This window comes from Beta vulgaris, chromosome 5 (genome assembly GCF_026745355.1).
Source record: "Beta vulgaris subsp. vulgaris cultivar EL10 chromosome 5, EL10.2, whole genome shotgun sequence".
In the NCBI taxonomy this organism is placed as follows: Eukaryota; Viridiplantae; Streptophyta; class Magnoliopsida; order Caryophyllales; family Amaranthaceae; genus Beta; species Beta vulgaris.
In genome coordinates, this window is record NC_079206.1 from 47,396,693 (window position 1) to 47,468,781 (window position 72,089).

General features: G+C 38.5%; 4 protein-coding genes across 4 annotated transcripts; 1 reads left to right on the forward strand and 3 right to left on the reverse strand.

Annotated features, from left to right (window-relative positions):
* Positions 1–11,364: 11,364 nt before the first annotated feature.
* Positions 11,365–22,797, reverse strand: LOC104908031 (F-box/LRR-repeat protein At5g63520). Its single transcript, XM_057395138.1, has 10 exons — positions 22,460–22,797; positions 22,261–22,368; positions 22,082–22,179; positions 20,794–20,914; positions 20,617–20,709; positions 20,472–20,511; positions 18,699–18,863; positions 16,987–17,168; positions 13,444–13,562; positions 11,365–11,876 (listed from the first exon to the last, which is right to left on the reverse strand). The coding sequence occupies exons 1-10, from the start codon at positions 22,655–22,657 to the stop codon at positions 11,471–11,473; spliced, it is 1,530 nt and encodes a 509-aa protein (XP_057251121.1). The 5' UTR covers positions 22,658–22,797; the 3' UTR covers positions 11,365–11,470.
* Positions 22,798–32,814: 10,017 nt separating this feature from the next.
* On the reverse strand, positions 32,815–34,056 carry LOC104908051 (uncharacterized). The gene has a single exon (XM_010697102.2). The coding sequence runs from the start codon at positions 34,054–34,056 to the stop codon at positions 32,815–32,817; it is 1,242 nt and encodes a 413-aa protein (XP_010695404.2).
* Positions 34,057–41,213: 7,157 nt separating this feature from the next.
* Positions 41,214–46,614, reverse strand: LOC104908032 (26S proteasome non-ATPase regulatory subunit 14 homolog). Its single transcript, XM_010697084.3, has 6 exons — positions 46,301–46,614; positions 46,035–46,212; positions 43,355–43,436; positions 42,713–42,889; positions 42,447–42,614; positions 41,214–41,566 (listed from the first exon to the last, which is right to left on the reverse strand). Exons 1-6 carry the CDS (start codon positions 46,431–46,433, stop codon positions 41,375–41,377), a joined length of 930 nt encoding a protein of 309 aa, XP_010695386.1. The 5' UTR covers positions 46,434–46,614; the 3' UTR covers positions 41,214–41,374.
* A 520-nt stretch (positions 46,615–47,134) lies between these two features.
* LOC104908052 (uncharacterized) lies at positions 47,135–47,551 on the forward strand. Its single transcript, XM_010697103.1, has one exon. It carries the CDS (start codon positions 47,135–47,137, stop codon positions 47,549–47,551), a length of 417 nt encoding a protein of 138 aa, XP_010695405.1.
* Positions 47,552–72,089: the final 24,538 nt, after the last annotated feature.

Below are 72,089 nucleotides of genomic sequence, written 5' to 3' on the forward strand. Positions count from 1 at the left end.
AAATTCAATTGTGAAATGCAAAAAAAAAAAATTTGACTTGTACTAGGACCTATTGCTGCGGTTTTGGGCAATAACCGCAGCAATAGGTCAAGATATTGCTGCGGTTTCTAGTCAAAACCGCAGCAATATGTTGTACTTTTTTAATATAAACTACTTATATTACTGCGGTTTGGCCTAAAAATCGCAGCAATATTTGTAGATATTGCTGCGGTTTAAAATCGCAACAATATAATTATTATCTATTGTTGCCTCCTTAATTGCTGCGCGCCCGAAACCGCATCAATAAGCATTTATTTTACTAGTGCAATCTAGTGCTTTGTCTAATTAACTCTTTTAGGAACAGGAGGGGTAGGCTTTTTAGCAATAGTTTTGCGCCTCTTGGGTTTCTGTTCTTTTGGTTCTGTGGGGGCAGGAACTTGTTTCTCCATTATAACTTCCACTGGTTCCTCATCCACTGCCCTAGGCAGTTTTCTCTTGTGAGAGGAACTAGGAGCAATTCTCCCTTGAGTCAACACTCCCTCTTGCACAGAGAGATCTTATCCATGCAGAGTCTTTTTTTGCTCAGCAAGTAAGTATATGTATAAATCAACTCAAAACTCATTTACAACCTAACTCCATTCTTACTTAGTGTAAGTAAGAAAAAATACCTATACATTGATATGTATTATAAAGCCATAAAATAAGTATATTCCTGTCTTGAAATCTTTGTTGGATTCACTGCTTTGATTCTAGCTTTCATTCCTTATTACATCTATCAGTAAGAAGACGAGGCCTTATAACAAACTGTTGCCAAGAAGCATCATTTCTGCATCTCCATAAGCTATAAACCAATGCAGCAATACATGCATGCCATACACTTCTCTTAAACTTAGATTTGTTGATCTGTCTATCCATATAATTAGTCTAAGTAGACTTTGAGTCGTTGTTGTAATGCCCAGCCAATTCTTCACTTCAGCTAGACAAATCTTACTATATGAACATTCAAAGAATAAATATTCATGCATTTCATTACCTTGGGCATAGATTAAACAAGCAGGGGAAGAGCTAACTCCAATTCTAGCAAGCTTGTTTGTAGTCTGTAATTTGTGCCGCATTGCCATCCAGTTAATGAATCTGTGTCTTGGAACACTCAACCTATTCCAGACCATATTACACCAGCTCACCTGACTATGCTCCTGCATCATCTGATCATAAATTTTCCCAACTTTGTAATTAGTTAACATATAGAACTCAGCCTTAGTAAACTGAGTTTTAAGTTGATTCTTCATAGCACAAATTTTTGCCCAATACCAACTAACTCCATTTCCAGCATTGTAATTCCACCAATCATTCTTCTTGATGTACACTGAGTGAACCCATTTAACCCACAAATTGTCTTGCTTTGTTGCTATAGCCCACGCATATTTCCCCATACAAGCATTATTCCACTTGATAACATTTCTGAAACTCAATCCTCCTGCAAACTTATCACATCACAGTTGATCCCAGCCAACATTTCTAGGTCTATTACAGAAGACATTTCCAATCCATAAAAATGCTCTACGCATTTTCTCAAAGTTGTGCAAAACACTTTAGGCAAAATATAGATTTGTGCCCGGTACATATGTAAGCTCATCAACACAGTGTTGATTAACAAAGCTCTTGCAGTGTATGAAAGATTTCTTGAACTCCACATTCTGATTCTGGCACTCATTTTGTTTACCAACACATCACATTGTACCACTGAAATTCTTTTAGAGCATATGGGTACTCCTATACTTAAAAGGTAAAGTACTTTTAGCTAACCCAGAGACATCTACAATTCTCTGAACTTCCCCCTCCGCCATACCACATCAGTATAAAGTTGACTTAACCATATTAGCTTTTAAGCCAGAAGACTCAGAAAATAGCTTAAAAGCCTGTAGCAAAAACCATGCAAAGTCTTTTCATTTAAAATATTACCTTGTTTTATTAGGCCAACCAGTAGTCTTTACTTTAAAGTAAGAAAGAAGAGAAGTGATTAATGCACCATAGCTAACGACACAATGATTTTCAATACAATGCGTGAGATGTTTGTAAAGAGAGAAGGGAAGTTTATTTGAATGTGGTGGTCAAGGCAAAACATGTAATACATATTTAAGAGACCCACCTCATTCCTCTTCTCAGTTCAAGGAATGAGTGCTCTCCAAACAAGATTAAACAGAATTTTGTGAACAGGAGAAAGAAGATTGTGGTTTATTTTGTTTTGACCCGCAATTTCCCTAAAAGATTCAACAATCTTATCTTGGGGAAAATTGAGAAAGGCGACAGTTCCTTTCCTCTTGAAGTACAGATCAGTTACTTTCCAAGGAACTTCCCATATATTTGCTAACGTGTCTTGAGAAAATTTTATTTTCTTCCCCCTAACTTCAGTAGTACATATTCCATCAGTGTTGATAAAATTTGCACAAAATTCATCCATAGCTAAAGGAACTAAGGCATTGTTAAATACGTTTTCAAACAGGTATTCCATACCCTGTTCCTTTAGTATGTCTATTAATTCATTGAATCTTACTTTCTTGGCCCACTCCAAATCAACACAAAATCCTAAGACATACCTTGATTCATGTTTTTCCATTCGTTCCTCGGAGGAAGAAGCAACAGTCCCTTTGGAAGGAACAGGTGTAGCTTGTTCTTCCCCCTTAACTTATTCCGGGGATTCTTCTTCATCATCTTCCCCAATTAATTTTCTTCTTCTCATATTTCTACTAGGTGACTCCAATTTTTGCTCTTCTGCCGCCATTGTTGTTTCTTGAGATTTTTCAATTTCTAGGGTTTTGGATGGAGAAGAGGGGTTTTCCATTTGAGAGGTTATGGGAGTTTTTGTGTTTGGAAAAGGTGAATTGAGTGAGGTTTTTGCCATTTAGTGAAAAATATTCGTGGTTTTATGACGTGTGAAGTGGTGTGAAGGAGATGCATAATGGTGAAGTTGAAGCGACTAAGGAACACGATTTTGGATGGAAAGAAAAAGAAGAAGATGCATGTAACAGTAAATGAGGAGTTACACGCGTGAAAAATTAAAAGTATAAAAACAAAAACAAAAGATAAAAAATAAAAGAGAATCATGACTTGATTAAATCTGATTCCTATATTTTTGATATTTTTGAATTTTTTATTTTTATGGAATTTTTTAATTTGATGAAAGAAAAAAAAACTCTAAGGAACTTGTGATATAGGAACAACTAGAGCTAAATATCAACATTCTTCATGTTATACTCTTTAACTTGGAACAATAAGGGGATTATTATGTGACATTTGTGAGTTGCTTTATTCCTTTGAATCCATGTTCATGTTCTTAACATCTTAATTTGTAATGGTCTTAGGCAATCAATCACAGTCCCTTAATGTCACATAGAGTAAGACAAATCAATTCAAACATAGTGGATTGGAATAGGAACAATTACTTAAGTTTTATTAAACCTAACTCAATCCTTAATTTTTCATATCTATCTCTTTGTAGAGGCTTAGTTAGTATATCAGCAATTTGATTTTCAGTTAGACAAACCTCAAGTTTAATCAAACATTTTTCCACATTTTCTTTTAGAAAGTGATGTCTGATATGTATATGCTTAACTCTGGAATGATGCACTGGATCTTTTAAAATACTAATGGCACTAGTATTATCACAATAAATAAGAGCACAATTAAAATTTATACCATAGTCACAAAGTTGTTGTTTTATCCAAAGCATTTGAGAGCAACATGCAGCAGTAACTACATATTCTGCTTTAGCAGTGGATAAAGAAACTGTGTTTGTTTCTTGGTGCTCCTCCTATTTACAAGATCTCCAGCATAATCAGCATCAGCATATCCTCTTAACTCAAATGTATCACTTCTTGGATAGAAAAGTCCAAGATCATCAGTTCCTTTAAGATATCTAAGAATTCTCTTCACGGCAGTTAGATGAGATTCCTTGGGATTTGCTTGAAATCTAGCACACAAACCAACACCAAAAGCTATGTCTGGACGACTAGCAGTCAGATACAAAAGTGAACCAATCATGCCTCTATATTTCGTGTGATCAACACTTGTTCCTATGTAATCTTCATCTAATCTAGTTGAAGTTCCCATATGAGTGTGATTTATCTTTGAGTTTTCAAGGCCATATTTCTTTAGCAGTTCCCTTATGTATTTTTGTTGGTGAATAATTATTCCATTTTCAGTTTGTTTAATCTGTAACCCAAGAAAGAAATTTAACTTACCCATCATACTCATTTCAAATTCATTACTCATGAGATTTGAGAATTCTTTGCATAATGTTTCGTTTGTTGCTCCGAACATAATGTCATCAACACACATTTGAACAAGTAGTATATCAGTTCCTTTAGATTTTAGAAACAAGATTTTATCCACCTTCCCTCTTTTAAAGTTATTTTCTAAAGGAAACTCTGATAATCTCTCATACCATGACCTAAGCGCTTGCTTTAACCCATAAAGAGCCTTGTCAAGCTTGTAGACATGGTTTGGGAGATCATTGCTTTCAAATCTAGGGAGGTTGTTCAACATATACATCTTCATTTAAATAGCCATTTAGAAATGCTTACTTAACATCCATTTGATATAGTTTAAATCCCATATATGCAGCAAATGCAATAAGTATTCTAATGGCTTCTAGTCTAACAACATGAGCAAAGGTTTCTTCATACTCAATTCCTTCTTGTTGATTATAACCTTTTACCACAAGTCTAGCTTTGTTCCTTACATTTGTTCCATACTCATCTTGTTTATTTCTAAACACCTATTTTAAGCCAATTACTTTTTGTTGTTTAGAAGAAGGAACTAGATGTCATACCTTGTTTCTTTCGAACTCATTTAATTCAGCTTGCATAGTAGTGATCCAATCAGAATCAGTTAGGGCTTCTTCATGATTTCATGGTTCTATCATTGATAAGAACGCATGAAATGCACAAAAAATCCTTAACTGAGATCTAGTTTGCGTACCTTTGGATATGTCACTTATTATGAGTTCCACTGGAAATGGTTTTTGATGTCTCCAAGGTTTTGGTTGAAACTCTCTTATAGGAACATGTTGTTCCTCTTGAGTCTTATGAGTGGATAAGGAGCTTTGATCAATTGTTCCTCTTTCAGCAATGGTTGAATCAGTTCCTTCAACATTTTCGTCCTTAGTAGGAACAGGAACAACTCCATCATCTTGAGGAACATGATCATTGTTATGAATGTTATCATTTACTTCGTTCCTTTCCTCTTTTATTTCTTCTTCCTCAATTGAATTTGCATCTTTCTCATTTGGTTGTACCAAGCCAATCTCAAAGTCATCAATCAACCTTACCCATGGCAACTATGTTACCTTTCTTATTGTCACCAAAAGTCACATTTCCACCTTCATAGGTTGAGAGTGAGAGAAACTTAGATTTGTCTCCTGTCATATGCTTAGAAAAACCACTATCAAAATACCAAGTGTTGTTCCCCCTCACTCCAACCTGCAAAAATCAACTAATTGTTAGTTGTAGGAACCCCTTGTTTCGTTGGGTTCCTCTTTCTTGACTAGGACTTGATTTGACAACCCATTTCTTGTTACTCATCTTCACATTTTTGCCAATTATTACAGTTCATAGCTGACATTGATTTATGTAATGACCTATCTTACCATAGTACATGCAAATTTTATCACTAGGTAGGTCAACATATTTCTTGTTCCTTTTCTTGTAGTTTTCAAAACAAACCCTTCTTTTATTTTAGTTTGTGGTCTCGCAATCCATTTAGGAACAACCATCGTTTTGCCTCTGTTCCTTGCAACAACCAATTCATTCTTGAGATTACAGATCTGTTCCTTTAAAACATTTTTCTCTTTATTCAAATTTACAATCTCAGATCTGTAACGTTTCAAAGGGATTAATTTAATATCAAAGGAACTTAGAACAGGGACAAGTTCCTTTAAGTGTATGTGAAATTTCTAAATTAATTAGATAATTTTCATTCTTCACACTCTCATATGATTCTTTGATTTTCAAATTTTCATCAAACAAATCAAAGAACCTAGTTTCAACATCCGATCTCATTTTCTTAAGCGATTCTATATTTTTTTTACAAACTTTAAGAGTTTGTTCACGTTTTTCACATTCATCTCTACATTCAATAATTGCATCATAAAGAAGATCATAAATTTCATGCCTAGTTTTGCCATCTAAGTCTGATTCAAGTCCATGTTGGCTTATCTCAATATTTTTTTCAACTTCTTTTTCGTCAGTGTTTGCCATGAGGCAAAGATTTGCGGCTTTTTCAGTTTGTTGTTCTTCTTCCTCTTCTGTCTTTGAATCTCCCCAAGCAGCTATCATTGCCTTTAGAACGTTCGCCTTAGACAAAGGTGCTTTAGTTTCCTTGTTCCTTTCTTTGGTTTTATCATTTTCCCAAAGTAGACATTCCTTGATGTGATCTGTACTACCACATTTATGACAAGCAGCTTTGCTAGAAAACTTTTTAGTTTTACCTTTGAAGTTCTCGTTCTTCATGTTCCTATACATCTTTCAAAATTTTCGAACCATGAGTGTTGCTTCCTCTTCTTCTGAGTCAGAGTCATCTTCATCATTTGCTTTGAGGGCAATGGATTTTGACTTAGAGCTTTCACCATATACAGTATCAAGGTGAAGCTCATGAGTCTTTAGTGATCCAGCCAGATGTTCCAAGTTGAACTTAGTGAAGTCTTTTGTTTTTTCTAAAGTAGTGACCTTAACCATCCATCTATCATTGGGAAGACTCCTAAGAACTTTTCGAACTTATTCCCCTGATGAAATAAACTTACCAAGAGAAGCTAACTCATTAATAATGTTAGTAAAACGAGTAAACATCTCTTGAAGCTTTCCTTAGTCTTCATGGAGAACAGTTCATATTGATTCATTAGTAAATCAATTTTAGATCTTTTGACTTCATTAGTTCGTTCATGAGTTACTCCTAGTAAATCCCATATTTGCTTTGCGGATTCGCATCCCATGATCCTATAGTGTTTATGGGGTCCAAGTCCACAATGCAACATTTAATAGCCATTGCATTTACTTCCATTTTTTCAAAATCATCTTTGTCATATATAGAGAAGGGTTTTAGAATTACCTCATTTTTGTCATTAGTAGTTGTGACCTCGAAATCACCAACTTCAATGACTCTCCATACCTGGTAGTTTTCAACCTTGATGAATATTTCCATTATGTTCTTCCAGTAGGAATAGAACTTCCCATTGAACATGGGAGGCCTTTGCGTTGACTACCTTGCTCAAGTTTCTCGGTGGTATTCATTGTTCCTTGAATCTTTTTTTCAATAGGGTTTCCTATCTTTTGTAAGTTCCGGCTCTGATACCAATTGTTATTTCACTAGGAACAATACAAGATGGGGTGAATTCTATGTGTAGAAATAAACGTAATTTTTGCGGAATTTTAAACTTGAACAAAGAAACAAGCTAAATGAACACAAGGGATTATTACGAGGAAAAACTTCTTGGGCCCAACAAGAAGAAACAACCTCGACCACTAGGGATTTTAAACTCAACTCTTTCACTAATTAGGCTAAACAACTTTGTTACAACCTAATTCTACTCACGGGCCACACCTTGAGTTCTTAAATTCAAGTTCCTGAACAACTGTTCCCTTAACAGTTGTTATTCTCAACTTCACTTGAAGTTTTCTCACTTTAACTCACTTTACTCAAAGCTTCTCTCTTACAGAACTTCACCCAAAATCCCCTTACCCCAAAAACCAAAATACAATTGATCAAATAAACTTAGTGGAATTAGAGTAAGAAGGCAAAGAACAAATGGCTTTTATGAGAGAATGAAGGCACTGACACTTTACTTAGTTAAACTCACTAAATTACTTGGTCAGACGCACATTGGAACTTAATTAGACATTAGTATTTCTAGTTATAATAACTTAGAACATGGGATTAAAACATATATTAGTGGTAGAACCATTATCCCATTATGTTCCTTACCCGGAGGAACACTTTCCTCAACAATCCCATGATCTCCATGATCACTAAACGTGGGAGAGAATTAAGTTACTGCTCATTAATTTTAGCAACCATTTTAAGCATTAATTCGAAAATCTGATTTAATTAAAAATATCTTAATTATTAATACCAAAATAAAATCCTTTTACCAAAAATATTATCTTTAAAATATTTCCATAAAAACCGAAAAGAATTTTTATTATCTTTAGAAAAATACAATCTTTTCCTTAAAATCATATTTTTCCTTAAATAAAAACGGTTACCTAGAATTGAGGCATAATTTACTCAACTGACATAAATGAACCGTTGTAATGCTTCATCCTAAGTCTATTTCCTTTTAATAGTTAGTTCCTTTAACTTATTAGTTGAGCGCCAGTTCATCTGTTCCTTACAAAGGAACAAACGATCATTCTCATTCTAAATTGCCATAGCTCCTTACCATTCTTACTCGTTCCTTTACAATGGAACTAGAAACAAAAAGCCTCGCTTTAGTCTTCTTGCTCCAATGCTGCACCAGTATCCAATATTGAAACATCTTTACTTAGTCTTCAAAATCCAAACTTGATTTTTTCCTTGACTTACTATTCTCTTTGTTCCTTTCATTGATACCTTGAAATTCACTCAATTAAACAACTTGTTAGTCCACTACTTAGTTTGCATCTTTGTTCCTTTGTCATCATCAAAACTAAGGTTCAACAAAAACCTTTTTAAGGTATCTTTTGACAACATATTTTTATAAGGTACTTTTTCAAAAAAAAAAAAACGTATTTTATAAGGTGCTTTTTGTGAAAAAACCCCAAACATTTAATATATTTTTTTTAACGAGAGTTTTCAATGATGACAAAGATTATCTAAAATCTCAATAATGGAAATTGAATAAGTCTACAAATGAAAGTTGAAGTCAGTAAAAAATTGAATCTAAACTTACTTTGTTAATAAAAGGTGACTTCAATTAGTGTTGCGTTGAAACTCGCAAATGAAATTTGAAAATCAAATTTATAAACTACTCTTATTACTTTAAAACCTCACAATATGTAAGCCAATAAAATGCTTTACAACACTTTGTATATAGAGAATCTCAATACAAAATATATGTCTAACTTTTTACTGTTTGCGTCATGATTTGTCTATCTTTCCGTTAACTACACTCTGCATTTGTTTCATCACCATTAGCATCCTCTTCACTGAAATTCATTATATTATTTGGCAAAATTTTATAGCGTAAAAGTCAAACATTGTATATTAAATAAAACAATAATATAAGATAATATATTAAAAGAGATACACATCAGCAATATGTACAACAATACAAGTGCTATAGGAAATTATGTAATATCTCCGTTTAATTTTACTTGCAACAAGGGGAGGAATCAACAAAAGTAATTTAGGTGAGGAGAGAGAGAAGGGGGGGGGAAGTGACTCATGTGATGAGGAGAGAGATCGAAAGAAAAATTATCTAAAAGAAGGTAGTGTTGCAAGTAACATAAAACAACCACAATTGGTAGTTTTGAAGATGGTTATGATGACTTTAGGACAACTAGAGGAGTTGAGCCAAAAAAAATAAGGTGATTGCTAAAGAGATTGCAATTCTCGAGGATGTCCTTTTTCAGGTTCCTAGGGTTGATGATGGTGTAGGACAACACTCGGTGATTAGTGGCGTAGGTCCGCGTCCACCTAGGAATGTCAACGGGTCGGACTTGGACCGGATTATGCATAATCCGACTCCGACCCTACAGAAAGTCGGATTTTAAATCTGAGTCCGACTCCGACTTTGAAAATCCGAATCCGACCCGACTTAAAATCCGAACATCCGACTCCGAGATCCGACCCGACTTAAAATCCGGACATCCGACTTAAAATCCGAACATCCGACTCCGAACCTGATTCGACTTATTTTTCTTCCAATTTTTAATAATAGAATAGTCTTCTATAATACAATAATTTAATCATTACAATTTATTCTAATCATTATATGTAAATCTTATATAGCACTAATAATCTAATTATTACTATTATTTTTAACAATCTTTTTCTATGGTAAAATTCTATATAATACAATTGGCTAAAATTCGAAGTCAGATTACACATAAATAATACATTACATAAATAAGAAAAAAGGATTGATTGACTCAAAGTCGGAGTCGGATTCGGATGTCGGATTATTTTATGAGATCCGACTCCGACCCTCCTCCGACTCGGAGTCGGATTTTTTAAATGGAGTCGGAGTCGGATTACTTTTTTGTCAGAGTCAACTCGAATTTTTTCCTTCGGATCGAAGCGGACTAGGGTCGGATTCGGACTGGATTGCCATCCCTAGGTCCACCCGATGCTACAGGTACCCCATTGTTGAACCTTGGACTCACTAGAATGGATTTGGATGTCCAAGAAGAGGTCAAGAGCAAGTTCTCTTCAGAGAACAACAATGCAGATGAGATCATGACAAACCAGGATACGAAGTGGGTAGAAAAGGCTCCTTCGGATAACTCATAGTGTGCGGAACCTCATTGTGCACAAAACATTAGAAAGATCCCATTCGTCAACAAAAGAAAGTCATCCTCACGTCTTATGATTTCACAATCAGATTTAGACAAGTTAAGGAAAGAGAAAGTTATCCACTTCTATCAACCTCATTGTCTCTCAATTTTGAAGGTTCGCACCTTCACTTCAAAAAACTGGAAATTTGAAGGAGGCCCCCTGCAATTCTGAATTGCAGGTCGCACAGGTCTCTAATTCAGCTCTCATTGAAGATGAGGGCCTTCGAGCTGGTATCTCATATCTGCCATCGAGTCTGAAGGATGAAAATTTGACATCTACAACTCTTCATGGAGTGGATTGGTTATTGGGCTGTAGAAATGCAATGTAACACCAAGAGGTAAGTATCGATACCTTAACTAACATAATTTTGAGTGCAGGTATTCAAGGACAAAACAAACTCAGTTATTTGGATCATTCACTCAAGGAAAACAACGCAAAGGCCAAGAATACGAAAAAGAAGGCAAGAAACTCAATCAAAAAGCGTGAAGACCAACTGGACAAGGTGCTCTCAAGGCCAATCCTAGGTCTAGACCGCCGTTTAGGAAAAATTTCAACAAAGGTAAATTCCTCATATCAGATCCAAAAGGAAAAGCAATGCTCCTTTCTCATCGAACCTCCCTTATCATGTTAGGAAAAAATATATTAATTTCGTTTGTTCTTGTTCTAATGTTTATAGTTGTCAGTGTCTCAATCCAGTCCAGTCGAGGGATCACACACAGGCCTAGCATATGTTGCTAGCAAAGATGTAATGATCCCCTAGAATATTTGTAGGTTGTATTTCGTTTTTTCATTATTGCACGTTATCTCGATGTCAAAAAAAAAAAAAAACAACCACAATGAGTGTTGCAAGTAAAATGAAACGGAGGAAACAACCCACAAAAAAGTTCAGATTACCAGATAAATGCTTACAAAACCTCTTGAAGCAAGCATGGAGATAGTCCTGCGTAGAAAATATAACATCCTATGGCCTAGAAGAAGGTAGACTGTAGGACATGAGTAGGTAAATACAACTGTAGACGTGCGAGTGACTGTCTATGAAAGTTTGTTCTTCACCTTCATCGCACTGACCTAAATTAGGAGAACCACGTCCAATTTCTGCATTACAAAACATTCCTCCCAAGGGAATTCCAGGAAAATTATCCAGAATTGGGGAGCTATCAACATTTAATCTTTCGAAAAACATTTCACCTCGGCCACAGCAAGCAAAGACAAAACCTCCGATAATTTCCTTGTGCTTTAACTTGCCAAAATTTTCAGAAACAGTACCACACGAGGCCAATGCATATTCTCTATCAGGAATATAAAAGCAAAATGTATCTCCAGTTTTGATATCCCAACCTTTCACATAAAGGTACTGCTCATCTCCCCTGCAAAATCAAATTTTTCAAAATTAGAAACATAATAGTGGAAAGAGCAATTAGATGTCCAAGATACTGGTAACAAAGGGTTTTACTCACAAAAATATATGACACGAGTACATAACAAAAAAAAAAAAAAAATTGTAGAAAAACTTGGACCCACAACTATTCTATATAGACCAAGATCATGGTGTCAAAAGAAGGCCGCATCACATCCTATCGCCCGTGTCGTAAGAGTTTTCAAATTTAAAGATGTAAAAAAAACCGCGTTTTATGCGGGTTCAAGGGATATCTCATGGTCTGAGCCGATATTTGGCGGTACGACAACAACATCATCCCCATTCCCGCATGACCGTGATTGTTAGTCTGTTACCACGATCGTGACCGAAACCGTATTTTTGAACTATGGACCAGATTACCATGAAGTCCATAATAGAGAAGCTATTTCAAACGAAACATGTATTCTCTTTAGTCAAGTGCTATGTGCTCCCGCAAAACTAATTTCTTCACATCTTTCTTAAAGCCCTCTAGCTAAGTCATCTTTGGCTTTCCCTAACATCTCCTAATATCCTCATAATCCTTAACTCTTAATTACCTTGCTAGTGCATCATCTAGTTGACATGTCACATGCCCAAACCACCATAACCGGTTCTTATATAATCCTCGATTTCAGCAACTCCAACCTTCTTCCAAATATTTTCATAACAACAAAACATATACAATACAGAAATATAGAAAGTGAAATTCAGATCGATGATAGATGTAATAGTTAGAAGTTAGTCAACAAAGACAATAGCATGGGAACTTAAATAGCACGAAGATTAACTTAATCAACATTGGTTTCAGGACATTCGACAAAATCCCCTAACAATCATATAATATTTGCAAAAGGATGCATACATCCAAAGTAGGTGCAGCTTTTAATCCTTGGGTTCAAGAATGTGGGATAAAACTCTACACACCTAATGCAAGCGAGCTAACAAATGATTTGCTTGAGCTTGCATGAAGGACAGCTGCAAAACCAAATACCATGAACAGGTACGGGAACATAAGAGGAAACCAGGAAGTTGATAGATTCAAACATGTAGGAAGGGCACTAGAAAGTGACAATTTTTCATTAGAAAACATTTTCTGTGCTGACATCTGTTTTTTTTAAAAAAAAGATTATGCTTCTAGTTCTCAGTTTCTAGAAAAGAATGCAAATGAAAACATTTGAAAAGGGAAGGTGTCCGTCAAAGAGAAAAGGAAGTAGACTTCACTTCTTTCACAAACGGGGCTGAAACAGCTGAGTCTCTTCCTCCAACCGGTAAAGCAGGAAATGGAAATAAAGTCAGAAAGGAAGTAAAGCAATAAACGGAAGTGGGGGGAGAAAAAGTAATACACCAAAGGATTTATCACTTTCTTCAAGCAAACAAAAGTTTACCCCAAGATGTTTATTGGTGGTATCTATAAGCAGATAGCCAGATACTGAAGCGGAGATGGGCTCTCATCACTTTCTTCAAGCAAACAAAACTTTCTTCAAGCAACATGTTCTTTAAGCAGATATTTGTACTAATGAGAAAGTCAGACATCTTACTCATGAACAGGATGATAGGCTAGGGACATCACCGACTTAACCTGCTCTGAGCCAATGGAATATTTTCTTTTTTTTCTAACCCCAATGTACAAATCATAATTAGGGACTAGATCTTCCATCTGCCATAATCCAGAGAGAAATATCAATAGTTATATAAAAAATATATATATCAACAAAGAATTTAACAAAAAGAGAGTCATTTGTCTCTGCTGAAAATAACAGACAGCATCACAGTCCACAGCAACGCTGTTATGGAATTACATATACCAGGGCCGTGGCAACGATTTTCGAGGCCCTCTGCAATTTTTCAAAATTGGGCCCTTTCTTTTAACTCTATATATATATATACGGAGTACATACAAAATTTAGTATAAATGATGGCTAAAACTAATTTTTCTCCTAGTATATTTTTTTTTGAAGGAACAAAATAATCTAGATTAAGAAAGAAGAAACAATATAATTAATTAATATAAAAAAAAAAAGTGGAAAGAATAGAAGTATGCGTTAAGAGGGAAAGAATGTGAAAAGGCCAAAAAAGGGGAAAGGAAAGGATTATTAGTATTGTTGTACAGTAGTAATTAGTATGGGAAACAGTAGTAATTATTGTAGGAAGTTATGTCTCCATTAGAGGGTTTTATTTAAAAGCACTCACCACTAAACCAAAGTAATTTTGCTTGTCATTGTTTGATGCGTCGTTATAATATACAATGCCAGATTTTGGGGCCCCTAACTGGCGGAGGCCCTGCGCGGTCACCCCGGTCGCGCCCCCCTCCGCCGGCCCTGACATATACTTCCTTCCTTTCGTTTTAAATGCAACAATTTCCGTTTTTGGCAATTTCAAATTAAATGCAACAAACTCAAACTTTCCTATTTTAGTATGAACTCTGAAAGCGATATTACAAAAATACCCTTACTTAAAAATTAAAACAAATTATACAACCAAAATTAAATTAATTACTAACCTAACCTACATTAATCTACCAAAACTTCACCCCCCTCTCTCCAATACCTTCACCCAACACCATCATCCACCACCACCAACTACCATCATCATACAGCCATCATCACTCACCATCCTCCTATCTCCGACCTCCGTGATTTCGGGCACCGCCACCACCACCATTACAACCATCTTCTCTCTCCTCACCACTCCATGAAGCCAACCCACCACTCCTAAATCAACCCACCATTGCTGCATAAAATTATCGTGTACTAACTTCCATCTTCCGTCTCTCCTCCTTTCATTAGCTATAAATACCTTCCCACACATTTCGTGATTTCAACTTTGGTTGAAGTCTTCAAACTTCTAAGTCTTCGTTTTACTAAATTCCATGTAAGTTCTTTTCTCTCTCTATTTGTTCATGTTTGAAAATTTATGTTCAATTTTCTATCTCTTAGATTTTTTAGCAGAAATTGTAAATTTGAATTCCAGGAGCTATTTTGAGCTTACATGTTGTAGATTTTTGTTGATTTTGGAATCTTTAAGCTCTATTTTTGTTCTTAATCTAGGTTAAGAATTTAATTTTGCTGTTTTTTCTCTCTTTCTTTCTTGAATTTTTTGTGAATTTTGGCAAAGTTTTGAGTTTGAATTTGGTGCATGATATCAGTATTTTTGGTTGACGGTGGTGGTCATTTTCACGGTTGAAGTTTGATTTGGCTGACAGAAATTATGGTGGTTGGTGTCGCAGACTCGTAGTAGTGGTGGTGGTTGCTAGTAGTGGCGGTGTGTGGCAGTGTTGGTTGGTGGTGGTAGTTCCCAGCGAGAATTTCCCCTCTTTTTTTTCGGCCCCACTTTCTCTCTCCACTAACGTATAATCACATGCACCTTCCTTATAATCATCCCTTAAGAAACTTCAACTAGGAGCCCCTGCCACTCCAAATGTTGCATCCAAAACGAAATGGAGGAAGTCTATATATATATATATAGAGTGAGAGAGAGAGGCAAGATCACATGAGAATGCTCCTTACATGAGAAATGAAAAGGAATCTCAACCACATGATTGGTTTAGAGCTACAACACTTATGCATTAGAGTTATATCCCTCTAAAAAATTTTGAATTCAAAAAAAAAATTGTTTTTTTTTATTTTTTTTTTCAAATATTTTGTTTTTGGAGTTACATCACTTTTTCATTAGAGTTACAACACTTATTCATAAGAGTTATAGCGTGTAAAATTCATTCTCATTTCTCATATAAGTATGCATTATCATATGTATATATATGTATATATATGTATATATATATATATATATATTATTATATATATATATATATATATATTCCTAGAGAGTTTGTGCTCGTATTTCCATATGAAAACCAGAAACAGAAAGAGCCTCATCAATTGCAACTGAATACTTGGAAAAACAGGCATTTTTTTAATTTAGTTTCAATGTGTTCTACCTGGAAAACACTTCCATGGAATGAGCAATTTAGACACAGATTCCTGATTAAGTTTTTATTACACAAGCTTTCTAGAGAAAGAAAAAGTATACATTGTCAGTTTCCAAGCCTGCTTTTTTGTCTAGACTTTAGACCGAGATATGAAACCAGAAAGTTCTTGCTATTGTTCTTCAACACATGCCTTGACAGCCATGATACACAGGAACTTCTGAATGGTAGCATTCAGCATTAGCCATCTCTGAAACGTCACCAATACGGAGGAAACTTGGGAAGCCGGGGATTCCTCTAAAAATAGGGGAAGCCGAGCATTGCAAGGGGACGACGATCGGCAGGGATCTCTTAGGAGAAACAAAGGAGATTGCACATGCCCCCCTCCTCAGACCCCACTTACATAAGCCCACGACTTATATTTTGAAAACAAAAGGAAAATTAAGCTAAAACATGCTGCGGACTGTACATTCTCAATCTATCCAACAAGTACAATTCTCTCTACCTATTGATCAGCCACTGGCCCAATGCAGAACCGAAAGCGTCACAGGGACGTTTTCCATAGGCAGTCACCACAGCTTGGCAAGTAATTTCTCTATTCTTCTGTCTCTCTCCCCAACTTTACCTCTCTCTCCTTCTTGACCTCTCCTCCCAACTTCATCTCTTTTTCCTTTGCTCTCTCCACTATGGCTTTAATGTTTCAAATGTAGATCTTTCTTGTTTTTTTTAAGTTTCTGATTTGATCCAGTAACTATGCAATATATGGGATCTGTGGAATTTTAATGACTTGTATTGTGCACTTGTAGCATTATGATAGCATTTTCATGTTGCAGTAATGAGATATTTACAAATTCGTTTGATTCTTAACTTTTATTTATTGTTGTTTCCTAGGCATTTTGCATCTTAACTTTCTTAAAGTTACCATTTTTCGTCCCCTTTCCAGTTTTTGTTGCCAACTCTGTGCAACCAAGCTTGACAGTTTGCTGTGACACGGCCCGCAGTCTTGCTAATTCAGTTTTGTGCCTTGGTGTATTACTCCCTTCATCTCAATTTTTATTTTTTTTTTGGTTGAGACAAGATCTCCACTATAATATAAGAATTAAAATTGCCCACTATCCCCATTAGATTTACTTTTGTACAAAAAAAACAAGCATACCTCCAGTTCAAAATCATTTAACATTTGTTCACCATCAAGAGTCACATTCTCTCCCTCCCGTTTAGCTGTCAACCATGTTGTAAATTCACGCCTCCTCATTTTAGCAGAAACCACTCTATACCTCGGACCCACAGCATTGACTCCAGCTCCAACTGCGAAATGAAATTCAATTTGCCCTAAACCTGCTCATTAAGAAGAGTCCAATGTCAAATATGTTGATGCAACTGTTAGATGCTAAAGAAAGCATTGAAGAGAAAGCTGTCAGCAGAAAGCTAAGCTTCTATTCTCCAGAGTATGAACACGCCCAAAGAGCATCTCCCTCCTTTCCCCCCCCCCCACCCACCCCAAAAAAAAAAGACGAATTAACATGCAGAGAGCCATAGTAAGATTAAAGTGTATTCATGATCTCTTTTTAAACTAAAGCAACCACCTAAGGGCTTGTTCGTTATCGTTTCTTATTTTCGACTCAGTTTTTTTGAAAACTAAAAACAAAAAACGAAACCAGAAAAGGTCACTTTCTAGTTGTCAGTTTTCAAAATCATGTTTCTAATAAGTTTGACTAATTTTTTTTTTCCATTATAGGAATATACAGCATACCATATGACTTTAAAATACAAAATACCAAAAAAACTGAAAACCACAGTGATACCGAACGAGCCATAACATGCTAAAAGATGTGACTATAAATTAATGTTAATACAATAAAAAAATCAGCAAAAAGAAATGTACGACGTTCAACTTCTAAGGTACCTTTAATAAATAAAACTAAACAAGCTAAGGGCAAAGTTGCAGACAATCATTGTCACTACCAAGCAAAGAAAACAAAGTGCACCAAGTATGTATAAACCATAAATATCACAAGAATAATTTTTTTCTAAAGAACTACAAGCAAGGAGAAGATGAGATCGAACTTCAAAGAGATGTAGCAATACAGCCTACGCTTAATAGCAATAAATTTCAGAAGATTTACATGAACATGGATACAATAGATACGAGAATCTTTGTTACTTAAAAAGAACATAAATCACATATGGGAGTATTAGTATATATTTCCAAAGAGAAAAGCTTCTATCCTCAAAACAAAAGGAAGCCTTGTACACAAATGCGCAAATGAGAAGAAATCATATCAATGGCCTACGAGTGACAACTCTATTATTCTCCACGAGTAGAAATATGACTCCACCATGCTGATAACCAAAACAAAGAATCTTATTTTAGAGGTTTAAAGATACATATGCAATGAGCTGAATTAGAAGTTAGATATTAGCTTCTTGAGTGATTTTAACATGGTGATATGAGTTTGGTGTTAAGATTGACAGGTGTAATATGAATAATTAAATACTCGGTCGATCTGAAGAGCTTTCAGAAGTTTGTACTAAAGAACAGAAATCACAGTTGTTTTTTCGGTTAGCCAGGTTCTGAATAAAATAAGCTATTCATCCAAAATGACCACAAATCAAATTGGAAACATCTATACTAATTACCAAATGAAAGATTGGCACCACTTTACAGGAAAATCCTGAATATAAACAGAAGGTAGCAAAGTACAAAATGTTCCCTCAGAAATACAGAATTTGATTTTCTGTTTCAGTATTACACATTAGCAAGGTATACATCTTCAATATGATCAGCTCATCCATCAAAACCCAAAGCCAACAAACACAGCAATAATGCTTAGTAAGTTACTGAAGCAGAAAAGGAAACAACTATACCGTCCAATGTTGTTCTCTCCCTTGCAAATACAAGAGCAACAGCACGTTTATAAGGAGGTTCCTGTCCTCGATGTGTCGAGATAATTTCCGAATTATCAGTGCTTGAATGCCTGAAACTACAGCTTTCATTTCCAGCAATGACAGTTTGTTGAGACAATGCATAATCTGCAAGATACAAGAATCATTAACAAAGACAAAATAAAACATAAGATCCAATTTCAAAGTAGCCAATCTAAGCAGTCCTACTTGAGGGACTAATACAAAAACTCAACAAGCACAATGCATGAAATATTAGAAGCAGAGAATTTCACTGAGACTCGGATAGCCATGTCGTACACGGGGTATAATGGTACATGTGTAGGTGTTTGATTCGTCTATTCTTGAGAACATTCCATGATTTGGGCCCATAATAAAGTGTTGAAGTATCCATAATCATACTCGAGTGTCAAGAATCCAACAAAGGTACTACATTAAGTATTATTCCCCCTCTAGTATATGAAATTGGATACACATTTGCTTCAGTGGCGTCCAAAGTGCTTACCCAACCAACTTCATCCTCCTCTTGCTCTTAAAAAAATTCTTTAATTTACTCATCTAAATAGAAACTAATGACTCCAAAGTGGGGAAGGAAACTTAGTTTTCATACAAAACAATCTTATTTTATCCGTTCTTCTAATCCTAAACAAAAAGTTCCTTATCATACTTCTGAATATAATCATGAATATCACAGCACTAGGCTTTCTTCATTTTTCGAGAGCAATACACAATAAAAGCTATGTCACCCAAACTCAGATATTTGTGTTGGACAATATGTATCCGACTCGGCTAATGTATGATAATATTTCATTATTTTGGGCTAAAACACCAAAGTAAAGTGTCAATACCATTGATACCCGGTTGGCGTACGGTGCTCCGACCGGCGACCCAGGTCGGACGTTCCCAATCGTGGGACGAACGCGTTCCAGACTGCCGGAGGTCGCGAACCAATTCGTGCATCCAAGCAAACCCTTTTGGCCGGAGAGATTGAAAGCTTTTAGGGAAATTTACCCAAAAAAGTAAACCCTAGATTTGCAATTGACCACATCTTTGCGATTTTTTTATCGGAAAAATATTGGGCTTTTGATTATCTCACACTTAAAAATGGCTGTGTGTAATTTTAACTTTTTTTTGAAGTATTACGGTGAACTTTCAAGCTTTTATCTATGGTGGAAAGTGGAAACTTGAAGAGGAAGGAATATGAGCGTGGAAGAAGCCTGCAACTTTTTGTTTTATGTTTCTTTTTTTTAGGGGAAATTGGAAAGGATGGAAGTTGTAAAGTTATTTTGTGTTTATTTATTTATTTTTAATCAAGCCAACTTGGAATATGGATGTGACCTCCCCAAAAAATGGCTAGTGGCTACCTACTTTTCCTTTTTTTTGTTTGACTCTCACCAGTTCCTCTTTTCTTTCTTTGTATATTTTAGTTTCTAGGAAATGCAAAGCAGTATTTATTTCTAAAATATATCATAGATTTAAATATTTATGATATTCTCATTTTGCCAAATTAATTTCATTTGAAAACAAATTATGATAAAAAATGTACCCATCGTACCCGATAAACCACCCATCGTACCCAATACACCCATAGGTAGCGTACCCTGTACCCGTTCCTTGAATCGAACCGAATTTTGTACCGGGTATCATTGGTCAATACTCATATTGGAGTTTTGAGGATCAAATATAAGTGCTTGAGGTAAAATAAGGAGTCCTTATAATGTAAAATAGAAAACTCACCCAACTTTTCGACAACAGGTTTCATATCAGCTTCTGAGTCCTACAAAACCATAAAAGCCAAAAGTTGAAGACATGCAACCACAAGACATATAAAAGGGGAATTCAAAAATAGCTTTTAAGCAAAGCATCAAATGAGTGCACTCACTCCAAACATGATAATTGCCTCAGGGGATGTGCGACCTGACACAGAAGCTGAGAAATCCCTCAGGTCCATGACAAACTTGTCGATATTAGGTCCCTGTCATTATAAGATGGTGTTCACTCTTTTTGTGCAAGCTATGCTATATGAATAGTGATGAATTTAAGTTTCTTAGACAAGTACCTCTTCTGTATCTAGAAGTGGAACAGCATCAACTTTGAGTCCAGGCAAAAATCCAACTGTTAAAGAAATACCCCCACTACTGGCAGTTTCAAGATCATCGTCAACATCAAAATATGGGAACCTCACCTGTCATGTGAATGCAACAAGAATCTTCACATGGGGACTCTTAATATCAGCTGATGTAATAGAACTAGCTCAACTAAAAATCCTGATAGATTGTTAGAGACCCAAATCACAAAAACCCCATTTTGTCTTTTAGGGTCAAGCTCTTTTTACTCAACCAATATTTGACATTCCTCCTTAAATAATACTCTTGTTTCTTATTGTTTTTGTTCGATTGATGGTTTAGATTCTTTTTACCTACTACTAATATTTCTATGAGAAAGAGAAAGTTTGGCTTCAATTTTCAGAATAGTTCTGATGAAATGTCATTAATTATTCAATATCCACCCAATGAGTTCCGAATTATGATAAAAAGAGAGAAAGACTAACCCAGATTAATGAAACCTTAATCCTCACAAAGCTAAAAAGTCTAATATGGAACAACGGTAGGGGGTTACATGACTTATTTAGGCCATCCCTACTCCCTTATCTATTACATTCAAAATGATTTTAGGTCAAATATGGAGCATATATTACCCTCAACATTACTTTGAATAATCAATTCCAGAAAAAGATTATTTTGTGGCAGGGGGGAGCCAGAATGCATGTAAGTTCAACGGATACGTATTTTGTTTTAGCTCATTTTGTTGAAAACAACCTTTGATCAATTGTGTAATTCAGGAACAGATGGGGTAACTACACAAAAGTAAAAGCTTATAATATAACTTGATAGTAGTGAAAGTACTTTCCAAGATAAGTTCAACAAATCAGTTTCACATTTTATACATTATGACAAAAATCAATGGTACCAAAAGCACGCATTAATCATCAAAGTCGCATATAGCAAGTATGAGTTATCACCTTTGATCAATTGTGTAATTCAGGAACAGATGGGGTAACTGCGCAATAGTAAAATCTTATAGTATAACTTAATAGTGGTGAAAGTACTTTTCAAGATAAACTCAACAAATTAGTTTCACATTCTATACATTACGACAAATTTTACGATACCAAAAGCACGCATTAATCATCAAAGTCGCATATAGCAAGCATGAGTTATTCCTCTAACGCAAACCCTAAAGTAAATGCACATTGCCAAGAAACAGGAATAATGCACAACAACACAACCCTTGTTCATATCTCTATAAACTAAGCCTAAACATAACACTTATTAGTTGAAAACAACCTCACCTCGGCAAATTGATCAGTTTTTGCATCTCTTCCAATAATACCGCCAACTTCACAAGTAATAATCGGGATTCTAGAACCCAAAATTTCAACAACCTAAGAAGAAATGACAATAAAATAATTTATTGATCAGCACGACAGAAATAAGTAAAAGAAAGAGAGAGAAAACGAAATTACAAGTCGATGAGCTTGATCGAGACCAAAGGCGGGACAAATAGAGAGAATTGCGAAATGCGGTCGAATTGGGCCAGAAAGAACTTTTGTGGTGACCTCTTTTACAGCTTCCTGTAATGAAATCAAACACCTAATTTGAATGAATGAAGTAAGAGTAAAGAGTTAGATAGGGAGGAGAGAGAGAGAAAGAGAAAATACGGACGGGAAGAGAGGTGTTCAATGAGAGAGCGGAGATGAAATTGGGATGAGAGAGAATGCGAGTGCAGATGGCGTTCCATGAGCGGCTCACACAAGCAGCTGATGCGAAAGATTTCGCCGGTAATTTTGCGAGGATGTTTTGTAGAAGGTTATCGTCCACCTCAGATATTCCTGCAGCGCCGGGAAATGGAGTTTCCAACATCGGAGATCAAACTGTGGAATTTTGAGGATTCAGACGTCTGTCGATTGTGTTTCGAATTTCTAATTGGACCTTTTAGGGCGCATGCTCATTTCGTAAGGTTTTCTTAATGAACTACTTCCTCCTCCCTTCTTAATGCCATCTTTTTATGGAAACATTTTAACTTTTAAGTACTCTCTATAATCTAGGGATAAAGAAAAAGTGAACGCGTACATTTTAGTTCAAACTTCAAAGTATAGGATAAACGTGGTTGCCTAATTCCTTCATCGGAGGAATATATAAATGTTTATACCATTTCAAAATTCACTAATTTTTTTTTATAATAATGTCAAAGCTAGTATTAATTTTCTTATGCGCTAAATTTGAAATTAACTCCATGGAACCATAGAACAGTACTGTTTCTGTCTAGAAATTGAGGTTAATGGTCTGTGCTGAACAAATCCTTAGGTCTAAGCAGATCCGGTTAACTGTTCACCGGAATCCTGCAAAACACAGAAAACTGCCCCGAGGGTTGTTTCGGGATTGCCCCTCCGACGCTCAAGTCAGTTGATGATTGAGGTAGAGAGAGAGTCTAGAGTGAGAAACTCGGGTTAGTTAGGTGAGAATTCAATACCTTTGCATTGATGTGACAAGGGGTATTTATTGTGGTGAGAACCCCTAGGAATTGGTGTGCTGGATGGGACAGCTCACCTGAGGATTGGTGGAAATACCTTTCCAAGAATGATTTATGTGGGACCCTTGAATCTCCCAATGCTTGCTAGCCATGCTGTAGCAGGTGGGACCCACGGAGCTTAGGTGGCAGTGCCACATGGCATAGGACTCTTGGGGGAATTTAATGGGCCCAAACATTTAGCCCCATGCCAGGAAGGGGCAGAAGAGCCGTCCGACCGGGTGAAGCCCGTTCGTGGCGTAATTTTTCTTCCATCCTTGACTTTGCGACCGACCTGCATATGGGGGGAGCTGATAGGATACCGGGTCGGGCAAGCGCCGACCCGGTCCATGATGTCAACCAGACTCGGGCTTGCAATAGAGAGACTGACCAGAAGCCCCTGGTGTTACCTGGTCGGCATAGGTGGTCCTCGAAGGAGATTGACCAGGCGACCCTAGATTGACCGACCAGGTCCTTGAAGAGGAGACCAGCTCAGCTGAGGGGCTAGAGAGCCCTTAGAGTGACCGACCAGGTCCTTGAAGAGGAGACCAGCTCGGCTGAGGGGCTAGAGAGCCCCTAGAGTGACCGACCAGGTCCTTGGAGAGGAGACCAGCTGGGCTGAGGGGCTAAAGAGCCCCTAGATTGACCGACCTGTTCTTTGACGAGGAGACCAGCTCGGCTGAGGGGCTAAAGAGCCCCTAGATTGACCGACCAGGTCCCATATATCTCAATGCTTGGTTTGTTTGTGCAAATGGACTGCAGGGACCTGGTCGGGTAAGGGGTAAGGGAGCCCATATCGTCCGACCAGGTGTTGGATTGACGGGCGCAGCTCAGACAAGGGCTAACAAACCCTGGAGAGGCCGACCAGGTGTTCCCTAGCACTTAGCGAATTTTGACTAAGCGAAGGGAACTTGCAGAGACCTGGTCGGACAAGGGTTAGGGAACCCCATGTTTGACCGACCGGGTTCTGGATTGACGGGCGCAACTCGGACAGGGGCTAACAAGCCCTGGAGAGGCCGACCAGGTGTTCCCTAGCACTTAGCGAATTTTGACTAAGTGAAGGGAACTTGCAGAGACCTGGTCGGACAAGGGTTAGGGAGCCCCATGTTTGACCGACCGGGTTCTGGATTGACGGGCGCAGCTCGGACAGGGGCTAACAAGCCCTGGAGAGGCCGACCAGGTGTTCCCTAGCACTTAGTGAATTTTGACTAAGTGAAGAGAACTTGCAGAGACCTGGTCGGACAAGGGTTAGGGAGCCCCATGTTTGACCGATCGGGTTCTGGATTGACGGGCGCAGCTCGGATAGGAGCTAACAAGCCCTGGAGAGGCCGACCAGGTGTTCCCTAGTACTTAGCGAATTTTGACTAAGTGAAGGGAATTTGGAGACTGTCTTCTTGTCCGACCGGCATCCTTGAGGAGGTTGCCGTCGTGACCGAGCGGGTGCCGTTGAGCTGGAAATCAGTGGAGTTTGCCACATGGCAATTCTCAGCTGGGTAGTTGAGCTGGACGGAGCTTCCCAAAAATTTCGACGTTTCATCTTACATGGGCCGCCTTTTCGAGGCGGAAACGGTGCCATTTTGAAGCATTTAATAGGCCCATGAAGGGATGCGTCCCGAGGCACGCCGATATATATGTACGGAGAGGAGAGAGAAATCATTTGTGTAATCCTTCACAAAATTTCCAAACTTTCTCTCTCTAAAAGCTCTCTCAAAGCTCTCGCTTCTCTCTAACTTTTCAAGCAGTTTCTCCGGTTTCAATCGTCCGACCAGGTACACTCTTGTTTCTATAGTTTTCGCTTTTTCTTTTTAATAACCTCGGCCGACTCCCTTGTCTATACAATAATGGGAGAATCGTCCGAGTCGGTGACACCTCCGACCTCACATCCCTATAATTTGTCCGAGGAGGTGAGGGGGATGGGAATAACGCTGGTGTCAACCCTAATAAGTTGCTCCGACCCCTCGGCCGTTCCCGACGCGGTTCTGCTCCCGAGCCCCTCATCGTCAGTAGAGGAAGAGGCCGAGGGCGCTGTTCCCTTCCCCTGGGAAGTGTCCCTGGCCTTTTCTTCCAAAACTAGCTACTTACACAAATACCTTGCTGATGGTGTAGTGAGGATAACCATGTCTGACGGTGAAGGAGAGACATCTACTTCAGGCCGACCGGAGTTTCCGGATTTGGATCCAAAAGGGGGCCCCGGGTCGAAGTTTCCTTTGCCCTCGCTCATGAAGGCCTTTCTCGATGATCCGAGGGGGCAAGCTACTCGATTTCAAATAAGGGATCCTTTCATGTTGGTCCGACCGGAGGCTTTTCACACTGTTCTGACTCCTCCTCCGGGTTGCACTGCGGTGTATTACAAGTCAATGGAGATGGGGCTCCGTTTCCATTTGACTCCGTTCGTGAAGGACCTTCTCAACGCCTACAATCTGACTATTAGTCAGATTTCGCCGAACTCCTGGGGAGGAATCATAGCGGTTCAGACAATTTGTGCCATGCTGAGCGTCCGACCCACCATCACTCTATGGCGCAACATGTTCAAGTTAGTCGAGATGATGGCAGGGGAGAATGGTCCGGGCTGGTGGTACTTCCAGGCCCGACAAGGATACAAGGTAGTGCTCGACCTGCCTACTTCCCAGAAAGGATTCAAGAGGGAATTTGCCTTTGTATTTTTTGGAGGAGACTGGGGGATCCCAACAGTCCGACCGGATATTGAGCCCAATCATGAGCTGAACTTCAGGGTCCCAGAAATGTTTGAGGAAGAGGCGGTTGCTGCCATCTATATGCAGACCAAGACCCAAATAGTCCAAGGGGGAGAGGTTTATGTGGCTAGCAACTGGCTGCCAAGCTACCGCCTTTTCAAAAATGAGCATCTGCTGTCGGCGGTCGGGCTGAGCGGGACATTCCCCAAGGGTAATCGACCGAGGGGGTTGTTTTACTTGCTTTAATGATTCTTTTTGCATTGTTTTAACTTAGCTTTCTCTGCAGCTTCCTCCTTAGCCTATCTTTTGGAATCCGACCCTGAAATGGCTGAGAAGTTGAACTACGCTGCGATGAGGGCGGCTCAGCTTAAGGCTGAGCTAAAGGCGAAGAAACTCAGCGTTCCTACAGCCCCTAAGGCATGTTTTGCTTTTGTCAAAGTATTACCTGCCCCTTTTTGTTCCGATCTGATTTTGGGCTTTTTGCAGGATCCCTCGAAGCCAAAGGCCTCGAAAAAGAGAAAGGAGCGGGCTCCCGAGAAGGTTGCCCAAACCGAGAAGGCTCTGGCCAAGGCCCAAGCTGAGAGGGCGAAAAAGGCGAAATCGGTGGAAGTTAACAGTCCCCGACCAGAGGGGCAGGCTGAGCAGCTGGAGGACACTCGGATCTCCCTGCACTCAGATGATTTCCGCCCTATTCCTAGTCCTCTGTACACCCCTTCCACTCCTCGTCGGGGGCCGACCGACGACCCTGAGGAGTTGAGCTTGGCCTTGGCAAAGTCTTTTGCCGAGCTGGACATCCGCGGGCTGGACACTCGTTGGTCCAATGCGATCGACTGCCTGTACTGCACCGCCGACCAGGGGCATATCAATGCCACCAGCGGTCATCGGAAAAGCGACGACCTGTTCAGGTGTTGGGTTGAGGTATGCTTCCGCCAGTTCTTGCATTTTATTTTTGCGTGTCTCTGATCATGTTTCCCTTATGATGTACTGTTTCTATTTTCAGTTTTCTGCCCGGTTGGCTAATGTGGCCAAGAATCGGGTCCATTTGTCCGAGGATGTGACGGACTTGCAGGCCAAGGGCAAAACGCATTACAATGAAGTTTACGCGGCCAAGGAAGGCCAAAGAATTGCCGAAGCCAAGCTGGTCAACGCCGACCGGTGCATTAAAAGAGACCAAGAGGACTTCCAGAAGGAGAGAGATGGATGGGCTCTGGTCAAGGCCAAACTGATTAAGGCCAAGGAGGATGCTGAGCTGGCCAAATTGGCCGTTGACAAGCAACTGGCCGATGCCCTGAACAAAGTTGCTGAGCTGAACGCTAGTTTGGCTGAGCTAGAGGCACGTCCCTCTTCTGAGGACAAATGGTTCGCAGCCTGGAAGGAGTCCAAGGCTTGCAAGGATTTCGTCAACGAGATAGGCTCGACCGCTCAGAAGATGGGGGTGGACGATGGCCTTAAGAGAATGAAGGCGGCCCTGGCTAGGTCTCATCCATCTTTTTCCTGGGCCAAGGTGATGGCGAGCTACAAGGCGTTGCTGGAAGAAGAAGATCGGGCCCTCCTCTTCGAGCTAAACATCGCCCTTTCTGATGATGATGACGAGGAGGTAGCCGAGGAGGTTGCTGGGGAGGATCAGCAGCCCGAGGTGGCAAGGTCTGATGAGCTGACCGGGAGCACTAATGAGCAGACCGACCCCCCAGTTACTTAGGCATGTACTTTTCATTTTGCTTAGTTGGCCTTGGTAGTACCAGGCTTTAGGTTGTAATTCTCTAAGTATTTTGATATGAATGAATGATTTTCTTCCGTTTTATCCGAGTGCCTCTATGTTTGTCAATTGCAATTATTTTTCTAACATTTCTGCTCCAGTACAGTTATCTTCCGGAGTGGTTAAGTCATGTTTTGATAGAGTTGATCGGAATTGACTTAGTTAAAAGTGATTCAAAATTGGAACTAACTGGTTAAGTCTTATTCATAAATGTAAACTGACTGGTTAAGTCTTTACATACCTGACCTGAAATGGTCCGAGCGATTACATGCCATACTTGGCCAGTTTACATCATATATATGCCCCAATTGAAAATGATGAACATTAGACATAGAACTTTTGAGGTTGTCCAAATTCCATGGCCGAGCAAGTGGAATGCCTTCAGGGTTCTCCAGTTGGAACGTACCGGGCTTGATTACTTTGGTGACTTTGTAAGGACCATCCCAGTTAGCCCCCAACTTGCCTTTGAGGTGTGAGAGCCCTGTTGCTTCGACTTTCCTGACCACCCAATATCCGAGCTGGATTGGCCTCGTTTTAACTCGACAGTTGAATTGCCGAGTCACTCTCTGCTTGTAGCGGATCGACCTTAGTAACGCATTACCCCTTGTTTCTGGTAGTAGGTCGAGGTTAACAGGTTTTTCTTCTTCGTTTTGCTCGAAGTCATAGAAGGTTATCTGAGGTTTTTCTTCTTCGTTTTGCTTGAACCTCCACCGGCAGGACTGCTTCACTACCATATATCAGACCGAACGGGGAGTGCCTAGTTGCCTCCTTAGTAGTTGTCCGAGCAGACCAGAGAACTCCAGGTAGGTCATCTACCCAAGCCCCTTTTGCTGCATCCAAGGACTTTTTGATTCCTTTGAGAACTATCTTGTTGGCAGCTTCAGCTTGACCATTGGTTTGTGGTCGGGACACTGCTGAGAACCTGATCTGTATGCCGAAACGAGCACAATATTCCCGAGTTGGTCCGCTATTGAATTGCCGACCATTGTCTGATACTAGGGATCTGGGTACCCCAAACCTTGTGATTATGTTTCTCCAGATGAAGGCTTGCACTTGTTTGTCAGTGATGGAGGCGAGTGGCTCGGCTTCTGTCCACTTGGTGAAATAGTCTATTGTCACTATCAAGAACTTGCGTTGACCCGAGGCTGGAGGGAAGGGACCGAGGAGGTCCATGCCCCATTTGTCAAATGGTAGAACTGCTTGGATGGAGGTGAGGGGGTGGCTGGAGCTCTAGGAATATCCGAGTGGATTTGGCAAGAAGGGCACCTCTTCAACAGTTCTTGTGCATCTGTCTTGAGAGTAGGCCAGTAGTACCCTGCCCTTAGAGCTTTTCCAGCTATGGTCCTCCCACCCTGATGGCTTCCGCACGCCCCTTGGTGTATCTCCCTTAGGATGTAGTTTCCTTCTTCGGGAGTTACGCATTTCAGCAGCGGGTGCGTGTGATTTCTTGTAGAGTTGTTCATCATGCCATAAGAACCAACCTACTCGATGCTTGATCCTTTCGGCCTCCTTGGCCTCTGCTGGGAGGATTCCATCTCTCAAATACCTGACCACTTTGTCCATCCAGGTGGATGTCCGATCTAAGACCAGTTGCTCCTTGGCATTTATGCTGGGTTGGCGAAGTACCTCCCACATGATAGTCCGAGGAGCTGACCCTTCTGCTGAGCTGGACATACGAGCTAGGGCGTCGACTTGTTGGTTTTCCGACCTTGGTATGTGGCTGATGTGGAAATGAGGGATCTTTTCGACGAATTCCTGGGTTTTGGCTAAGTACATCCTCATGTTGTCTTCCTTGGCCTCGTACTCTCCTGAGACCTGACCCACTATGAGTTGGGAATCCGACCAGGCTTCAACCGATGTGGCTCCCGCCAGAATGCAGAGAGCTGAAGTCCTAGGATGAGAGCCTCATACTCTGCTTTGTTGTTAGACCCCAGGAACTCAAATTTAATAGTATACTCCATCTTTTCTCCGACCGGAGGTTTGAGCACTAGCCCTGCTTCGCACCCTAACTTGGTGGAAGAACCATCTACGAACAACTCCCACTCTTCTCTTTGGCCGACCGGGGGCTGAGTTGTTCATTCAGTTATGAAATCAGCCAAGGCCTGGGCTTTTATGGCCCTCCTGGGATCATATTCCAAACCAAAGTCAGCCAGCTGATCGGCCCAATCTGTCATCCGACTAGAGTGGTTTATGCTCTCAACGACTTTGTGGAGAGGCTGTCCGGTGAGGACTTTGATCTGGTGGGCCTGAAAGTAGGGTTTCAGTTTTCGACTAGCCATGACGAGGGCAAAGACCATCTTCTCCACCTCACTGTATTTTGCTTCTGCCCCTCGAAAGGCATGGCTGATGAAGTAGACTAGGTGTTGTGTCCCTTCCCTTTCGGCCACCAGCACAGCGCTGAGGGCGTATTCTGATACTGCCAAGTAAATGAACAACGTTTCCCCCGGTAAGGGGGACATAAGCTTCGGAAGCGTCGAAAGGTGCTGTTTGAGGGAGGTGAAGGCCTGCTCAGCCTCCTCATCCCATGTGAATTCTTTTCTCTTAAGGGCCTTGAAAAAGTACAGGCTCTTATCAGCCGACCGGGATAGGAATCGTCCGAGTGCAGCTAGGCAACCAGTGAGGCGCTGCATTTCTCTGACATTCCGAGGGGATTTCATCTCGAGCACTGCCTTGATCTTGTCGAGGTTGGCTTCAATGCCCCTCTCATCAACTAGAAATCCGAGGCACTTACCCCCTTTTACCCCGAAGACGCATTTCTTAGGGTTGAGCATCATACGATACTTCCTCAATGTGCTCAGCGTCTCCCTCAGGTCGGCTAGGTGATCAGAATGGGCTTTGCTTTTGACTATCATGTCGTCAACATACACCTCTATGTTCCGACCCAACTGATCACTGAAAATTTTGTTGACTGTCCGCTGGTAGGTGGCCCCAGCATTTTTCAGGCTGAATGGCATCATTTTGTAACAATAAACCCCTTGAGGGGTGGTGAAGGAAGTATGTACTCGATCATGCTCTGCCATCGAAATCTGATGATAGCCTGCATTGGCATCCATGAAGCTTAAGAGGGCATGACCAGCCGTAGAATCGACCAGCCTATCAATTTTGGGCAGAGGGTGGTTATATTTCGGACAGGCCTTGTTCAGGTATGTGAAATCCACACACATGCGCGAAGCCCCGCTCGGCTTCTTTACCAGTACTATGTTGGCTAGCCATTCCAAGTACTGGCATTCTTCTATTAACCTTGCTTCGAGCAGCTTTTTGACCTCGACTGCAGCAGCTTTGCATCTTTCCGGGCCCTGATGCCTTAGTTTTTGCTTGACCGGCTTGTACCCCTCCTTAATGCTGAGTTCATGGCACATAATTTTGGGATCAAGACCAGGCATTTCTGAGGCCTCATAGGCGAACACGTCTTGATACTCTCGGAGCACCTCCACTACTTGTGCTCTTGTTTCTGGGTTTAGGGCCTTGCCTACCCTCACAGTCCGACCGGGTTCTGGCCCGATCACTACTTCTTCATCTTCCTCAGCTGGCTGAGGTCGTTCGTACTGCTTGGGGTTCTCTATGATGTACACCCCGAGGTTTTTTGGTGAACCTTCTTCTCTATTCCTCTTCTTCGAGTCTTCTTGGACGTCGATTTCAGCTCTGTTCTTCAAGCTGTTAACATAACATTCTCTTCCGGCTTGCTGATCTCCTTGTATTTGATGAGTCATATTGATATAGGCATTTCATTTTGCTTTTTCTATTTAGTTGCATTCTTAGTCTATAATTGCATAAAGTTACTTAAGTTGAGAAGATATTACTCTAGTGTGTGTTTTCGGTGTTTTTGATAGTTTTCAGGTATTGAGAACATAATTGGAGTATTATTGGATAAGCTTAAGCATGAGAAGCATCTAGTAAGGAGCTAAGTCAAATGAGAAGTCCAAAGGGCATCTTCAAGTCGGATTGCAACTCAAACATAGCGAAAATGTATTAAAAGAAGTATGGAAATTGAGTCATGTGATTCCAGTGGGGTTGGAAACTAGACTTGAAGAGCTTTCCAACGGTATATTACACGCCCCGATACGACTTCTAGTTTGGGAGATATGGTCTTTGCAAGTTGACGCTGTTTTGTAGCCCGAAAATCCGCGGCCGCGGATATTTCCGGGTTTCCTAGTCGGATAAGGCTTTATCTTTTGACGAATTAGACTCTATTTTTCTAGTGGTTTTAGGAAATAGAAAGGTATAAAGACTCAAGGGAATATTATTATTTCCGATCTTATTTTCTATCTTGTTTTCCATCGTGAATTCATTAAAGATTAGAACTTTTTTTCTCTCAATTATTGAAGAATCCTAGTTTTGCTTTTTCCCGAATTACATTGAATTTTCAATAGAAGCTTTGATTTTTGCAAGACTTGTTCTACAATTGGTATTATTTCTCTTCTCTTCTTACTTCTATTCAATCCTTTATTATTAATTCATGTTTGCTTATTTAATTATGAATATGTTTTCCCCAATTATGATTGAGTAGTCTATTTCTAGGGTTTAAGGGGATCCATGATCAATTAGGAAGGGATGTTTAATTAAAGTATTGATTTTTATTGATGCATGTTGATTCCTATTGAATGTTTTTGTATCTATTCAATCCAATTTGGCCAGATTTGATTGTTATAGTGTTGCAATATTAGGTTATGCGCCGAGAGGTATAAACTTGATATTAAGGCTAGTTTCAATAGGTAGAATTGGTGTTAATAAAATTGCGAGAGCCTGTTAATATCGTTCTATGCTTGATTTAGACTTGAGAGAGCGAATCAATCTGTTTAACTGCATTATTAATTGTTGATTTTTGTGTTTCATCCCGAAATATTGATCATTGGTGAACCTATGCCCTAGACTTTTTATTATTGATAATTCTTGAATTAGTTATAGTTTAGTTTAGTATAATTACTCAAAAACACTCGTTCCTATACTCTAGATTTGACTGACAATTAGGAAAAGAACACTGTTTCTCTGTGGATTCGACCCTACTTCCCTGACTACTATTTGTTAGAGGACTTAGGATTATTTTTGATAAGGTGATACGACTTTAGCCTGTCAGTATTTTTCCGACCTTCCCTTCATCTGTTTCGAACTGCATAAGGAGTTGGTAGGTAGAGATGGCAGCTTTTGTTTTGTTCAGAGTAAGCCGCCCCATTATTATGTTGTATGGTAGGGGGATGTCGACCACTAGGAAGTCAATCGGTAGGCTTCTTCCTTTGCCCTTCTCGCCCATCCGAGTGGGGAGCTTAATCGATCTAACCGGATGCACAGAGTTACCCCCGAAGCCTATGAGTGGCTGGTCGAGGAGTGTAACATCCTTCTCATAGTACTTCAGCTTTTTCAGGCAGTCCAGCGTGATAATGTCAGCTGATGACCCACTATCAACCAACACACGCTTCACCCGGGAATTGGCCACTTTGAGCTCGATGACCAGGGTGTCATCGTGGGGTACGCTTACCGACCGGCTGGACTCTCCAAACGTCATTATGGGGCAGTCCGACCGGCTCTGCTTGACTTCCAGTACTTGATGCTTAAGGTTTTGGAGGTGGGATTTCCTAGCTCGGCCGGTTAGGCCTCCTGAGGCGAAGCCACCTGCTATAACACCGATGAAACCCTCTGTATCCCCACTATTAGACTGACCGACCTTCTGCTTCCCCTTCTCTTTGCTGGTGTGCTTGAGGTAGCGGTTCAGTTTCCCCTGGTCAGCCAGATTATCCAGATCTTTTTTCAGCTCTCTGCAATCTTTTGTGGTATGACCACATTCTTGGTGGTACTCGCACCACTGACTCTTATCTCGCCGATAGGCCGAGGTTCGGATAGGCGGGGGATGAGGTAACATAGACTTGTTTTTGATGTCCAAAAAGATTTCTCTCCGATTCTTATTGAAACGGGGGTCGTTCCCATGGTCTGTAAATCTGTCTGACCTACCACCCGTTTTTAGTCGTTTTGGCTGATCCCTATGGCTGCCCTCTTCTTTTCTCTTCTTGCTTCCTTCTTCCGAGTGACGACAGATGTCCGCTTCTTGGATAAATCTCTGGGCCTTCGCCATGGCCTCTGAGAAGGTTTTGACCTCGCTTTCGGCTAACGTCCATCTGAGACGGCCAGGCTGCAGCCCGGACATGAGAGTGGCGAACGCTACTGCATCCTGCAGATCGGACACCTTTAGAGATTCTTCATTGAATCTTTTGTTGTAGTCGGCTAGACTTTCATTCTTTTCTTGTTTGACCCCCATGAGGTGCAAGCTTGTCTTCTTTTGCCTCTTTCCGGCCACGAACTGATGGGTGAACATATCTTCGAGTACCGCGAAGTTAGTGATGATTCCGGACGGCAGCTCTTGAAACCAATTTAGCGCGAGCCCCTTCAGTGTGGTGGGGAAGAACCGGCACCATGTAGCCTCGCAGCTGGTCTGCGCACTCATCTGGGCCTTTTAAGTGGCCATATGATCTTCCGGGTCAGTTAGGCTCGCAAACTGCTCAATCAGGGGTGTTTTGACTTTTCCTTGGGTAGGGGTGTCAATGATCTCTCGACTGAACGGGGTCATGAACTTTAAGCTTCCATTGCCCAGTTTTGGAGGCTTGGATTGCGCTGAGTCGCCTTGTCCTTCTCGCTGAGCCGCTTTTCGATCCAGGAGCTGGCGGGCGTCGTACCCCTGACTACGGCGCTTCTCATTGAGGAAGTGCCGAGCGTCCTCTGGCTTGCGACGAGGGTTGCCCCTTGGCGATTTAGAGACGTGGGTTTCCTCTTGTCTGATGGCGGATTCACGGCGGGCTGACCTCTCTTTAGGTGGTCGATCATCCTGCCTTGATGGTTCTCTTTGCGACCGAACGGGTTCCTTGGTTGCTGACCTTTGTCGGTTAGGCTGGCCACGAGCAGGGCGGGGGTCGTGTTCTTCCCTCTGGGACTGTCTCAGGACATCATCCCGTTGCTGGAGGTTGAGCTGATTCTGACCTTGTCCCTGCTGAAGGGTAGTCAGCATTTGCATAATGCTTTGTTGTAGGGTCTGCTGCAGCTGAGCTGCTATGAGTGTTATATCAGTTGTGAACAAGGGTTGGGGGTCAACATGCTGTATTTCCCGAGAGGGGGATGGCTGATGCTCTTGGGATAGTTCCATGTTAGGGTCCAGTATGAACTGAAGGAGATCGGGTTCGTGCTGACATCCTATGCTGTGGTGAAGGTTCCCTCTCGGACCTTTGGGGTTGAGTAGATTGTTTGTTACGGGCATTTTTGGATGGTGCCATAGCTGAATAGCACTGGGGTTAAGTCTTGCTGAGTAGCAAATAAACTTTTGCTGAGTGGTGGCGAAGTAAATTTTTGTACTCTCCCCACAGACGGCGCCAAACTGTTTCTGTCTAGAAATTGAGGTTAATGGTCTATGCTGAGCAAGTCCTCAGGTCTGAGCAGATCTGGTTAACTGTTCACCGGAATCCTGCAAAACACAGAAAACTGCCCTGGGGTTGTTCCGGGATCGTCCCTCCGACGCTCAAGTCAGTTGATGATTGAGGTAGAGAGAGAGTCTAGAGTGAGAAACTCGGGTTAGTTAGGTGAGAATTCAATACCTTTGCATTGATGTGACAAGGGGTATTTATTGTGGTGAGAACCCCTAGGAAATGGTGTGCTGGATGGGACAGCTCACATGGGGATTGGTGGAAATACCTTTCCAAGAATGATTTCTGTGGGACCCTTGAATCTCCCAATGCTTGCTAGCTATGCTGTAGTAGGTGGGACCCACGGAGCTTAGGTGGCAGTGCCACATGGCATAGGACTCTTGGGGGAATTTAATGGGCCCAAACAAGTACGTTAGAATTTTGGTATTTTAATAAAACCGCTACTCCACATAGCGGTTAATACCAATAATGTTTCACCAAAGTTAACCGCTACTTCAAATACCCGTTATATTCTGTCTCTAAGACAAGATATAGCCTATAAGGCACGCATATAAACAACTACTTAGAAACACGAAAAAGCGCGCCACGTAGGCGCTTTACGTCCCGCGCACTAGGCGTACCGAAACTTAAAGTTCACCGCTACTATGAGTTGCGATTTGCTTGCTGAAAATAAAAAATAAAAAAAAATATTGTGTGCTGTCCTACATGGACAGTAACCATGGAATTAATTTCAATTTAAGTGCGTGAAAGGAATTAATATTACCTTTGACATTATTTATGGAAAAAATTTCAAAATTCAGTCATTTTTGTACAACACTTTGTAATTTTGTATACAACTTTGTCCTTTTCACGGGCGAATCTAGTGGAGTGGCCTACCCGGGCCATGGCTTTTAGAAGAATTAGGCTAAATACTTCGTAAAGTAGCTGGTGGAAGAACAAGGATAACATGCACATGCTTGCATCGGTTCGTCTCCAAGAAAGGCATCTTGCATTTTCATCTTTCTAAATGTGTCTTTTGATCCATTTCCTACTCATACAGCATAACACTTAAAATGGTTGTTTACAATGAATTTTGTTAACACTGATATGAAATTTTTATCAATACATAATTTTAGAACATTGTCAACTGAAAAACATAATAAATATGGAGCAAATTGATTCCCTAAATAGTAATCAGGATAGACAACTTGAAGAGGGATTGGGGAAAGCACATCAGTAATAGCTTGGGGTGGAGCAAATACCTCCTCTGAGTCCAACCTTTAATCAGAAGGTAAAACCAATATGCTTTGGTGAAAAGCTTTGGAAGAGGGGAAAAGCTTGGCAAGAGGCCTCATAGTCTCATCATCAGACTCATCAACCTCATTGTTAGAATACTTACCGTGAAATGTACATTAATATGGTTTTCCCTTTACCTTTATCATAGAATGAGGCACAAAAATACTAGCAATATTGGCTCTAAGAACAGGATCTTTAAACACAATATCAACAACCTTCTTAGTAGTAGAACCGTAACCTTCCAAAGCATGACTAGCAACTTGTAAGCCAGCTGAATTTTTTACGAGACTTTGGGCTTAGCAGGCACCAGATTAGCTTTCTCGGCCCCGGTGTCAGTAGTAGCTTGCCTATGAGCCTTAGAGAGAATTTCAGCTAAATATTTCTGTTTAGGATTCTTCAGCATACAAATTTTAACCTCTCTTTGAGGACTAATCAGCAATGAACATTTTTCAATAGCATATTCATCAGCATGATAAGGAACATCCAGAGGAAAAGTCCTCATAACATATAATATACCCATAAGTCTTAGCACCAACTCTTTTTACTTCAACATATTATGACAGAGGCTCACATATGTTACTCTCTCACAACGAATTTCATTTCTAAGCAATGATCTATCGTCTAACTTCACCAAAGCACCCACATTGTTTAAAGCAAGTAAACTATCAATAAATTGGAAATTTAAAAACTCAGTAGCGAATCTAGGAATGCAAACCCATAAATCAACCCTCTTAGGTTCCTCCAAATAAGCATCAAAATCAGGTTGCCAAGACTAAATCACAAACAAATATCCTTGGACATGCTAATGTCTTTCAGACCAAACTAGAAACAAGCCATTAGGATTAGCAAACCTAATAAGAACCCAATGATTTCTCATCTGCAAGTATTCTACATCCCCTTTAATAAATTTCCAATTAGCCTCAATTTAGAAACAATAGTACGAATATCAAGAGGGGCACCCAACAACTTTTCAACAAGACAAGCCCTAGAAATTCATCTTTATCTTTTTGAACCAGAGACAGTTCATTAAGCACTATGGACTCAGAGATAGTTCCCGATTGACAAAAAACACCGGCCTGTGATCCAACCCGTTTTTCCCGGATCTGGTACTAGACCCATTAAAGTTGCAAATTTCTAAAAAATCCATTGGTTTTTTTATAGGGCGGGTCGACGGGTTAACAAGCCGAATCAAAGCGGTCAAGGTTTTTTCAAACACCCCTACTTATAGAGCATGCCCAACCATGAGGATTTACCATCCTCATGACATTCTATCTCTTGTATGAGGAGTTTCCCATGGATGGGGGAGAGGTGGTAGGATCTTCGTGAAATGAAGATGGATCGGAGGAGAGCAGGAATAGGAACCTCATTCTTGGAGGATTGCTTTTGCTCGGCCTTTGTGCCAAAAGATGGGCCATGTGGGATTTGTTCTTATTTTAAATTGCAAATACCCACTAGTTGTGGGGTCATGTGTATAAACACTAGTACAAAATCATCGATTTGCGTCGGACTTGGAATCACCATTTGTTTCAGAAATAGGTCCGACGCCACAAGTCTTGACGCAAATTCGGAAGATATGATCTGCGTCGAATTAGGAAATGATGCAGATGCAGAGCTATTTGAGTCAGACATAACTCCATGTCCGACGCAGATGACGTCACACCAAGCCAGCATACATCAGTCATCTATGTCGGACTCTGGAGAAGATATGACGCAAATGAAAGGATTTGCGTCGGACACCGAGCAACATGTGACGCAAGTGATTCATTGTTTATTAAAAAAATGGGGATTTGCATCGGATTGAATGTCATATCCGACGCAAATGGATCAGTTTTGTTAAAAAAAAAAAGTCAATGCATGTTGCTCCCAGGCCCCTGCCCCTCATGTTTACTGAACAATGTATATAATCCGCGACAGAAGGCAATTTTATAAAAAATATAAAGTCAGATTTTTGTAATTAAAAAACATATTAATTCAGAAATTTTTATAGAATTCATTCATGAAGGTAATGTAAATAACACGTGTTTCTGCATTAATAATGTCAAATATGTATTACAAACCACTATAATCGATTTAGAATGAGAGAAAAAAATATGTATAATAGATACAAACAAATTACATTACAAATATGTAAAAATAATGTAAAACTAAAACTAAGTCTAGAACAACAAAGGAACATTGCAGCCGACGTTTTCTGATGAGCTCGAGGAAGAAGGCTTCGAGAAGAACCAATTAAAATAAGAATTCTAGAACAAAAGGTTAAAAAGAAAATCTTAGATCTGAAAATAAACCCTAGACTAGGGTAAATGCCAAAAAAGTAAACAAAAAAATCAAATATAAAAAACAAATATAAAAAACGAAATGCCATTATTTTCCATTGCATGAACTAAGTCAGTAGAAAGTTTTTATTTTTTAGATCTGAAAATGAAAAACAGATTTTCAAATTTGAAAACTAAAATAGAAAATCTGATCTAAAAATGAAAAAACGAAATTCTGGACTAGGATAAATGCCAAACAAATCAAATTAAAAAATTGAAAACATAATCTGTCAAAGTGAGAGAGAAAAGGTTCGTCGAAGAGTGATGGGCCGCTGAAGGTTCGTTCGTTGAAGGTTTGTTCAATGTGAGTGATGCGGCATAGTGTGTGAGAGTGAGAGAGAAGATAGAAGACTGAGAGTGATTCGACGGAATGTGAGAAGGGGCTCGACAGAGTGAGAGTGATGGACAGGAGAATCTGAGAGAGATTGATTAATGGAAAATGAAAGACTGAGAGTGAGAGATTTGCGCTTTAGAGAGATTTAGAAAGTGGTTTGAGAGGCTGCGCTCGAGAGAGGCTTTGAGAGGCGAGATTATTTAGGTTAAATGCGTTTGATTGGGCTTTAGAAGGTGGGTCAAGGATCTGCGTTGGATGGGCTATGATGTCCGAAACAAATCCTTTACTCATCTTTGACATATGATCTTACTCGTCCGACTCACATCGTTTGATACAATGATTTGCATCGTACAAAGGCACGTTCGACGCAAATCTTTGAATCCCATACACATATGCTTTATTCATGCGTCCGATTCTGTGGACTATGTGACACAAATCTTCTTACCATTCATTTGCTTTGAGTATTTTGCGTCAGACTTTGATTACAGTCCGACGCAAATTATCTGCTCCTGACCATTTGTGTTAGTTCCTCGGGCATGCGACGCAAATAAGTAGATGCAAATCATTGATATTGTACTAGTGAAAGATCTGATTTTCATTTGTGTAGGCTATGTTTGTGATTGGAGAGAGAAGAGAGTGTAATGAGAATCCTTATGGATGAGGAGAACGGTAAGGAAATCCTTAAGGAAAGAGGATGTAAGGAGAAAGAAAGAGTAAGTGATGTGTAAGAGGGGATGAGAGAGAAACACCATAAGGACGAGTAAATTATCATGGTTACGCTTGCTCTTATAGGATTGAGAAAGTAACTTTTCCTTTTACATATCTACTTTTTCATTTGTTATTAGGGGACCACTTGTTTTCAATGTCTCTAATTTTTTTTTCAATTGTTTACCTTGATATGTATGTTCAAGCTATATACTTCCTCCATTCTAAAGTAGACGAAACACTTCTCTAAAAAAAAAAACTCTCAAATAAAAGAGAAACGTGTCATTTATTTTACAACGGAGGAAGTATAATGTAAGTTGGTTGAAACGACACACACTATCTACTAAGCATGTTGGATTTGGGTTGAGCTTTCAAGCCTAAACCCAACACGATAACCATTTATTTGTGGGCCATGGAGATTAAATTTCTCAACTATTTTAACATTCTTTGTTGGTTGTTGAATTTGCTTCATTCTGAATTCTTAATATGGTATATGTATATAGATATAGAATTATGGAAGTTACCATGCCGATTTAGTGTGTGTGCACGCAAAAAAAAAAAAAAAAAAAACTTCAAACATATATTGAAATGTTCTTTCTAAAAGTAATAGCATAATCCTTAAATAAATTTTCTTGGCCTAGAGTGGACTGAGATGAAGGAGAAGAGAAAGTTGAATAGCAATATATAAGATCAAAATTCGATGAAAACTTCTAAGAGAAATATAAAAAAATGAGTTAGCTTTAAAATTATCCCAAGGCATTACTAAACATGGTCTTCCTATTAGACTGTCCCCCATATTTATTTTCCTCACATATCTCCTCTTACCCTCCCTACTTTCTCACTTTCTCTCATTCATCGACTTTCAATTTTCTCTCTCAACTTCTCCCCCCCCCCCCCCCTCTCCTCAACCACCACCAAATCTTCCACCACCATTATACACCCTTGAACAGGTGTAGCCACTAAAAGATCCTTTCGGAAAAGGTAGCGCTTAACCAGAAGGTCATCTGATATCCTCATTGATGAAGAGGAGCATCAGCCACAAGTGAAAATTTTGATTAACCAAAGAAAATAGAAGGGTACAGTCTGTCATAAGTATTAAAGTTAGCAGGTTCATTAAAATGAAGACCATTTTGCAAAGAAACACCAGTCATCTACGCGTAGGTGAAACAAGTAATGTCAATTTTTCCTTCAAATATAGTAGTTTAGCAATAGTTTTTCACAATTTCAAATGGTTGTCCTATCAAGATGGGTTTTCTTATAAAAATTGTCATTCTTAATTATGAGGAAGCAAGACAACGTGAGGAGTAATTCCTGACATAAGGAGACTAAACTGAATCAGTAGGAATTCCACTTCATACGAAAGAAAATAAGAGTCCCTCGACAATAATTGCAGATTTGTAGACGGGAAAAGAACAAGAGAAGCATAATGAGCTAATAAGAAAGGACCAACATAGTTTGTCCAACATGTTCCAATTCACTTAATAATGTAACAATCCAAAATTAGGATGAACGGAGCAGTGGATTCATATCACAGATGATGCAAGCAGAAGAAACTAGAAAATTGTCTATAGATAAATTTTAATATGTAAGGTATTAAAACACAACAGTGTCTAGCATGGTGCCCAAAGTCTGAACGATGTTGGCGGACATTAAGTTTGAGACATGTTCTTCCAGATGCTTCTTTGCATCTTGCCTTCCCACATTTGCAATTGCTAGCTTCTCTGGGGACAACTCATCTTCCTCCTGAACTGCTTTGTTATACTTGATAGCTAGATTCAGCATTTCCTGCAAATTCTCAGAACAGTAAACACATTATTCAGTCCCTCAAGTCTCAACACACACAAGTTATCTCACTACCCAGCAGAAACTATGAAATGCATGTTTCTGTGACATAAAGTAAAAGTGACAATCTAAATGCAGATTTCCCACCTCATTTTGATTTCCCTGAATCAACAAGTATAGCAATAGAATTTGCACCATAAACCTTCAATTTATGACTAATTGACAATTTCACATTAAAATCTAGCTTCCGCACACTAAATGTCAACTCATGGTTGATGAGTTGAACCTATATAATTAGCTTCCTCCCAAAATGTGGTAGATAATATGCAGAAGAACCTTCATCAGAAAAAATTGTCCATTGAAATTAAGGAGATTCTGTCTGCAAGTACCTACTATAACATATTGAAAACAAGCTTGCATTTCTTTTCCAAAGAGCTACTATAACAAAATGTGATGATTGCTACTCTTCACAGGCAGTAAATAATTATATGGTGATCATTCAAGGGGTAAATAGGCTCATTTTTCAGCATAGAGGTAATGTGAAAACGCCTTGGAACGAGGACAGTTTGCCAAAAAAAACAAAAATGGTAAGATTATAAAATGCACTATATACGAGTTACTCAGTTATTGACAAAGTTGCCCAACCCGCATAATAAAGTAATAAACTGAAGGATTGAAAATACATTTTCTAACCTCTTTCATTAGACTTTTTTTTTCTTTCACACAAAAGACCATACTTTTATCAAGTATTGACTTCCCTTATAAGATAGCTATTATGGGCATTGGGCATAGATAGGTAAATAGCAAATGTTATGGACAACTTGAAAATAGATTATCTTGCTATTGATTAGTTTTTACTCTGACAGTCAAAATCTCCACTGACCTGGACAGTCTGCTCGTTGGTTTTTGAATGAGCATCAAATCTCTTAAGTGTCAATCCATCAGTCCATTTCTTTTTGTGAAGGTTCAGCAACATCTTCTCCTCAAGTTCATTCTTCCTGTAGTTAATGGCTATGGAATAGTAATGTCTGTTCAACCCATGGATCAATGCCTACACAGAACATCTCATCAGAGAGATAACAAGAGATAGTAAAATACACCTAGCACAGCTACACAAGTGAATTACTGCAGCATCTGGATCTTGCTGACCTGAATTGATGGTTTGTTAAGATGCCCAAGGTTGGACGTTGTCTGCCGAGGCTCTTGACCAAGCATCATCGTCTGTGGATTGATCAATCGAAAGGCATCAATGACCACCTTCCCCTTGACACTTTGTATAGGATCCACCACTACAGCAACAGCTCTTTGATTCAAGGCTTCAAAGCTCTGCAGTATTATTTGCAAAGATTAACAGATTGTATCTAAAACTAGCTTTCTAACTGCTCCTTGAAATAAGCAAAAAAACCCAAACATGCCAAACAGCAGAGCTGAGAGCATTAATATTATTTTTTCGTCAACCCAACAAAGCATGAACAAGTGACTACATAAAACAGACATATAACAGGACATATGCCATGATAAAGGACCAACACCGAGCAAGGAGGCAAAATGACTGCTATCTTCAGTCTCATATATATACCCAATCAACACTAACAGAACCAAGAGTGTAAGACGTCATGACTGAACATACAGTTCTAACACACATTTCAATAGATTCTTTTAGAGTCCATATAAGCATAACACTGCTGCAAAGAGCAGAGACAGCAGAGTACATGATACAGAACATGTTAAGGTAGACATAAATTATCAGCAATACAATACCAAAGTCAGCTAATGTATAGAAAATTCAACCTGTTGCGTGTTGATATCCACACCAGACAGCCAACAACCAAATCCAGGATGCGAATGGTACCATCCCACAACCATCTCTGGCCTGTAAATTAAGGAAATGAAATATTTAACCCAGCTGAATATATAAATGATATTTGCAAGAACACATGAAGATAATTTCATAAATTATCAAAGAGCATAGATTGAGATATAACACATCCTACAGAACCGATGTTTTCATGGTATGAAGAGATGTATTGCCAGCAAGTAATCCTCCCAATAGATGGAACCATATTTGTGAAACCCATAGACACTACCCAAAAAGGTAAAAGCCTTAATGGATCGTAATTGTAAGGCTTATATATATATATCAGCGACATATTTGAAGATCCATAATGCATTTCAAAACAAACACTTGAGAAATTTCTTTCAAGTAATCAATTCTCTGTGTGTGTATGTGTTGGGGGGGGTGGGGGGGGGAGGGGGTGACCATAAGTGCATCAGATAATATACATGAAGTCGAAGATGATTTTTTAGAACTCTCTCCATCCTAGAAATTTCCAAAGTAGGGTAAATGTAGATGGGCAAGTTAGATGTGGTAGGTCTTATACCAAAACATGAGAGGATGACAATGTAAGTAGATCTAAAATTGTAAGTGAGTAGAAACTAGAAAGTTAAGAAAAGGTAAAGGAAATTAGAGAGATGAAAAGAAAAGAAAGCTGAAGTGACAGAGAGAACTCAAGAAGGTATGCAATCGAGAAGTGTGAAACACAGTTCAGGACATCCATTAAGGGAAGTGTGAAAAACATTGAGGGATGGAGCAAGCATGATTACAGCTAACATTTTGCACATGTAAATATGACTTTCACCGGACCAAGTAAACTATTTCATAAAATGTCCGTTTCCGTGTGGTGCCATGTAATGTTGTAGGCTGAAACTAACAAACCCATAACACATCAAATCATCCATAGATCTAGAGCAAGAAATAAGAGATGTGTAGTAATTAGTCGGCAGTATCAATTTATATTCTGTATTATAATCAGAAGCGACAAGTAGTGCAATCTGAATGTAGCAGAACGAGATGATATCCTTTCTAAGAAAAATTATATGCTCTGATCCGAATGACAGGTAAATCTAGTACACAACGTTGTAAAGCACAAAGATGTGAATTCTGATTAAACAAAATAAGAATCACAAAAGCAAAGAAAAGGTCAAAGAGAAAACTTAAGATATACTTTTTCCATTTCTTTTTACTTGCAGCAATTTGACTCTTCTTAATTTATCTTTAGTGATTGATGGTTAATGCCGGATCATGTTAGATTCGTCTCAATGTATATTTTCCAAATATCAACTTTTTGTAATTAAAAAGACATCAAAGGTTACCAGTAATTAAAGATATTAATGGTTGATGTTATGCATTAGCAAGTGTGAAAGTCAAACTATTGCAAGTAAAAAGAAACAGATGAAGTATCTATTAAATCACTATACAAGACAAGGGATCAATACTTCAATATTAGTCAAAGTGAAAGGGCAAACATCTCTCCTAGATTTGGTCGAGTCACCACATTAAACCTTTAAGGGGAAAATGCATTGACAGCAAAAAGAATGTAAACCAGATATCATCAAAGAGAAGGCTTGATGACAAAGTAGGTGATTAACTTACTGAGGGTTCACTGACAACATAGGTGCGATTCCTACAATATATAACCATCTCCAAGAAGACATATCAAAGCTTCCTAAGCAAATAGTCACATTTAAAACTAAAGTCTACATCCCAAATGTGCATATCACAAACCACTTTTCAAGCCAGAGTATAGGCAAGAAGGAAAACTTGTCCCATGAAGTACAGATCATTTTCAGAAAGACATTGATCTGAGAGCAACCTAGCCTATTTGGATATCCATATTCCATAAGCATGTTATTCTACTCCTATGAGGCTATGAACATGAACATGGCACAAGTGTACTCTACCAATTAACTCATACTAAAATAATATACGGTATTCCTCATTTTCCTCAATTCCTAGTTTCCAACATTGATCCTAACAAAAATTCAATAAATTTGGGAGCATTTTCACCCGATTCTTTAAAAAATTGGAGCTCATAGTTACAACACTAATAATGTGTTTGAGTAGCAACATACGAACGAGTATTCGAAAGAGAAGGGAGACGAGAGAAGGTTACTGTGTACATTTTTCTTCAGAACTTTCCATGGCGGATTCATTTTAATGAAAGGGGGATTAAAAAGGATCCCCTCGAATTCCAATCCCATCCCATCCTCCTAATGACCCTGCACTCCCAACTCCACTTCGATCAAATTCCCTCATCCAAACAACCTCCATAGAAAAGAATAACTCAATAGTTATTTCTATATAACTGCAATCCATCTCTTAGCTCACTAGATTTCCATTATATTGATATAACATCACATGAAGCAAAAACTCCACCATGCTCCAAAGAACTTCACTTCTTAAAGCTTTGGTGTTCACCATCATAAGTTCCATTAAAAAATCCGAATTATCCCCCGAATATATATTGCATCTACAAGAATTTCACATACAGAAAAACCCTAACACAATAAAATTCTTTCGTAACGAGACGTAAACTTCAAAGTAAGATTGCAAGCTTTTTCTCATCCAAATAAAAAAGAAACAACATCAATTTCGTACTAAAAAAAATCAGAAGATTACACAAACAAATACCTTCCAGTTTGTTTAAGCATATCAAGCATATTCGTCTGGAAAACATGGTCAACAGCTTCAACACTAACTCCAGTCCCACTTTGTGGCATAGCAAAGACATCAACAACCCTAACTGTGTATTCATCTACAAATTCACCCAACATCAATCCCATAACTTCCATTGGAACACCAGCTCGTCCTGCAAATCCCAAAATTTATAAAAAAAAATTAGGGTTTCTAAAGAATTCTATAAATTTGAAGAAAAGAATGGATTGAGAGGTTAATACCGTGTTTGAGCATCTTGAGAAGAGCGAGAGAAGAGATGTAGACTTGTTCAGAGGTGTCGAGAGTTGGGGAATCAGGTGGTGGGTGGCCTAAAGCTCCTCCTGCACCGGCGAACATTCTAGTGAGTCTGTCCATTTTCTCTCTCTCTTCGATGTGCTTCTTTCTTCTCTTTCACTCTTTCTCCTTCTTTGGTGACGGAAATGGAATGGCCGATCTGAGTTGAACGAATTCGACTTCTTTACTCCTCGTCGATTTGAAAACAAATACCGATCCCCTGTGAGTGGCCTTGCTCTCCAAGCCACCTTAGACCTTAGGCGTGTAGTTGGGTCGGGTTGATTCGTGCAAATTTAACTTAGGTACGTTTTCTTCAACTTATTGGCCCTGAACTTATTGGACCTTATCTGAATTGAATTTATTTAATCTGAACTGAATTTATTGGAACTTATTAAATCTTATTGGAGCTGATTCAACTTATTGGACCTGATTAAACCTGATTGGAACTTATTGGAACTTATTGAAACTTATTAGACCTTATTGGCCCTGATTGAAACTTATTAGACCTGATTGAAACTTATTTGACTTTATAAGAGAAAAAAATTGACCATTAATAACATAAATATTACCCCTAACGTAAATACTACCCTCAAAATTTATTATAAAGTAATAATTATTAAAATTCGTCCTTTAAAAAATAATTCTTATTAATTATCTCTTATGATAATTAATTTAACAAAAAAAATTTACTATTTATATATTTTCCTATATATAACTTTGACCACTAATATATCTATTACTCATGTTTTGATCTTATAAAGCACAAGTGAAAAATCAAAATTATGATGAAATGTGGCTGTAGATTTGCAGTAGCAACAAGGATATCTTGGACCCATGAGAACCCAGGGAGAAAGTTTAGAGTTTGCAAGTTTTACAATCATGAAACTGGGCAAAGGGGGTGCAATACCTTTGAGTGGGTGGATGAGGGATCTACTGATTGGCAAAGAGATGTGATTAATGTTCTTGTTGCAGAGAAGCATAGGCTTGCCACTGATAACCACATCACGAAGTCAAGGTTGGTTTGTATAGAGCATGAAAAGAATAGGCTGAGTAAAGAGTTGGAGAAGCAGAGGAAGAAACCAATAATGAAGAATAAAGAAGTGTTTGCTAGGAGTAAAAGTGTAGGATGCAAAATGATCTTGATTTGTGTCTTTTTGTCTGTAATTGTCAGTTTCATATCTGTGATATTATGGGCATAGATATGATGCAAAATTAGTTTGTTTGGGAATTGGGTGTAGCATGTAGTATCCAAGATTATGCAGCTGAATATGATGCAAAATTAGTTTGTTTGGGAACTGGGAGTAGTATGTAATATCCATCAATATGTAAAACTGTCATCAACATTAATTTTCAATCAAATATTCAAGGTTACATTAGTATAACTTCCAAAAACCAACAATAAACCACAATTGTTAGATTATAAAAATTTTTAGCAAAAAGAAAAGCTTCCAAAAACCAACATTATTGACCAACATCAGCAGACTAATTGTTTAGGCAAAAAAACGCTTATGACAATTGTTAGATTACAAATCCCCAAAATCCTAAAAATGAGTTGCCAACTTCATCATATATAATATTAAAGCACGAAAAAATTAGCTTATGTGGCAGCCTCTTATTCTCTCAAGCCTCTCAGTGCTCCAAGGTTTTTCAACCCCTCTCATTTACTTGCCACGTGTCATTGATTGAAGTGACAAAATAGCAAATCGTGGTGATTGAATTATGTAGGGCAACCGTATATATTGCAATGAAATTTAAGGAAATAAATCAATGACTTATTCTACAAGCTAATCCGTAATTATAGCAAACTGAATATTGATATAAATCTCACACATTCTTAAAAGTTAAAAATAATAATCTATGCTGATTTGTAAATCAATTGTTTCTAATAACAACTATCCCCTAATTTCAGCACCATATATTTCTATCTGTATTATAAACCGGTTGGCAAGTTAATTGCATAATGAATTATTTCCATAATACAAACCCTAATTTAAGGGCAATAACTTTATACCTTTGTAGTATAAATATTTGCATCACAATCAACAACGCAATAACGTAACAATGGCGACTGTATTCTTCATGGATCATAAGGACAAAATAATCGGAGGCAGGAGCCCAACAGCGAGGAGCAGCGAGCCACCGAGACAACCACCAAGACAACAAAGGAATCAACTTTGAGTCACGATCAACAACACAACAACTAACAACCTCAACACTATAGCAGCTGCGACGACGCCACAACGACAGTAAAATGGGGGTTCACTAAATAATTAATAATCATGTATTTGAATGTTTTTTCTTTCTTTTGCTTATAGTAGTTGTCTTGAAGATATTTCAGATCAATTAAAAATCTAAATTTACAATTTAGTTTTTTTTTCTTATTTCTTATTAATAAATACAATCATATAATCTCTTATTTGTAATTTCTTAAGAAACATACCAGAGGTATTTTTAGGCCCGTTTTGTAGAAAAGGCCATGAAAAAAACTCCATGATTTATCATATGCTTAATTTATATCAACATGCAGCTTAGAATAAATGCAACGAAACAAACTACCACTATGTTCCTATTAAGACCAACTATTCTTATTATATGATGAAATTAGACAAATTTGTAGGTATTTATGGCGATATAGTCAAGGAAAAACATTGATCAAATGACCTATGAGAATCAAACTTTTGGGTACTGAATATCCATTGGATATATACACAATTACACATGCAAATAGGATTAGTGATTGAAATACAAGTTTTAGATTAGAAACTTAAAATGCATTGGAAACCTGTGATCAAAGCTTACCTTTTGATCTTTTAGAATGAACTTAATAGTCAAGACTCAATAACTCATTTTTCTTTGTATTTCTATCAAGACATTCAAACCGAAAGTAACTGATTTTCTTCATGTCATAGAAATATTTTTGTTAATATTTGGAGAGATATGAAGAAATTTTCACCACAAAAAAAGAGGGTTAGATATTAGAGAATTTTTTTGGGGAGATGATGAGAAGTTTTTACTTCAAACGAGATTTTACTTCAACTGAGCTGAGGGCTTGAGGAGAGGGAAGAAGAGAAGACAAATGGGGAAAAGGCTCATGAAATGATAGCAAAAAGAAGATGGACGGAATTAACTAGGCAAACCAGAGTTACTACTATACATGCCATATTAAAAAATCCTAACTATAAATATGAGGCAGACAAATGCAACTATTGATTTACATTTAGTTTGTGCATCATCATACCTATAATTCCTTTAGGTTGTGTTTTGAATCTTTTTTCGAAAAATAAACAATGATACAGCATGTGTTAGCAATTGTGTTATCAATTAGTCCTTTTTGCTACAGTCAATTAGTCCTTTTTACTACACTAATTGAGAGGTGAATCAACAAAATGAGTTAATTATATATCAAAAGAGGGATTTATAAGTATTCACTTTTAGTTGGTCTATAAGAGAGTAAAATTGTTGTTGATAGATTAGAAGTTATCGAATTAGAAAAGTTGTTAATTTGTCTATGCACTTTGTTTTGACAGCTTCTTTTTTCTTTGATGTAAAAGATAATATTGAAATGTAAATCATATGGAGAACTTATAAAACACAATACATTATACAAGTACTGTGTATTTATAATTGTTTACTATACAAAATTATCATTTTCTAAATTATTCTTAATATTAATTAAATTGTGGTGGCTTAATATATTCTAAAATTGTTTTTAGGAAGAAGCTAATGAGTAAGGATTATTTCAAGTAGCAACGGGGAATAAGGTATTTAGGTAAAAAAGTAAAGTGGGAAACCCCGTATGATACTCATTATGTCAGATGGAACGGGGAATAAGGTATGATACAATATATCATCGAAATTGTGGTAATTTCAGGTAGCAACGGAGAATAAGGTATTTATACCCCATATGGTACTTATTTCGTCAGTTGGAACAAAAAAATTTTATGATGTTTCAAAAAATACACACAACTCGGAATTAGGTATGATACAATATATCATCGAAATTGTGGTATTTCATGTAGCAATGGGGAATAAGGTATTTATACCCATATGACTTATTCTGTCAGTTGGAACAAAATTTCGTATGATGTTTCAAAAAAGACAGTTTTTTCGGCCCTGTGTTAAAAGTCAAGGACAATCCCTATTACATGGTAGGTTTATCTCCCGAAACCAGTTCTTAGTCATGGCTAATTTTACGTAGCCATTTCTCAATCACGATAGAGTAAAATTGCCTAATAGTACTAATTTATGAGAAAGAACATGGAAAGTCCAACACTTTAAGGCCATTTCGAGTAAAAAATGAAGATTGTAATGTGGAGAGGGTTTCTAAGACAATTGACCCCTAAGTGGTTACTGGGATAAGACCAAGTTCGTGCAAGTTCTCTCCCTTTTTGAAGCAGTTGAGATCATTAATTTACCTTTGTCATCTCAACCCTTAGATGATGGCTTTGTGGGGCTACTCCAAAATTGGTATATTATATTAAATCATGTCATCACTTTATTAATTTTTCAAAGAATTCCCATACATAAGTTGTTAGCGGTTCAATTAATCGAAAGTGTGGAGAAAATATGGAATTCCAAAGTTCCTCTTAAGGTGTTTTGACTTTGCTTATGACTATGTTATACAACTTCCGTTCTTTTTCTACTGCAACAATTGAGCTTTCACGTTTGCCAATACACTATTTTAACTATTAATATCTTTAATTACTTTTTAGTAAAATTATACAAAATTGATATTATGAAGTATATATCGAGACGAATCTAACAAGACCCCACATGACAATTTTTTTCTTACATAAAAATCGTAATAAATAGTGAAAGGTTATGATGGTGAATGGATAGTGTAAAAATCTCATTTTGCAACATTATAGAAATAGAACGGAGGAAGTAACTTCTTAATAAATTTCGTTTTGCATTAAAAAGAAGTCTTCCAAAACATATGAGTATCATGTATATGTTAAACAACTTTATAATTAATATAAAGGTGTATATCTCAAACACAAAGTTTTTTTTTTTATCAAGTTAACGTAAGAATCATTTACATGTTTTCACTGTAGCTGATATATGAACATTGTTATTATACTAAATAGTTCCCGTGCATTATGCACGGGCCTGAAACCTAGTTCTTGTACAATAAAGAACAATAAACTAAGATTGTGAAGCATTCATATGGACAGAGCAAGAAATTGATTGTTGAGATGCATTCAATTCTTGACAATTTTGCTCATTCCTTCGATTGCCTTTCTTCTTTGTTGTTGCTTGGTTTTTGTTCCCTTTTTTGTTATTTGCACCTTGACTTGATGTACCAATGTCATTAGTCCTTGCACCACCATCAAAAGCTGCAGCAGACACCTCATTCACACCACCACCACTAGCAACTGTTGTTCTGGATTTTGGCCTTCCACCTTTTCTCTTAGGGTCTGCAGACTTGTCCACTGCCGGGTTTTTACACTTCACTGCATAATGCCCTAGTCCACCACATCTACTAAAATAATTTTGCTTCTTATCCCTTTTCACATTCCTTGCTTCTCCCACTACAAGAAAAAGCTGCAATTACGAACAAATTTTACGACCACACGCATTTCTGGTCGTAAATAATGAACATTTACGACCAGATATGCTAATTGGTCGTAAATAGAATAAATTATCTACGACGAGATGAATTATGGTCGTAAATGCTTATTTTCTACAACCAAATCCATTTCTCGTCGTAAATAATGAGCATTTACGACCAGATCTAGTAAACTAGTCGTAAATACTAGGGCCCAAATACCGCGTACAATATTTCACTCAAAATTTAAGTAACCGCATTCACCACTCTTCATTCCTCATTATTATTCCTTCATTTCCCTAATGTCATCCTTCAATTCCTCTTTCCAGATTCATCTTCTCTCTCTTCCAGTTCCTCTTCTCTCTTCAAATTCGTCTTATCTCTCTCTTCATCTTATTTCTTCATTTGTTTTCGTAATTTTCAATTTGTTAGGGTGAATTGTTTTTTCCCCAAATCAATTTAGGGTTTCCACTTTCGATTGTCTCCAAAATTTAAACCCACAAGATCGTATCTCAAGTTTTCAAACCCAAAATTCGATTTTTTTGGTTTGAATCTCAAAGATTCAAACCCAAAAACAGATGTTTTGTGTTTGTATATCAAACTTTCAAAGTAGAAATGGAATAATCACAAGCTTTCATTTGAAGATTTGGGGTTTTCACACAAGATTTGTTCGATTTTTTGTATTTTCTAGGTTCGAAAATTTGTGGGTAATTTGCAAAGATATGGAATTTGAGGATTTCTGGGTTCGAAAATTTGTAGGTAATTTTTTTTGTTTAATTTTCTTCGACTTTTCTGGGTTTGGATTCGAATTTCATGTGTTTTATGCGCTTGAATTATGTGGGTTTGGGGTTTGTAATTTTGGGGGTTTTGGGATCTCGAATTTTTATGGGTTGATTTTTTCGTTTTTTGCATTGATTTTTGTTCAATTTTGTTGGATTATTTTCGGCAATTTGGTGGTGTGATTATGAAATTTTCGGGCTTGAATTATGAATGTGTTTATGCAAATTTGGTGGTGTGTTTATGCGACTTTATGGGCTTGAATTGTATGAAATTCGGTCTAATTTTGTTCATTTTGTTTAGTTTTCCAAATTTGGTTCTAATTTTTTTTAATCAGGTCTGAAGGAGTGCGCGTGGCGAGGGAGCTGGAGCGCGGCCCGAGGGAGACTCACTGCCCTCAATCAGACCTGAAGGGGAGCGGCTGGGCGGTGGTGGTGGCGGTGGGAATTTTGCATTTTAGTTTTTAGATTTTATTTTTTGATGAACAATTAATTTAGTCAATTAAATTTTTTTTTGTATAAATTTTAGTTTTTAGATTATATATTTTTTTCTTTTGATTTCTTACCAAAATTCATCAAAATTATTAATAAAAGTATATTATTAATTTAATGTTGTTTATTTTTTTAATGACAATGTTGTTTATTTGATTGATATTAAATTGTAACTACTTGAAATTAGCAACTATGTTTAGTTGCTAATTTCTTTTTTTTTTTAATTTCTTTTAATGTCATTTGCGACCAGATTTCTGGTCGTAGATGATAACTAATTGCGACGAGATAACCTAAATCTGGTCGCAAAAGAACAATTACGACGAGAAAGTGAAACTGGTCGTAAAGTTATTTATGACCAAGCCTTTTACGACCATTGATGACCACCCGCGTTTCTGGTCGTAAAAGGCTTTTTACGACCAAATTTGAGCCTTTTGCGACCAGAAATCTGGTCGTAATTGGCAGTTTTTCTTGTAGTGTCCATGCTCACCAACCTCGCTCTTTTATCCTTTTGTGTTTGGATGGCCTCCCGGGATGCTTTCTGTGTTGTGGTGGTAATGGTTTAGGGTAATGAGTTTCAGGCCATTGATTCTGCCCTGACATTGCCCTAAATGAAGGGTTGTATGTTTTGGCATAAGTCTGAACGTGGTAAGCTTCATGTATGAAGTCTTCATATTGTAGCCTTCTCTTCTCCATGCATGCCAAAGCATGCCAGCATGGTATTCCCATCAATGTCAACTTATAACAACTATATTCCTTTTTCTCCAGGTTGACCACCCAAGTATCTTCGTTATGATCTACTTTAAATTCATACAAATCAGCTTGATTGACTCTCATGTTGGTTAATTCTTCCAATCCTCTTTGCACCATTTTCACAACTGAAGGCATGATCAGTCCACTGAAGTGCTCCAACCCCTCCTTCTTGGACCAGAACCTAGCCATGACATACCTTCTAATCCATTCCACCAGCTGTAAAATAGGCTTGGTTCTTGCCTCCCTCATAACATTGTTGAAGCTCTCACAACAATTGTTAAGCAACATTCCAGACTTAGAAGCACTACTGAAAGCATGTCTGGACCAATGTTCAACTGGGATTGCTTGCAAGTAGTCGAAGGCCTCAACATTGATTGCCTTGATTTTTTCCATGTGAATCTTGAAATGTTCCTGTGGTGTTCATATTTGTTTAAGTAGCAATTATAAGGACACTAATTGAGAAACAAGTAGGCAATCAAAATGGTGATTTACATACCTCAGTTGACGATCTTGCGGCCTTCCAAAAGTGTTCCTTGTAAATAACTCCTGGGTACTTGTTCTTGAAATTGCTCCAAATGTGTCTGCAACAATATCTTGTATCCGCATTAGGCATGACGGTGTTGAATGCATCCAACAAACCCTATTGTTCAGTTACAAAAAGAGTAGCACAAGTTAGCATTCATAAAATTGAAGCACACTAATTCACAAGGAAAGGTGTTAGTGTATGACCTTCTATCTGCCTGACATGTACATTAGTTCATCTTGTTCATGGACCCATGTCACTGATCTGCAACTGAGACTATGTCATTCCTTAGCAACTCCAAGAACCACCCCCATGTTTCTGCATTTTCTATCTCAACTACAGCCCATGCTACGGGAAAATGTTATTATTCCCGTCTTTCCCAACAACAATCAATAGGATGCCAGGGTAGGGCCCCTTCAAGTGAGCTCCATCCATACCTAGTAGTGGCCTACACCCAGCTATGAAACCTTCCTTGCAAGCCTTCAAGCAAATATACAATCTCTGAAACTGTGGCCTAAGGTTTTGTACACCATCCACCTTAACCATAGCTGTGCTCCCCTGATTGTACTTCCTAATAGCAGCTGCATAGTCCCACACTCTTTCATATTCCAATGCTGCATCCCCAAAAATCATCTTAATTGCTCTCTGTTTTGCAAAAATATGCCTTATAATAAGTCACCTCACACTTACACTCTCTCCTTGCTCTCTTTATGAATGTTGCCAACTTCCAAGATGGGTCATCTCTAAAGTCTTCCAAGTACCTTTCAGCTAGGTACTGTGATGTGAGCTTAGAATTCACACTCTGCCAGCCACAAATGTGAGTCAACGTGAGGCTTTTTATTTGCCAAGTCTCCTCATATTTCAATTTCTTACAATGAATCCTAAATCTACACTTCCTATTGTCATTGCATTTGCACTTCAATATCCTTGCTCTTTCCCAAGGATACTTACATCTCTTTGCACAATATGTAGAAACCCTAGAGTTGTTGTTGTGCAAATAGTAATAATCGTAACCATTCTCTATTGCATGATGTCTTAAAGCTTTCCTAAATATCTCATTTGATGGAAACTTCAAGCCCTTGGTCAATTCTACCTTGCCCTTGAAATCAACATCTGGATTGAACTCTGGGTAATTTGGCACCTCATCATCTGACCCTAAAACACTACCACCATCACCATCACCATCACTATCTATCAGCTCATCCTCATTAGCTATATCATTAGTCTCTTCTGCCACATCACCTCTTTCTTAGTCATGAGCTGTATGCAATCCACCTAAACTCCTTGTTACTCTCTCTACAATATCCTCATCCACATACTCATTGAATAAGTCATCATCTTCCTGATCTTCAAAATCACCCTCACTCAAACACTCTGTACTTCCTTCAGAGTCACTGCCATCTTCATTCTCTAGATCCTCCTCTTCTTGATCTTCAACTTCACCCCTTTCAGTTAGGTTCTCATATACACCAGTGCACTGCTTTTTTTGTATTGATTTAATCGGTAGCTTTTGTCTGTGTGGTGGTGGAAGGAATCTGATTTGTGGTGGTTTTTGGAGTTCTGGTGGAGAAAATGGTGCTTCTGTGGAAGGGATATCTGAGACCTTATTTAGAGAGAGTGACTAAGGTGGGAGTGAAATATGTTGGTGTGGAGAAGGTGTTGTATTTACTGTGAGAGAGTGATTGAGGTGTTGACGAATCTCACTTTTCTCAGATCTAGGGTCTTTATCAACCAAAGAATCTTCTGAGTTGTCATGTGGGCCCCCATCTTTATTGTCTATCCATGCATATTCACTCATTGAAGTACTACCTAATGTAGTTTCACTATCACTGTAAAATGTAACTCCATCTCCATATGCAAGCTTATTCACCGACTCTTCTTTTTCCTCTGGATGCACAATGTATAAATGGTAATAACCATCAAACAGGTGCTTGCAAAAAGTTGGGAATGTCCTTATCACTCTCAATTCTTGCCCTACCATTATACATACTGCAACCCTTCTTCCTGTACCATATTTCCCCTACTTCATTAAAACCCAAATCAAATTTTATCCATACACAAACTCAAAATAGCAAACCTCTTCAACATTCACTCTCAATGCAACCCCAAATTTAGATGGATCAACATTTTTCTTCTTCTAGTAAATATTCTTCTTCTTACTAGTGACAAACTCACCCCCATAAAACACCCTGATATTAACAGGCTCCATCACCCTAAACCAAGGTTCAATCACAGTATCCCTACCGTTAAACCTGAATTCACATCACCAGCACAACAACAAACTTACAATCATCAACATTTTTCCAAACACTCTTGTTCAAGAAGCACATGAATTTTGGCAAAATTAACAAACTTTTGCAAAATTAACAAACTTATGCAAAAATTAGGGCTCTAACTTTTCCAAGAATCAACAATCAAAATGTATAGCAGCCATTCATACATAAATCAACATTCATCACATTACCATTGTTTAACACCATAAACCCTAGCTTACAAATAAGCTTCTGAATTTTGAAAATTAATTAAGGGGAATGTAATTGTACCTTGATTTGTAGATAATTTATTTCGACCTTCTTCTCTCTTTTACTTCTCAAAGATGCTTTCTTTGCTTTTCCTTTACTACCCATTGATACAGAGTACAGAGAAACAAAAAAAAAATTGTGAAAATTAGTTCAACAGTAAAAAAGAGATAAAAAAAAAGCATAATTTGAAGAGAGAGTAATCATTACCTACAAGTTAATTCAATGAGTTTGCAGTTCATTTAATGAGTTTGCAGTGCATGTAATTGGTTTAATTTGCAAGAGAAGAGAGTGAGATGAGAGGGTTTAATTTTGAGAGTGGCGTAATTTAGGTGTTAGTTGGAGGGAAATTGGGTAGAAGAATGTGGGTGCTGGTTAGCAATAAAATAGAGTGCAATTAGCAATAATAAGAAGTCAACACCGGAAATTAGTGGTCAACAACGGAAAAACTCCCTGAGGTTTCATCTAACAAAAAGATAAGGTTTAAAGGTTGTTTCTCACAAAAAAAAATTTATAAGGTTGTTTTTCACAAAATGTGACTTCTATAAAGTTGTTTCCAACAATTTTTCCATCCAATTTTAGTGTAATAAAATTATAGGTGTAAAGAAGACTATCATCAGCAAAAAGAAAGTTAGAGATTTTAGGAACACTTCGACTTGATTTAGCACCATGAATTTGCTTGTCATGAACTTTATTTTGTATCATGTTAGAGAAAGCATCAGCAATCAACATAAAAAGATACGAAGAGAGAGGGTCTTCCTGACGAAGTCCCTGGGCAGAAGTAACGGATCCGCATACTCTTCCATTCAAGATGAAAGAGTATGTAACAAATGAAACATGGTCCATGATCAAATTAACCCAACAACTATCAAAACCCATAGTAAGAACAAGCTTTCTCAGAAAAGCCCATTTCGCCTGCCATAAGCCTTGCTCATATCAAGCTTAATAGCAATCGTGCCTCGATGACTTTTCTAGCGATGTTTCATAGATTGGAAAACTTCCATAGAAATAAGTGCATTATCAGTTACCAGACACCCCGGAACAAAAGACTTTGATTCTCAGAGACAATATCCAGAAGAAAAGCTTTCAATCTCATCACAATAGCTTTTGACACAAGCTTATATAGAACATTACAAAGTGCAATAGGACGAAACTCAACAGCCCTAATAGGATCTTTTACTTTCGGAATTAGAGCAATGTTAGTCTTATTAATACATGCAGGGGAGTATAAATTGTGCGAAATATTACTAATAACTCGTAACATTGTCACTAATAGTATGCCAAAAGCGCTGATAAAAAGTCACATGCATACCGTCAGGGCTAGGAGCCTTACAAGGGTGCATTTGTTGAAGGGCTGCATAAATCTCCTCTTTAGTGAAAGGCTTTAGTATAGCTTGGTTGCATTCAGTGGATATAAAGGGTGTAACATGCTGAAGGACATTCTAAAAATCCAACTCTGAAGGGTTCGAAGAAGTGAAAATGGAGTTATAATAATTCCCCAAGATAGTCTCACTTTCTTCCTCATTCTCGCACCAAGTGCCATTATCATAAAAAAATCCTACAATGTGATTTCTTTTGCACTTTTGAGAGGCCTTATGGTGAAAATATTGGGTATTCTTATCACTATCTCTCACCTCCGAAACCCGAGAGCGTAAGTACTAATAAGCTTCGTTCTTTTCGTTCAATTCATCCAAATTACGCTCGAGGTCTGCACGCTCCTTACAACTTTCATCCGATATTGGCTGCTGCTGGGCTGCAATAAGGGCCTTCTCAACGTGCAAAATTTGCTACTCGAGTTTATTAAAGCTCTCCCTACTCCAAGAAATAAGGCGGTGGCCAATGAGTGCGAGCCCAGAAGTGATATTTTCTTTAGCAGAACCCTCCCAAGAACCTCGCACAATACTCTCAAAATTTTCATCAAGTAACCAACAGATTTCAAAGCGAAAACCCCTCTTCTTTTTCCTTCGACTGTTATAGCTGTGAGGACGAATGAATATTAGAGAGTGGTCATATTTGTGGCACATAAGATGCTTCGCAATAGTGTTTGGGTACGAGCTTAACAAAGAGGAAGAGCTAATAAAGCGGTCTAGACATTCTCGAACACAAATATCAAAAGACTTCCCTCGTTCCCAAGAGGAAGAGCTAATAAAGTGGTCTAGACGAATGAACATGGCCAAGGTCCATCAGAGAAAGATAATCCAAAGTTTTCCTAAAGTTTACCATTTCACGGTGAACTCGATCAACACCTTTTTACTTCTCACCATAACATAATATCTCATTAAAATCCCCTCCAAAGAGTAAAGGAAGAGAGGAATCTTCGAAAATGTGCCTCATAAGGGTCCAATTTCTATGTTTCTCCTCCTCATTAGCCCAACTGTAAACCCTAACAAAACGCCACTTCTTATCACCATCATCTACATCCCCACATATGTGATGTTGGGGAAAAGAACCAAGTGAAAATTTTATTTTCTCTTGTCAATAAATGCAAAGCCCTCCTGATCTTCCTCTACTAGCAACAGTGAATGTATTTGAAAAATCCAACTAATCTTTCAACACTTCAACTTCATTTTTCTTTATCATGGTCTTCGACAAGAAGATAACGTCGGGGGCATAAGAAACACTCCATTTACAGAATTGTCAAACTGACAAAAGGTTGCCCATCCCTCCGTAGTTCTATCACATAATACTCATAATGCGAGGCGGGGTGTTGTTTGTACCAACCTCCGCAAAGATCTTGGTAGAAAGATCATTATTAGAGCTCAGCTTGGTTCGCTTCGTAGCACTGTCATCAGATTTACCAACCATCTCACTATTTTAAAAAGTTCTCGTTGAGTTATTGTCAGCACGATCCATCTTCCATATCCATCTCATAGTTGGGACTGTTCCTATCAATTTTTCCATCATAATAAGTAACATACTTTTATTAATGGTAAAAGAGATATTGCCATTACCATTCAACTTAACATACCTTATTAATTAATTATTCAAACACCAACCTAACAATCAGTTTCCCTCCTTTTTTCTTTTATTGATGCAATAATTTTCCCACATACCATTCTTCTTTTCTCGATCATCTATACTATATATTAAAAGGTGTTCCTATCAAAAGAATGGTGCCACGTGGCACTATTCACTATATATGCGCCATGTAGCTGCGCCACGTCATCTTATATGCCATGTAAATTCGTTACGTCATTTTACAAAATAAATATTGTTTGCCACAAGATTTGAACATGCGATCTCTTGCAAATAGAAGTTTGTCCTTACCATCTCAACCAACTTTTTTTAGTGCTTCATAAATCCACACAATGTTATATATTCATTGCAAACATAAAGTAAATTAAATGTTAGGTGTTTTTTAAAATTAGTTTTTACAAGAGTGGAAAAAGACATCAATTGTGAAAAAGAAAAAAGGTAACATCCGGAGTAATGCCTGGGCCAACACACTAGTTCTACACTCATTTGTTTGTCACTAACTATTCAACTTCATCTCTCATGCATCTCTATCATGTCTCTGAAAATTTAAGAACCCTAACACAAAAACTTGACGAACAATTCTTCTATCTTCCAGCTTCTCTCTCGTGTTCGGGAAAAACAAAAGTTATAAATTTGATTAGTCTCCTCATTCTTCGCCCAAAATGTCTACAAATTAGATACTCAAAGTTGTATCTTCAACGACTGTTGCTAAAATCCTTAAAAATAAAGAAAAAAACTAAGCATCTTGTCTACCTTTGAATTGGTGAAGCGTTCTTAACTTTTTCTCTTACAATTTTTTTTATATGAATTGGTGTTGGGTGTTGGATTTTTCACTCATGTTGTGTCTAATATGTATTGATATTGTGCTATGTTAATAGTTTAGTTGTGATTAGTACTAATATTGGTAGTAATTGTAGAATTTTATTTATGAATTGGCTGTCATTGCACCAATTTTGGATGATATTGATGTTGTGGTTGTGAATGGTACTAATTGGGGGATTTTATTAATGATTTTGCTATGATTATTACTGATTTTGGATAATATTAATGTTGTAGTTGTGATTTGTAGTAATTCACAGATTTTGTTGATGATTTTTCTATGATTGGTACTGATTTTGGATAATATTGTTGTGGTTGTGATTGGTACTAATTATGGGATTTTATTGATATTTGGCTGCAAGTTAGATGATATTGATGTTGTGGTTAATTGGTAGTATTTCTAGGAGTCTATTGCTCATTTAGTTGTGATTGGCACTGATTTTGCATAATATTGATGTTGTGGTTGTCATTGGTACTAATTGTGAGATTTTATTGATGATGTGGTTGTGATTGGTGCTGATTTTGGATAAGATCATAGTCATTGATGAGTTCAAGCCAACGCATTTGTCTCATGTTCAACTCCTTCTGAGTGTAGATATATATTAAACCTTTGTGGTCTGTGTACATTATGCACTTGACTCCATACAAATAATTTCTCCATATTTTGATTGCAAACACAATTGCTCCTAGCTCCAAATCATGAATAGGGTAATTTTGTTCATAAGGTTTCAGTTTTCTTGATGCATGTGCCACGACTTTTCCATGTTGATTGCATCAGCACATACCTTAAACCATGCTTTCAGGCGTCACTATAGACTTCAAAGCCTTATATTCTAGAGGATAAGGTCAATATTGGTGCTGTTGTAAGTCGTTTCTTCAATTCTTGAAATGTTGACTCGCATAGGTCGTCCCAATGGAATTTAGTGGTCTTCTTTATTAAGTGGGTGAGAGGTTGAGCAATCTTGAAGAAATCTCTAATGAATCTCGTATAATACCCAGTAAGACCCAAGAAGCTTCTAATTTCTGTAACACTTGTGGGTTGAGCCTAGAGGTGTTCGACGGGCTAGGAGGCCCATTTCCAGCCTTGATCCGGCCTATTTATAGCAGGGTTGGGCTTACAAGGGGTTGTGTGGGAAGTAAGGTGGGATGAGACACTTTGTGTGTGTGTGTGTGTGTGTGTGTGTGTGTGTGTGTGTGTGTGTGTGTGTGTGTGTGTGTGTGTGTGTGTGTGTGTGTGTGTGTGTGTGTGTGTGTGTGTGTGTGTGTGTGTTTGTGTGTGTGTGTGTGTGTGTGTGTGTGTGTGTGTGTGTTGTGTGTGTGTGTGTGTGTGTGTGTGTGTGTGTGTGTGTGTGTGTGTGTGTGTGTGTGTGTGTGTGTGTGTGTATACATACTTCCTCCAAGAGTTAATCTAATTGCACTTTCAGCTCTCTTTGTTTCCACTAGGGCCATTTGATATGGTGCTTTATGAATAGGGCTTGTTCCAGGAATTACATAAATCTTGAAATCAACTTCTCTCTCTGGTGGCATTATTCATGGAATCTCTTTTTGAAATCCATCTGAGAATTCGCAAACAACAAGAATTTTGGTTATTTCTTCATCCTCCTTACTTATATCTTTCATGTGACATAGGTAGACTGGGTAGCCTTTCCAACTACAAGTTTGAAGGTCCAAAGCTGAGATAATCTTGATTTCAGGTGTAAAGGCAAACCCTTGGTAAGATATCCTATTCCCTTTTGGTCCTTTAAGAGATACTTTTTGCTTATGACACTCAATCTTAACCTTATATCTACTCAACCAGTCCATTTCTAAGATAACATCAAAGTCTTTCAATGGAAAAAATATTAGGTCGATGGGTAGATCAGTTTCGGCTATGCTTATAGGAATGTCTTGAATTAGGGTATTACATGAGACTATAGTTCCGATGGACATGACAATATTGGCTAGACACGACGATGAAGGTTCTAAGAAATTTTTTTCCACAAACGACTTAGAAATAAAAGAATGAGACGCCCTAGAGTCAAAGAATAAGAAAGCAGGGTTAGAGTTTACAAGAAAAGTACCCTTCACGATTTTACTGTTGGTGTCTACTTCAGTTCTGCTCATGACATGAATTCTGCCAAAAGTTGGACATGCACTATTTCCATTGGTATGGTGTGTTGGTCGGAGTAGCATTTGGAGTGGCTTGATTACCATTATTTCTTGGACCTTGAGGATTGGTAAGGCGATTATTGTTCCAGTATTGGTTTCGATTGCCATTTCCAGTGTTGTTATTTCCCCTATTTTGTTCACTTTGGTCATTTTGCCTATTTGAACACTGATTGGCCTTGTGTCCTTGTTCTCCGCATTGAAAATACTTAATTTTTTCACCCCTGACATGTGAAACCTAGATGACTCTTATTGAACTTCTTACAGACAATCACCTTCTTACTATTGTCTCCCTGTCTCCTTTGACCTTTATTGTTGTTGTGAGAATTATTGTTACTGATATATAATGACCTCCTTGATGGTTACCCCCACCATTATTTCCTCCATATCGAGCCTTTTTCTCATAACGTTGAGTTTGGTAGTTCCCACTTTGGTCTTTCCTTTTGATTACTCCTAATACTAGCTTCCTCTCTGTTTCAAAATTTTCTCCATATTGCAAGCTTTACCATAAGCCTCCATAAAAGGTGTTGAGGTACTGCCACCTAGTCTCTTTTGGATTCTAAAGCTAAGTTCATCCTCAAATTTTTGGGCTTTTGTGGCCTCATCTGGAACCATACTGGGGCGGTACCTAGCATATTCATGACATTTCTGAGCATACTCTTCTACACTTGTAGTAGATCGTTGATTGAATCTAGTAAGTTTTGGTGAAGCCTCTTACTCGTACGCGGATTAGTTGATTCCACCTATTTAATTATTTAATGGTCTCGTTCATCTAGGTTTGTACTTCTCAAACAATGTCTCCAAAATATCACCTTTATAAATAGCAAATCATCAAGTTAATCACACACTTTTTTCCTCTCCATAACAAGCAACCCATCAGGTCTACTCCCATCAAGAATAACTAGTCTGTTTTGAGCTTTTAAACTCTTTGAAGAAATATTCCCAAACTCATCCTTCTGCCATTTCTGTAAAACTAATCTGCAATGCGTTATCTTCTCTGTAAGATAATAGGATCCTTCATCATTCTCATTAATTCCAAAAGGTTATATACAACCTATACTTGCCACGGTACTCAGACTCAGCACTAAAACGAGACAAAGTGGCCTGGAGTTTAGAGGACCAAGAGAGCAGATTATCGCCCAAGAAAAGATAATAGCCAGAGGTAGACTGGCGAGTGTCTGGGCATCCCCCCCAGTCAGCATCCGTGTAAGAGACAAGACTAGCAATAGAAAAGGAATACAGATGCAAACCAAGATGAAGAGTACCCTGCACATAACGCACAATGCGTTTCAGAGCATGCATGTGCTGGTCTCGAGGGTCATGCATGTAGAGACACACCTGTTGAACAACATAAGAGATATCCGGACGTGTAAATGTCAAATACTGTAAGGCACCAGCAATACTACGATAAAGAGTAGGATCTGCAACTGGAGAACCAGAAGTGGCACCAAGCTTGGACTTCGTGTCAATAAGGGTAGAGGAGGGCTTGCAGGAGGACATACCAGCACGCTCAATAATATCCTGAGCATAGGTTTTCTGAGAAAGGAATAAACCATCCTTGTGGCGAGTGACAGTAATGCCCAAGAAATAACTCAAAGGACCTAAGTCCTTCATAGCAAACTTCGAACCAAGAAGAGTCATGATCGTTTTACGAAGAGCATCTGAGGAAGCAGTGAGGATGATATCATCAACATAAAGAAGAAGATAGGCCATATCCTTACCATTCTTATAGATGAACAAAGAATGGTCAGATGTGCTATGAATGAATCCCAATATAGCAACATAATTGGCAAACCGCTGATACCAAACCCGAGGGGCTTGTTTAAGGCCATAGAGAGACTTCTTCAAGAGACACACATAATCAGGATGAGTAGGATCACGAAAACCAATAGGTTGATGCATATAGACAGTCTCACTAAGTAAGAAGGCATTATTGACATCCAGCTGATGAATACCCCATGATTTAGAAAGAGCCAAACTGAGTACAGTGCGAATGGAGGCCGGTTTGACTACCGGACTGAAAGTCTCACCACAGTCCACACCAAATAGTTGAGACCTGCCATCACCAACAAGACAAGCTTTATGTCGCTGAAGGACACCGTTAGAATCCAATTTATGAGAAAAAAAATCCACATGCACCGAATAACATTAACGTCAGCAGGACGGGGAACCAACTCCCACGTCTTATTTTGAATAAGAGCATCATATTCATCTAACATGGCCGCTTTTCAATTTGGGTCGGTCAAAGCTATGATGGGGTTACGAGGGAGGGGAGATTTTTGTGTAGTAGATACAGAGAGGCTAAAGAGTTCTTTAGGCTTGACGATACCATTTTGGAGGCGGGTAGTCATACGAGAGGTTGCATGAGGGGCGTGAGAGCTCGGCTGGCCCATAGGAGAAGGTGGGCCGAGAGATCTAGGAGCAAATGTTGGTGTATGGGGCAAGGAGAGAGGTGGGGAGAGGTTTGTGGGCTGAAGAGGGAGCACGGGTGAGGGCTCAGGAGGGGAGTTGGGCTCAGGAGTATGACTGGCCAGCGAAGGAGAGGTGAGATGAGGGTGCTGGACGGGGAAGTGGGCCGCAGTGGGAAGTCTGGGCCCAGGAGGCAAGGAGGAGTCCACAAGGGGTGAAATAGGGGGGAAAAAAATGGGAGGACACGGGGGGCCATGGGGGATGAGCCTGGCCTAGTAGGCAGCTGGACAGGGGACGCATGAGAGCTAAGGAAATGTGAGTCCAAGAAATCATAAGAAGAAGGGGAAGGAGTATGCACCTTAGAGAAAGGAAAAACTGTCTCATCAAATAACACATGACGGGAAATAATAATCTTGCGACTCGAAATATCATAACATTTATAGCCTCGATGATGAGAAGGGTAACCCAAAAACATACACGGAGTGGAACGAGCTTGGAGTTTATGGATGGTGGTAGAAGGAGAGAGAGGGTAACATAAACAACCAAAAACTCGCAAATGAGAATAAGTAGGGTCACGATTGTAGAGGAGTTGGGTTGGAGATTTATTTCCAAGGATTTTAGAGGGAAGAATATTAAGAAGATAGGTGGCCATTTGAAGGGCATGGTGCCAAAAAGAAGGAGGGAGACACGCATGATGGAGCAAGGTACGCACAATGTTGTTAATGCTACGGATTTTTCGTTCAGCTTTGCCATTTTGTCGGGAAGTATGTGGGGAAGAGAAACGGACAGATATGCCATGTTGGGTAAAAAATTTGTGGAAAAGACCATTATCATATTCTCAACCATTATCACATTGAAAACACTGAATTTTCCGCTCAAATTGAGTGTGGACATAGGTACAAAAAGAAATAAACAGATCACGTACTTTATATTTGTGAGAAATAGGAAATGTCCAAAGAAAATTAGTGTAATCATCCAGGAAAAAAACGTAATAACGGTGACCAGAAGAGCTTAATATAGGCGAAGTCCATAGATCACTATGTATAAGATCAAATGGCAAAGATGTAGTAGACATAGAAGTATAGAAAGGCAATTTAACTTGTTTCCCCAACAGACAAGAATTAAAAAAAACGAAGCCGAAACATTATTACAGTCAATAAAATTGTCCTCGCTAAGGGAGTGTAAAATAAGAGCTACCGGTTTGCCTAACCTATCATGCCATAAAGTAGAAGATAAAGCAGCAAAAGAGGTGGGAGAAGTGGTGGAGGTCCGATGTGAGAGAGAAGGAGTGATAGGATAAAGATCACCCAAGCTATCACACCTCATGAGAGCCATCCCCGTCAGAAAATCCTTCACAGAAAACCCAAAAGGATCAAATTCAACAAACACCCAATTATCAGTAGTAAATTGACGAAAAGAAATGAGATTTTTTATAAGTTTAGGAGCATGCAGAACATTTTTTAAGTATAAAGGAGGGTGAGGGGAAGGTAAAGAGGAGTGACCATAACCCAAAATCGGAATAGCATGACCATTACCAACAATGATATTTCGATTATTGCTCATATTAAAATAAGACGTAAGAGTACCTTGATTAGCCGTTATGTGAGAGGTGGCACCGGTGTCCATGTACCAATGCGAATCCGGAGGAGTGAGCGTGAGAGTGTGCATGGCCTGCTCAATGTTGGTGGGCGCATAACCAGAATTGGAGTCCACTGTAGAAGAAGGTTGGGCCACAGAAACAGCATGTGCTTGAGGAAGAGCTGGGCCAGAATGCCAGGACCCCTATTAATGGGACGCCAGGTGTTCTGAGTGGGATAGGGGCACGGTGGGATGGCCCAAGGCTGCTGCCAGGCCCAACCGTACCAGCCTTGAGTGGTGCCATGACGTAGACGAAGGACTCCCATGCTGCGGGTTTGAAGGAAACCCCCGATCGCCGGACTGACGACCCTTGCCACGACCGCCACTGCCATGGCGGCCCTTGCCACCACCGCCCCGGTGGCCACCACCACCACCACCCTTAGTTTTATAAGCCGAAGGCCCATTAGTGCCGCGATTATGAGTCGAAGAAGAGGACCCACTACCGTCGGTCGGTTGAGCGACCGAGAGAAGCGCCGACTCATCATCAGCGGCAGCACGGTTAGCCATGTTCTGTTCGGCCAGTAAGAGCATGGAACGAGCCTGATCAAAGGGAGGGAGGGGATTGTTGTGTTCAATGAGAGGAGCAACACTATTGTATGCTTCAGTAAGACCACCGCACAACCGCAATACTAACCTTTGGTTATTAACCGGAGCACCAATGCTGGCCAGTTGGTCAGAGAGTGTCTTCAACCTTTGACAGTTGTAGACATATTAGGAAAATCACGGAGTTTGAGAGTGGTGAATTGTTGCTTAAGAATGATGGCACGCGAACCTTTATTATCAAGAAAAATATTTCCGATACGAGTCCAAGCCTTGTATGCAGTAGAATTAGGTTCGAGAATAGTGTGAAGAAGATCAATGGAAATAGTGCCATACATCCATTGGAGAACGACGACATCAAGACGTTCCCATAAGTCTTTGTCATCGGTGGATGACGGTAGTGCCGGAAGCATCCTTCGTCGCGGGAATAATATGATCCAAGACTTGATAGACCTTAGCATGGATCTTGAATAACTCAGCCCAAGAAGCATAATCGACTTTCTCTGTATCATGAGTAATAGGGATGAAACTCTTGAGATTGGTGATAGAAAGGGCGGGATGAAGAACTGGCTTGGAGTTGCCCATGGCAACCGAAGGTTGAAGAAGAGAACGGCTAGGTTAAGAGAAGAGGAGGAAGGATACTAACCCTAAGCAATTTGATACCATGTAATATAATAGGATCCTTCATCATTCTCATTAATTCCAAAAGGTTATATACAACCTATACTTGCCATATACAGAGGAATACCATAATATACACATACTAAAGATATTAGGATTTACATCATAAAGATTATTTACATATATTCTAATATTCTCAATCACATCCTTGTTATCCCAGCAACCTTGCTGTCCACTCCAAGCTTCCTTAGCACCTTCTCACAATTTAGGGACGTGCATCGTAAATCCTCAAACCTGAACCTTTTTTCCTTCTCCTTTACTCTCACTTCTTAGCAGGTCAATAATCTTAATTGGTACGTGATTAGACATATCACTCGGCATATGCAAGATACCTAGCTCAGGAAACATCTTAATCAAACTCGTTAACACCATAACTCTGTCTAATCTCTCAAAAACGGCATCCTTCTCAGCTTGCTTATTCCACCATAAAAGGTTCTCCAACAAACCTGAAGTCTTGTAAACCATAATCATGTAACACCTCCCTCAGCCCCTCCATCTCACGTTGACTTCTAGGAGCCCCACCCACGTTTTCAGCTTCAACGAGAATTTGGTTAAAATCCCCCACTATAAGCCATGGGAGATTGGCTACCCTTTTTAGGATACGAAGCAAGTCCCAAGATAAATGCTTCTCTGCACTATCTGCTAGCCATAAAAGCAAGATAATCCCCATTTATCGTCACTAAAAAGTTCGGAAATTTTACAGTCACTTTGGTGGAGAGATGCTGACATAATCTCGAGTTGAATATTATCATTCCATAGTAAATCTAATCCACCCGATCTTCCCTTAGAGTAATAAAAAAAACCTTCCGAGAAAGCCAATCTATTCTTCATATTTATCATTTCAGTCGAACTCCTCTTCGTCTCCATTAAGAAAACTAAATCAGTGAGCTATTCATTTAGCAACTTTTTAAGACTGCTACCGACTGCTTAGTGGTTGCCAAGCCCTTGACAGTTGTAGCTCAAAAGACTCATTATGTACGGCGGGATTCGGCTCCACCAATCTCTCATGTGTAACTAGATTTGAGCCACCTTTCTATCAAAGGAAAAGAGGTCATTGTGTTATCATGTTAATCATACATAGGGGTATCATCATAAGACGGTTGCTCTCCTTCCTTCGTACTACTAGCTCTTATTGTAGTTAAATCCATTCGTCCCCTCTCAACGTAACGTTCAATGTTTCCCACCTCCCCCTCTTCTTTATTCATGTCAACAACATGTTGTTCCTTCCCCTTACTTGAATAGGATTGTCTTATATAAATGTTGCTCCCTGATGTTTTTTCACATGCCATATCAAAATTGAGTTTCATCTTGGCTTTATTGGCTCGTAACCTCCCTTAAATTACTTGACTCCTCTTTATTTCCTTCTCTAATTTATGATCAACAATTCGCCTAGCAGGTAAGGCTTCCGTAAGGCATCTCCGATATAGGGGTCATATCATCATGTTTCGAACACTGATGATAGTTGTGGCCAAGCATCCCACAAGCATAACATATACCCATTAGCCTTTTGTGTTATTTGAATTTTATCCATTTGCTCCCACTAGACGTAACAATGCACATAACCCTTATAAAAGGTTTATAGGGACTTAAATCCACCCTAAACTGCATATATTTGCTCCATCCTATGGGATCAAACTCCACAAACTTTCCCATTGTTGAAGCCACTAAAACCGCCACCGCCTTAGTTCTTTTATTGATCGAATAATCATCAGCCTTCATTCACAACATTATTGTATGAAATATTATTTTTGAAGGTTGTATCTACTCTTCCACACCATTCAACTACGACGAGGTACCATCAAAAGAACCACAGACCATCCTCTAACACATTTGACTTATCAGACATCGTGAAGAATTAGAAGATGAATAAGTTGTTTTCAATTTTGTTAACCACAATACTCTTCCCCACTCTTCACGTAATTTTCATTGTGTTTTCATAGCCTTAATACTATAGGGATTTTGGGTCAAGATCTTGCCAACCAGACATAGTGTTATATGTTCGTATATTATCGTATTATCATCACCAACCTCACAGAGCACAATCTTTTCCTCTTCCTCCGTCAAAATCAACCTTTTTATTTTTGATCAAGACTTTATGCCATATTACACTTCTTGAGCCTAAGTGCGAAAATAAAGAAAATAGAACTACAACGATAGAGAATTTGTGGTATGAAACCAGCAATAAAAACTAACACAAAATTTCACACATCTCCAATTAAAAGAAGGAAAATTTAGCAGTCCATAAGACAAACCCTAGAAAAACCTAGGTTCACCCTTAAGAGACCATTAATAGGTTGGTAATTCCTATATCTAAATCAATTTCACTTTTTGCAATCCAACAACTTTTTTTCATAACTTTCATTTAGTTGTTCATGTATTTTGATCATAGTTATTCAAAAAACCTTGGGCACATCCATCTGTTGTCTCTCCCGATAGGTTAGCTTTCACAAACATCATATATGTAACCTACGAACACATTGAGATATAAATGTTCAAATAACCCTCCTCCATTTATCATATACTTCATCTATTATTTTTGTATTGCAACAATTGAATTTTTACACTATTTACCCACCATTCTTTCACTATCTATTGCGATTTTCATATAATGAAAAATATAGTCATATGAGGTTGTCTAAAATTCATCTCGTTATATACTTTCAAAATATCAAATTTTTATAATATTACTAAAAAAATTAATTAAAGATATTAATAGTCAAAGTTGAGCATTAGCAAGCGTGAAAACCCAATTGTTGCCATAGGAAAAGAACGGAGGAATAAGTAAGTGTTATTTAGCTCACTACACTTGCAAACTAGACAAAACCAACTAAACTTGTGCATAAATGAAAGTGTCTCTAAGATTAAATTTCCACTTAATAACATACTTTACAAACTTTCGATTGAAATAATTGACTATGCATTGAATAACTTCATCCTAAGAAATTTTTGAGATGATTTACGCACAAATTTACACAAACATAAAATTGTAACATTTTAAAGGCCTCTAGGTCTTATCCACATTCATGAGTGTTCCTAGTTAATCCCCAAACTAGGTGAAGAGGCCAAAATTCTTACCCGTGAAGATAAACCTTCCATAACATGCTCTCGCAATGAAGCAACTGGCCAATAAGGTTTATTATAAACTAATCAACCTTCAACATTGCGAAAAACAAGCACTTACCTTGAGATATATTATAAATACTATAGTACCCCAAATTACAAATTAAGTTAAATCCTTATTGAATTCAATATATTGGGTTGTACAAGACATGAATTCAGTTTCCTTCATTTTCAATTTACTATCTAAAGGTTTAAAAGTTATCCCTAGTTTTATATAACATAACTTGACAATAATTCTGGCCAAATTCATCAAGTTAATAGAATAAACATATCAGCTTTTATTAACATGATTCAATATTTATAGAAATCACAAAATAACAATGTTGTGATCCAATGTATCGTGACTTGCCATTTTAAATATACTAAGATCCGATAATCATAAGCCACTGATTTTCATTGAACAATATCACAATAACTAGTGATATGCTACATGGTCTAAGTTAAGCCATAAATAATTTCACATATGAATTATAATAAGCACCCTATCTATTTAAACTAACTATGATAAGGTAAAAATCACAAAATTCCATTTCTTGGATCACAAGAACCTCTTCCACGAAAAGCCTCCTCCATAAAGTACCTCCTCCAAGAAGAAAAATCTTCTTGTAGAAAGCAAATTTCCAAAACCAAGACTTAACTAAAGCCAAGTTATTATTCTAAACCAAAGAACATATCTATTTTATTAAACAACACAGTCTATTAAATAGAATAAATTTAAGATAAAATACATTATCTTTCCATAACATTTAATAATTTCAAGAAAAAAACAATATGAGTTTCAATTATAAAAGTTTTATGTAC

Bases quoted from the DNA above. Each gene is read 5' to 3' on its own strand.
- LOC104908051 (XM_010697102.2), bottom strand. From the start codon at position 34,056: ATGTTCACCCATCAGTTCGTGGCCGGAAAGAGGCAAAAGAAGACAAGC.
- LOC104908031 (XM_057395138.1), bottom strand. From the start codon at position 22,657: ATGTTGGAAACTCCATTTCCCGGCGCTGCAGGAATATCTGAGGTGGAC. The intron at 22,369-22,459 runs GTCCGTATTTTC...ATTTCATTACAG, and splicing joins CATTGAACACCTCTCTTCCC to GAAGCTGTAAAAGAGGTCAC. The intron at 11,877-13,443 runs GTAAGATGTCTG...TTGATTTTGCAG, and splicing joins GCCTATCATCCTGTTCATGA to GGGAGATGAGCAGTACCTTT.
- LOC104908032 (XM_010697084.3), bottom strand. From the start codon at position 46,433: ATGGACAGACTCACTAGAATGTTCGCCGGTGCAGGAGGAGCTTTAGGC. The intron at 43,437-46,034 runs GTATTTGTTTGT...CTTAATTTACAG, and splicing joins ATGCTTAAACAAACTGGAAG to GCCAGAGATGGTTGTGGGAT. The intron at 42,615-42,712 runs GTCAGCAAGATC...TGTTCTGTGTAG, and splicing joins TTAACAAACCATCAATTCAG to GCATTGATCCATGGGTTGAA.
- LOC104908052 (XM_010697103.1), top strand. From the start codon at position 47,135: ATGATGAAATGTGGCTGTAGATTTGCAGTAGCAACAAGGATATCTTGG.